This window comes from Eumetopias jubatus, unplaced genomic scaffold (assembly GCF_037043125.1).
Source record: "Eumetopias jubatus isolate StellerSeaLion01/CBP00866 unplaced genomic scaffold, mEumJub1_p1.0 scaffold_12, whole genome shotgun sequence".
In the NCBI taxonomy this organism is placed as follows: domain Eukaryota; kingdom Metazoa; phylum Chordata; class Mammalia; order Carnivora; family Otariidae; genus Eumetopias; species Eumetopias jubatus.
The window spans coordinates 96,207,489-96,269,445 of record NW_028274818.1 but is presented as its reverse complement, the minus strand read 5'-3'; the positions used below and the strand labels follow the sequence as shown (position 1 = coordinate 96,269,445).

The following is a 61,957-nucleotide window of genomic DNA, read 5'->3' as shown; positions in this document are numbered from 1 at the left end:
CAAGCAGGGGGAGCGGGAGAGGGAGAAGCAGGCTTCCCGCGGAGCAGAGAGCCCGATGTGGGGCTCGATCCCAGGACCCTGGGATCATGACCTGAGCTGAAGGTAGACGCTTAATGACTGAGCCACCCAGGTGTCCTAAGTATAATTTTAAATATGTTGACACTGCTTGCCTAAACTGCTCTTCTTTTACTAAATTAAATAGCATAACAGCCCCAAATCCCAGAAGCACATCCCATTTTGAAACAGTTCACCTGTTTTAAGCCTTTATTTACTGCAGGCAACATCCTGATATTGTAAGAAAGGGAAAGACACCATTTTCCCAACAAACATGCCCATCAAGGTACAACATTACTGTTATGTACGTCAGGCATTAAATCCACAAAGATTTATTGAAACGTGATGCGCCACCAACAGCTACTGGATGTGCCACATTCATTTGCTCCGCCAAGAGCCCCTCTAGACCATCAGGCTTGGTGCTGGGGCCACTGGAAATACAGAGATAATTGAGATGCGGTCCCTGTCCCAGTAGAACTTACAGTCTGTGATGGGGGATTTTAAAGTTAAGTGATCTGGGGCACTTGGGTGGCTGAGTTGTGAAGCGTCTGCCTTCAGCTCAGGTCATGATCCCGGGGTCCTGGGATTGAGCCCCGCATCGGGCTCCCTGCTCAGCGGGAAGCCTGCTTCTCCCTCTCCCGCTCCCCCTGCTTGTGTTCCCTCTCTCACTGTCTCTCTCCCTGTCAAATAAATAAATCAAATCTTTAAAAATAAATAAATAAGTGATCTGACAGTTATAGCGCTAGAAGCATGGAATGTTACAAGAACTCAGGAAGGAGAGGAAGAAAATCAGGGAATACACACTTAAAACTAAAGGGGTCAGGGAGCCTGGGTGGCTCAGTTGGTTAAGCGACTGCCTTCGGCTCAGGTCATGATCCTGGAGTCCCTGGATCGAGTCCCACATCAGGCTCCCTGCTCGGCGGGGAGTCTGCTTCTCCCTCTGACCCTCTTCCCTCTCGTGCTCTCTATCTCTCATTCTCTTTCTCTCAAATAAATAAATAAAATCTTTAAAAAAAAAAAAAACTAAAGGGGTCAGCAAATGTGCAAGAAGAGAGGTGTCAGAGGCAAGGGGGTGGCAAGGACAGCAAACAGGTTGTGTGACCGGAACCCTGGTTCAGAGGAGTGGTGGGAGAGGGGTCCAGGGAAGGGGGCTGACCACACACACACACACACACACACACACACACACACACACATTAGGGGCCGCTCCGAGGAGTGTAGCCTTGGTCCTAGACAAAATGGGCAGTCACCGAGGATGTGCAAGCAGGGAAGTGACATATTGGACATCACACTGACAGACAAATTGGGGACTGAAACTGAATTCACAAAAGAACTTTGGCTTTGGATGCAGCCCAGTCTTGAAGAGAGGATCACACAGGATACGGCTTCTTCATCAGTAAAGCTTTGATACTTTCCTGTTTAGTGGTGACACATTGATCCAGTGAATTCTTTTTTTTTTAAGATTTTATTTATTCATTCGAGACACAGAGATACACAGAGAGAGAGAGCATGAGCAGGGGCAGAGGCAGAGGGAGAGGAGAAGCAGGCTCCCTGCTGAGCCAGGAGCCTGATATGGAGCTAGATCCCAGGACCCTGGAATCATGACCTGAGCGGAAGGCAGATGCTTAAACATCTGAGCCACCCAGGTGCCCCTGATCCAGTGAATTCTTGGCCCCCCTTTCTTCCAAGAGCCCTTCACTAGGCTGGGGAACATAGCCCCACATCAAAGCGTGTGTTTACCAGGCACTTGGGGAAGGGAATTGCAAGGGTGATGAAACACAGAATTTTCTAGGATTCAGGGTCTCAGGTCTCCCCTTGAAGGAACCAGTCTGCCCGATCTTCCTGGTTATGAAACTATGTTCCTGTGGCTTCAAACATCGTGGATATGTGAGAGATTCTCATGTGTGCATCTTGAGTCTGATGGCTCTTCTGGGCTCTGGTGGTGCCTTGGATATCTCCACTTAGATGTGCCCCTATGTCCCTATGATGCATCTTCTGCCCTCCCTCCTACCTGTTCCTCTCCTGTGTTCCTCAACACCCACCCAGTAGTCCAAGTCAGAGACCCAAGCATGTCCCCATCATGGTCATCACCCACATCCAGGCAATCCTAGGACCTATCAATTCCACTTCTTTCTTTTTTTTAAGACTGTATTTATTTATTTGAGGGAGAAAGAGAGAGAGTGTGTGCATGAGTGGAGAAAGGGGCAGAGGGAGAGGGAGAAGCAGACCCCTCCCTGAGCAGGGAGCCCACAGCAGGGCTCAATCCCGATCCCATGACCCTGAGAACATGACCTGAGCTGAAGTTGGATGCTTAACCAATTGAGGCATCTCGGTGCCCAGATTCCACTTCTTTATGGCATTTCTCTGAGAACATACAGCTTATCATTCAGCACCTCAATTCCTAATACGTGCTGCACCCCAGGCTGGCTTCCCTCCCATCTGTCCTGCACACAGCAAGCAGAGTGATCCTCTCAGGATCTCATTTCCTCTCAGAACCCGCTGGAGACTCCGCACAGAGTTAAAGATGAAGACCAAACAGATAACTTGGTTACAAGGCTTAACGTTTTTTTTCCAGTGAAGGGTTGAAGAATCATTTAATCCCCTGGAGGAAGACGAGAGATGGAGACCAGAAGGCCACTGCGATTGTCTGACCAGAGAAGATACCTTGGTCTGGCTACAGCTGTAGCAGGAGAGAGAGATGGGAGAATGTTACATTTAACTCTTTGTTCAATAAATGTTTACCATTTAACTGATGTGAGAATTGTTACATTTAACTCTTTGTTCAATAAATGTTTACCAAGCACCCACCAGGTTCCAGAACATGACAGTGAACAAGGCATCATCCCTGCCTTAATGAAACAAATAGGCTAATGGGAAAGGTGCAAATTAGACACATTCTCATACATAACTGAGTAGTTACTGCTGTGATTAGAGTCAAGAAGGGACAGGTGACTAGTGCATGCTGCAGGGACAGACACAGCCTAGGGTGTGTCTGCACACCTGTGGATGGGTGCTGGTGGGAGAGGCCTCCCTGAGAACATGACATCTAGGCTGTGACCTGAATGACGAGAACAAAGGAGCCACATGCCACAGAAGTGGGCGGGGGGTGGGAGGGCAAGGAAAGAAAACAGCAGGTGCAATGGCCCAGAGGTGGAAAGAAAACTGGAGTGCTTTAGAAACAAGACAGAAGTCAGAGCAACCAAAAGTAGCAAGTATGAGGGAATGGCAAGAGATGGGGCCAGAGGGTGGCTTGAATCCAGATCAGGTGGGGTCTTACAGACTACCCTATGGGCTTTAGAGTCTCACTTATGTATGGTGAGAAATAAAGTTGTCAGATAGATACTATGCTCTTGAGTCGTGCTTTTGTGTTCTTAGTTGTTTGTTGTTGTTTCTAAGCTAAACACTCCCACTTTTTCCATGTTGCTCAACAGGGCACATTGTCTACATCCCTTCCAGTCTTCTTCTTAAAAGGCAGAGCTAAGGGCGCCTGGGTGGCTCAGTTGGTTAAGCGACTGCCTTCGGCTCAGGTCATGATCCTGGAGTCCCGGGATCGAGTCCCACATTGGGCTCCCTGCTCGGCGGGGAGTCTGCTTCTCCCTCTGACCCTCTTCCTCTCATGCTCTCTGTCTCTCATTCTCTCTTTCTCAAATAAATAAATAAAATCTTTAAAAAAAAAATGTGGGACACCTGGGTGGCTCAGTCGGTTGAGCCTCTGCTTTCGGCTCAGGTCATGGTCTCAGGATCCTGGGATCGAGTCCTGTGTCGGGCTCCCTGCTCAGCGAGGAGTCTGCTGCTCCCTCTCCCCTGCCCTCTGCTTGTGCTCTCTCTCTCTCTGTCTCTCCGACAAATAAATAAAACCTTTAAAAAGTAAGTGAAAAGGCCGATAAACTTAATTACATGGAAATTAAAAACTTTTTCATGACAAGAAAAAAAACCCATCAAAGTCACTCCTACATGTTACTGGTAAGTGCCAAATGGTAGAAACTGCAAAGTGAAGGGAAATTTGACCATATCTAGAAAAACTACACATGATTGGCCCAGAAATCCCATTTCTAGGAATCTATCCCAAAGATACCTCAGCAAAAATGCGAAAAGACATATGCACAACAATACTCATTGCAACACTATTTGTATTCGCAAAAGACTAGAAACAAACCAAATATCCAGCAGCAGAGGATTAACTAAAATATCCATATTTTGCAGCTGTAAAAAGGAATAAGGTCCATCTCTATCCACCGCTGTAGGATGATATCTGGTATAGAGTTACACGAGAAAAGCTTCTGGGTTTGAGGGTGGCACGCGCAGAGAAGGCATGGAGGCCCTGCATCCCCTGCCCCTTGCCTTGCTCTGTGCCTCCTCTTCCATGTGGCTGTTCCTGAGTTGTATCCTTTATCATAACCTGGTAAATACAAGTAAAGTGGTTTTCTAAGTTTTGCGAGTCATCCTAGCAAATTATTGAAACCGAGGAGGGTATCGTAGGAACCCTGTTCGTGGCTAGCCACGAAAGTGGAGGCTGTCCTGGGGGGCCAAGACCTTCAGCCGTGGGGTCTGCACCAACCTCAGGAGCTAATGTCAGAGCTGAATTGAATTGTTGAAGATGAACACCCAGCTGGTGTCAGAGAATTAAAGAACTGGTTGCAGTTGGTGTCAGAAGACCAAACGTTTGGTGTCAGAAGAGATCATAATACTACATCAAGTTAAGCAATGAAAGCATAAGGCATAAAATGTAAAAGAGAAAAAAGTCACCTATTGGGAAAGAGGAGAAACAGGATGCAGGGAATAGAAATAGCTATTTAACTTTTCTGAATAAATCTTGTTTTATAAATTCAAATTTTTTGAAACCACTTACGATTTTACACAATTGCAGATCAAAATTAAACTTTGAAAAAGCAATGTCTAAAAATCAAAACCAAAATGAAATAAATGTACTAAATATCTGGATAATGATATAACCACACAAAAAAGAGCTATTCCCAGGTCACTTAAAACACAATACATAGAGGTGATGGTACCTTCCTTATGAGGTATACCCTCAGGACAAAATGAACTGAAAGATAGCTTTTTTATTTTGGTGGGTTTTTTTTTAAGATTTTATTTATTTGTTTGAATGAGAGAGAACAAGCAGCAGGGAGGGGCAGAGGGAGAGAGAAAGAGAGAAGCAGACTCCCCACCGAGCAGTAAGCTCAATGTTGGGCTCCATCCCAGGACCTGGAGATCGTGACCCGAGCTGAAGGCAGCTGCTGAAGCAACTGAGCCACCCAGGCGCCCTGGGTTGTTTTTGTTTTGTTTTTGTTTTTGTTTTAGTAATCATATTGTTAGTGGTAATGTGAGAGTATTATTATCCTGAGATTGTTGAGTTTGTACTGGGGGACAGAGCAAATTTGTAAATATACTAGTGTCAGTGAGAACTGGGATTTTCAGATTAGGAGAAAGGAGATACAAATATAAAATCAATGAGGGTAAATGTAACCAAAGAAAAAAATTGGGGGCACCTGCGTGGCTCAGTCAGTTAAGTGGTTAAGCATCTGCCTTCGGCTCAGGTCGTGATCCCAGGGTTCTGGGATCGAGCCCCGCATTGGGCTCGCTGCTCAGTGGGGAGTCTGCCTCCCTGTCTCCCTCTGCTGCTCCCCCTGCTTGTGTTCTCTCACTCTCGAACTCACTCCCTCTCAAATAAGTAAATAAAATAAAACCTTAAAAAAAAATTACAAGGAGAATTAGAGAGCCATTAAGGAAAATGAACATGAAAATACAGCACAGCAAAATTTATGGGATGCAGTAGAAGTGTTCAGAGGGAAATTTATAGCTATAAATGCCTACATTAAGAAAAATTGAGACCTCAAATCAATAATCTAAACTTCCACCTTAAGAAACTAGAAAAAGAAGGGGCGCCTGGGTGGCTGAGTCGTTAAGCGTCTGCCTTCAGCTCAGGTCATGATCCCAGGGTCCTGGGATCGAGCCCCGCATCGGGCTCCCTGCTCCATGGGAAGCCTGCTTCTCCCTCTCCCACTCCCCCTGCTTGTGTTCCCTCTCTCACTGTGTCTCTCTCTGTCAAACAAACAAACAAATAAATAAATAAATACACAAATAAATAAAATCTTTAAAAAAAAGAAACTAGAAAAAGAAGAGCAAACTAAACCCAAAGCAAATAGAAGAAAAGGGGGGCACCTGGGTGGCTCAGTCGGTTGAGTGTCTGACTCTTGATTTCAGCTCAGGTCCTGATCTCAGGGTCGTGGGATCAGGCCCCGTATTGGGCTCGCACTGGGCGTGGAGCCTGCTTGGGATTCTCTCTCTCCCTCTCCCTCTGTCCCTAGCCCCCTCCCAACCCTACTCGCACACACGTGCTCTCTATCTCAAAAAAATAAATAAATAGAAAAAAGAAAATAATAAACATGAAAGTGGACATAAGTGAAATAGAGAATAGAAAAACAATAGAGAAGAACAAGGAAATCAAGAATTCTTTGAAAAGATCTACAAAATTGATAAGCTACACTGACCATGGAAAAAAAGGGCAATGACTCAAATTCCTAAAATCAGGATTGAAACTGGGGTCATTACTAATGACCTTACATTAATTAAAAAAAAAATACTATAAGAGAATACTGTAAAGAACTGCAAGTTAGATGACCTGGATGAAATGGACAAATTCCAGAAACACACAAACTACCAAAACTGACCCGAGAATAAAGTCCAAATAGACATATAACAAGTAAAGAAATGTAATTAGTAGTCCAGAAAGTTCCAACAAAGAAACACTCAGGAGAGGAAGATGGTTTCACTGATGAATGCTGCCAATCATTAATTAATTAATACCAATCCTTCTCAAACACTGTCTTTTATTTTTTTTAAAGATTTTATTTATTTATTTGACAGAGAGAGAGAGCATAAGCAGGGGGAGTAGCAAGCAGAGGGAGAGGCAGGCTCCCCGCTGAGCAGAGAGCCCAATGTGGGGCCCGATCCCAGGACCCCGGGATCATGACCTGAGCCGAAGGCAGGCGCTTAACGACTGAGCCACCCAGGCGCCCCCTGAAACACTTTAAAAAAATAGAAGAGGAAGAAGTACTACCTAACTCATTCTGTGAGGCCATTATTGCCCTCATACCAAAGCCAAATAAAGATACCAGAAGGAAAGAAAACTATAGCCTCTCATGAGTATAGATGCAAAAATTCTCAACAAAATACTGGCTAACTGAATCCAGCAGTATATAAAAATGGTTATAAACATGACCAAATGGGATTTATCCCAAGAATGCAAGATTAGGGGGACGGCTGGGTGGTTCCGTCGGTTAAGTGTGCCTTCCGCTCAGGTCATGGTCTCAGGGTCCTGGGATAGAGCCCTGCATCAGTCTCCCCGCTCACCGGGGTGTCTGCTTCTCCCTCTCCCTCTGCCTCTCCCCACCTCTCGTGTGCTGTCTCTCTCAAATAAATAAAAGAATGCAAGATTAGTTTGACATACAAAAATCAATCTATGTAATACACCATATTAATTTTTTTCAATGGGGATGGAGCATGTGGTGGAAAGGACACAAGATCATCTCAGTAGACACAGAAAAGGCATGTGACAAAATCCAACACCTTTTCATGATAAAAACATTCAACAAACTAATGGAAGGGAACTTTCCCAGTCTGATAAAAGGCATCTATGAAAGCCCATGGCTAACATCATACGTAATTGTGAAAGACTGAAAGCTTTCTCCTTAAGGTCAGGAATAAAATAAGGATGCCTGCTTTCACCTTCTATTCAACTATATTATTCACTTCTGTTCTACTGTACTGGAGGTTCCAGCGAGGGCAATTAGATAAGAAAAAATAAATTAAATAAACCAGTAAAAGGCATCCAGATTAGAAAGGAAGTGAAACTATTTGCATGACATGATCTTATATAACAGAAAACCCTAACGAATCTACAAAAACCTATCAGAGCTAATAAATGAGTTCAGCAAAATTGTAGGCTATAAGATAAATATAAAAAATTCAGTTGCATTTCTATACATTAGCAATGAACAATCTTAAAACAAAATTAAGAAAGCAATCCCATTTACAATAGCGTCAAAAATAATACAATTCTTTGGTTAAATTTGTATCTGAGTATTTTGACTTCTACATTGAAAACTATAAAATGTTGAAAGTAATTAAAGATCTAAAGAAATGTTTATGGATCACAGGACTTAATATTGTTAAGGTGGTAATACTCCATAAGAAGGCCTAAAGATTCAATAAAATCCTAATCAAAATTCTAAATACCTTTTTTTTTCCTGCAGAAAAGGACGAGCTGATCCTAAAATTCATACAGAACTTCAAGTGACATAGAAAAATCAACACAATCTTGAAAAAGTCAGAGGGGTCACACCTCCCAATTTCAAAACTTACTACCTAGCTACAGTAGTCAATAGTCTATAGACAAAAAGAAATTGAGCTAAGAATCTAGAAATAAATCCATATACTTATGTTCAATTGATTTCGACAGGATCACCGAGGCATTCAATGGGGAAGGAGAGCCCTTTCAACAAATACAAATGGTATTGGGACAACTGGATATCCATGTAACAAAAGAATGAATCTGGACCTCTTCCTCCCACACAAAACTCAAAATGTGTCATGGACATGTGAAAAGCTAAAAATATACAAGTAAGTAACTCAAGTGTCCATTGTCGGCTTAATGGATAAAGAAACTATGGCATATACATAAAATGGGATATTTTTCTCCTTTAAAAAGAAGGAAATCCTGTCACAGGCTACAACATAGATGAGCCTTGAGGACATTGTGCTTAGTGAAATAAGCCAGTTACAAGAACACTAATACTGTATGGGTCTACTTATAGGAGATATCTGTAACAACTGAAACCATAGAGACAGAAAGTAGAAGGATGGCTGGCAAGGGCTGCGGGTGTGGAAAATGGGGAGTTATTGGTTTACAGGTACAGAGTTTCAGTTTGAGAGGAGGCAAGAGTTCTGGAAAAGACGGGTGGTAGTGATGGTTGCCCAACAATATGAAGGGTACTTAATACCACTGAACTGTACCCTCAAAAACGGTTAAGATGAGGGCACCTGGGTGGTGCAGTCCAGTGAGGGTCCGACTCTTGGTTTCGGCTCAGGTCGTGGCCTCAGGGTCTCGGGACTGAGCCCCATCTCCGGCTACGCGCTCAGCACCAAGTCTGCTTGAGAGTCTCTCCCTCTCCCTCCGCTACTCCCCCTTGTGCTCTCTCTCTCTAAAATAAATAAATAAACCTTTTTAAAAAATGGTTAAGATGGTAAGTTTTATGTTACGTGTATTTTACCACAATAAAGAAAAAATTAGGGGGGAAAGTCATGTGATATGAACACAAGGATAGAGATCAGAGGAACAGAATGGAATTTATGACAAAGTTCAGTGAGGAAGGTCGGTCTAGTCTACAGATGGTTTTATGTCAACATTCGATTCCTGTCTCATACATAAAATCAATCACAGATAGATTGCATGTCTGAATGTGAAAGGTAAAACAAAGTTTCTAGAAGGAAACCTAAAAGGATATCTCCTTGAGATGGGTTTAGGAAAAGATTCCTTAAACAGCACACAGACACTGCAATCATAAAAGAAACTATTGAATCTATTAAACTGCATGAATATGAAAAATTTCTGCTTATCAAACCACACCACTAAGAGACTGAAAAGACAAGTCACAAAGTGGGAGGAGATATTTGCCATATATTACCTGACAAATGACTTGTATCTTAAATATATAAAGGAATCAATGAGATAAATATTGGCAACACAATTTTAAAATAGGCAAGATATTAAAATAAGCTCTTCAAAACTAAGGATATTCAAATGGTGAATAAACACAATCACCAGAGTGGCTAAAATAGAAAAAAAACAAATTTTTAACCTTTTTTTTTTTAAGATTTTATTTATTTGACAGAGAGAGACACAGCGAGAGAGGGAACACAAGCAGGGGGAGTGGGAGAGGGAGAAGCAGGCTTTCCGTGGAGCAGGGAGCCCGATGCGGGGCTCGATCCCAGGGCCCTGGGATCATGACCTGAGCTGAAGGCAGATGCTTAACGACTGAACCACCCAGGTGCCCCATTCTTTTTTTTTTTAAGTAAACTCTGTGCCCAATGTGGGGCTCAACCTCAGTCAGTAGAACATGCAACTCTTGATCTTGGGGTTGTGATAGACATGTTTACATATGTTCAACAAAATAGGTGTGCTGTAATATTTTTTAAGGAGACATTTTAATGTCTTAAAGATTTTTATTTATTTATTTGAGAGAGAGAGAGAGAGAGCATGAGTGGGGGGAGGGGCAGAGGGGAAGGGAGAGGGAGAGAGAATCTCTCAAGGAGACTCTGTGCTGAGCAGGGAGCCAGACGTGGGGCTCGATCTCACAACCCTGAGATCATGACCTGAGCTGAAACTGAGAGTCGGACGCTCAACGAACTGAGCCACGAAGGCGCCCTGCATGTACTGTGATAATCATAGCGTCATTATTTCTAACAGGCCCCCAGTAGAAAACTCCTGAATGCCCGGCAACAGTAGAACAGGTAAGTGTGGTCAATTCACACAAAGGAATACTATGCAGCAATGAAAAAGACCGCTTTCTGGTATTGACACAGATGGCCACAGCCACATTCCCGGTTCGTAACCCCCTTAGTAAGCCAGATGCTGGGACCAGCCCTAGGGCGATAGCGAAGCTACGGCCCAATCTCTGATGATTCTGGCCATAGCACCTCAGTCAGCTTTCTTTGGTGAGACACAACCAGACTGAGCCCAGTCCAAGCAACAGGAGTGTTGTGAGAGGGGGTGGGGGAAGCCACAGGCTTACAGAGAGGAGGAAGGGACAGGGCCTCGATACTAGGAACTATTTACCAGTCCTGTCTGGGAGTTACTTCCAGAAAGGCTTTAGACACTTTTCCACCCTGTGTCACTGCCCTTGAGATGTATGGTCCCACAAAAGACACACTGACCAGCTCCACAGGTCACAAGTCTGGCCCCTGGAAGCTGGGGGAGGGGAGAGAAAGCATCCAGTGGAGGGACCATCATAGGTGGCCCTAGTTGCTATAGCAGGAGGGCAAGCGACTTGGCTTTGCCACCCCAACAAGATGGCGCACAATGGCGGAGAGGCATTGCCAGAGTGGAGTGATGTGTGATCATCCGGGAAGGCCTGCGTGTCCTCAACGTGACAAATTCTTGTTCTGGTTAGAGCGAGCACCAGCATGTGTGGAGAAGCTCAGGGTTTGAGCCAGAAGGACCCGGGTTCAGTGAGGGTTGAGGTGAGTCCTCCTACGCGGGGACATCCTCAGCTCCGAAGGTCTCTGAGCTCCTTCAACTTGTGGGGTCCTAGGAACTTGTGCTCCGGGGTTGGGCATGGACCGCCGGTGGGGTTGGGAAGAGCCAGGGGCACTGCAAACCCAGGGGGGGGCCCTCATTTGCTGGACACCACAATGCGAGGGGACCTCAAACAGCTTGTAGGTGCCGGCAGGACATGGTGCTGGGGCTGTGGATTCGGACGAGGTGAGGCGGGTGGGCCCTCTGGTTGCCTCCAGACATTTGAGAAGATGCTCTTGCCGTGTGAGAAGTTTTCTGAATAGAAACTTTTACAACTGGGAATAAAGGGACACTTTCTTAACATGATCACCATACAGCATCCAACCAACGTCTCTTCGTGTGCCTTCGAGGGCTGCAGCGGAAAACAGAACTGAGAAAGTCCCCATCCTCACAGAAAGGAAGCAGAAAATAAGCAAGTGTGGTGGTTTTAAAACCGGGCGACATTCCTTGGTGCTCCTCCCCAGGGAGAGGCCGACGCCCCTTCCCCTTGAACCTCAGCCAGTAGAGAGTGGGGGTTCACGCCTCTCTAGGACACACGTGTAAATGCTCTAAGAGGCTCAGACCAGCTGGAAAGTCCCCATGGGGGCATTCCACTCACAGTCTCCAGTGGTATCTTCTTCCAACCATCCCGATGCGGGAGGCAGACACGTGATTCTAGCCCCCGGTCGTTGGCATCGCCCCCGACGGAGACCCCCAGGCCTCATGGAGCAGAGACAATTCATCCTCTCTGTGCCTTGTCCAAATTCCCGACCCACAGAATCCACGAGCCTCATGAAATGGTTGTTACCTCGTGAGTTTGGGATGGTTTGTTATACAGCAGAATCCACCCAGAGCAAGTCAATATATAATGCAGTATCTGCCTTAGGGAATGTGTGTTATGTAGAAAAGCAAAGCAGGGTAGGGGCAGTAAGTGAATGCAAGCAAACCTGGTAAGGAGGAAAACAGCCAGCAAGAATGAGGGGCAGAGAAACGGAACAGAGGATTGTGGTGTCTATCCTTGAGGCATAAACCTGCTCCCTACCAGCCTCAGGCCCACAGCTTCTCAGGGTGGCCCTGCTCACAGGCTTTAGTGCGGAGAGCAATTTATCCTGGCTCCTACGGTCAAGTCAGCTGCTTCTTCTGGGCGCTCAAATTTTTAAGGGTTTTTTTTTTTTCCTAATCCTGGATAATTTAAGGAATTTATATATGTACCTTTGACCAAAGGCAATTTTATGTACATTTTTTAATTTACTTTTTTTGCACATGGTCCAAAATTGGAAAAGTAGGAAAGTTCCAGAGCAAAAAGTCTCCCTCCCACTTCTGGCCCCAGCCCACTCAATTACCCTCCCTTGATGCAACTCTCCTACCAGTGTTGGGGAATTTTCCAGAAACGGTCTCAGCATTTACAACCAAATGAGAGCAAACTACACCTAAAATTCTGCACTTTGATATGTTCACTTACGTCTTGGAGCTTTCTCCATATCATTACATAGACATGTTTCTCATTCTTTAAACAACAACAACAAAAAAACTTTTTTTTTTTTTTTGCTTTGCAGTAATTTTAGTTTTACAGAAAAATTGCAAAGACAGTGAAATTCCCATAGATCCTGCACTCAGCTTTTTCTAATATTAACATCTAACATAGCTATGCTGTCAAAACATATGTCATATGCTCTTAACGAGACTACAGAGTTTCTTCCAGTTTCACCAGTTTGTCCACTAATATCCTTTTCCTGTTTCAGGACACAAACCCAGGGCACCCATAACATTTAATCTTCATGTCCCCTTAGTCTCTACAGATCTGTGACAGTTTCTCAATCTTTCCATAATTTTTATGACCTGGACACATTTGAAGAATACTGGCCAAGTGTTCTGTAGCATGTCTGTCAATTTGGGTTTTTCTGATGTTTTCTCATAATTAGAATAGGTTATATAGGTTTGGGGGAAGAATACCACAGGGTGAAGTAGCCTTCTCAATGCATTGTTTTAGGGGCGCACAATGTCAACAGGACATTGATGGTGATAGTAACCTTCATCACTCGGTTAAGATTGCATCTGCCAGAGTTCTCCAGTGTACGTACCGTTATTATTTTCCCTTTTCTCTATTCTTTGGAAGTGGATCACTCAGCCCAGACCATATTCAAGCTCCACCTCCCAGAAGGGAGCAGGGGGGCATCTACACGTATTGTTTGTAATTCTTCTGCATGAAGATTTGCCCCTTCTCCTCCCTTTCTTCATTTCAATGATTTATTTTTTTAATTTAATTTTTTTTCATTTCAACCATTTCTTTGCATCAATATGGACTCACGGGTCACAGCTCAACATGGTCATTATTTCTGTTGCTCTGCTTTGGTTCCCCCTTCCCCCCTCCTCCCCTCCCCCTCCTCCTACCCCCTTCTTCCTCTCCCTTCCCTCCTTACCCCTCCTTCATTTTAAACACTTTCTTACCTTCCAACACAAGATGCTGCAAACTTATCTTATATCCCCTGCCCCAGTCCTAGAATCAGCCACTTTCCCAAGGACCCTTGGTTTCTTTTATTGGAGAATGGTATTTAGAACCAGAGATCTGGGTACTAGGTATGCTTCTTGCTACCGGAGTGTTTCTGCTTCAAGGCCCTCTCGGCGGACAGCGTCTGGAAATGTATGTATGTATTGTAAGCCGTATGTATATGCACATCGGTGATTCTTTCTGCACCATCTGCATATGTCAAAGGAAATCTGACTCCAACCCTTGCTTATTTGTAACCTGGTCCCCACCATCTACCATCTATTACGCATTTGCTCAGTCCTGGCACACATATAAAGTCGTTTCAGAATTGCCCACCTGTACTCCATGAGGAACAATTTACCAACTAGAGGACAGTATTTACATACGGTCCTTCTTTGTCTTTAGAGTATCTCGTCAAAACATGGTTTTCCAAAGTTACTTAGATCAGTTCCTCTTCTCTCCACTGCTTTCACTGAGGTTATGTCATATGTAAGACAGATTAACTTGTCATAGTGCCAGCATTCCCTTCTGGGGTCTCATGACATCTTGGTCGATTTTTTAAAAATTTGCACGCAGCAAAGCTGTGTATGGGTTTTGACAAATGAGGGGACTCATGCATAAACGACCTCAGTGCCCACACTAGAAATTCCCCTGTGCCTATGGGAACCACCTTTCTGGTTCCCCTGAGACTGCGGAGGGGTCTCAGGATGCAGGACTTTCAGGATTGAAACCGGAAAAGTCCCTAGGAAACCGGGACAAGCTGGTCATCCTAGCTGAGTGGCTTTTTGCAATCAACCACTCTCCCCTCCTCCAATACTCAATAGACAGCTTTATCTGGGTATCGTTTACACACATAAAATTCATGCACTGCAAGTGTGCAATTCAATGATATTTTTAGCAAATTTATAAGGATGTGCAACCATCACGACAATCCAGTTTTAGAACTTTTTTTTTTTAAAGTAGGCTCCACACTCAGCACGGAGCCCAGCACAGGGCTTGAACTCACCACCCTGAAATCAAGACCTGAGCTGAGATCAAGAGTCAGACACAACCGAATGAGCCAAACAGGCGCCCCTAGAACATTCTATCAGCTGTTCTAAAGCTGTTCCCTTATGTACCTTCGCAAACTCTAAACACCCTCTAAACACTTTTAGCCCCAGTCCACACATTTCTATAGGTTGTATTTTCCTTCGATTCATACATTATTTTTAGAAGGGTGTTGTTTTTACCTTCCAAATACTTGGGGATTTGCTGAATTTATTTCCATATTTAATTCCATTCCGTCATCAAACACACCTTGAATGATTTCGGTCTTCTCGCCTGACATCTTGACAACGTTCCAAGTGCACTTGAAAAAGATGTGTAATCTGCTGGGATTGGTTGGAGTTAGCTTGGTTGATAGTGTTATTCAGTTATTCCACATTCTCTTGATTTCGTGTCTAGTTATTCTATCAATTTTTGAGAGTGTGGTATGGAAATCTCCAGTTATAACTGTTGAATTGTTTCTCCTTACAATTCTGTCAGGTTTTGTTGCACGTATTTTAGTGCTCTGTTGTTACTTGTGTATACATTTAAATATATATGTTACATTCCTAATATACTCATCTTCTCATTATTTTGAAATGTCCTTCGTCTCTAGTAGTATTTTTTTGTCTTAAGGTCTATTCTGTGGGCGCCTGGTGGCTCAGTCATTGGGCGTCTGCCTTTGGCTCAGGTCATGATCCCAGGGTCCTGGGATCTAGCCCCGCATTGGGCTCCCTGCTCCACAGGAAGCCTACTTCTCCCTCTCCCACTCCCCCTGCTCGTGTTCCCTCTCTCCCTGTCTCTCTCTGTCAAATAAATAAATAAAATCTTTTTTAAAAAATGTAAAGGTCTATTCTGATACTAAGCTAACCATTCCAGCTCTCTTTTGGTTGCTGTTTGTTTGATATATCTTTTTCCCATTCTTTTTTTAATAATTTATTTTTATTTAAATTCAATTAACATATAATGTAGTATTGGTTTCAGAGGTAGAGGTCAGTGATTCATCAGTTGCCTATAACACCCAGTGCTCATCACATCACGTGCCCTCCTTAGTGCCCATCACCCAGTTACCCCATCCCCCCACCAACCTTCCCTCCAGCAACCCCCCGTTTGTTTCCGACAGTTAACAACAGTCTCTTATGGTTTGTCTCCCTCTTTGATTTTGTCTTATTTTTTCCTCTTTCCCTATGATCCTCTGATTTGTCTCTTAAATTCCACACATCAGCAAGATCATATGGTAATTGTCTTTCTCTGATTGACTTATTTCGCTTAGCTTAACACCCTCTACTTCCATCCATGTCATTGCAAATGGCAAGATTTCAATTTTTTTTAATTTAAAACTTTTTTTTAAGATTTTATTTATTTGATAAAGAGGCACAGCCAAAGAGGGAACACAAGCAGGGCGAGTGGGAGAGGGAGAAGCAGGCTTCCCACGGAGTGGGGAGCCAGCCTGCGTGGGGCTCAATCCCAGGACCCTGGGATCATGATCTGAGCCGAAGGCAGAAACTTAACGACTGAGCCACCCAGGCGCCCCAAGATTTCAATTTTTTTGATAGCTGAGTAGTATGCCATCTTTTTCTCACTCTTTTATTTTGTGGCTTTGAATCTGAAACGTGTCTCTTCTTGACAGCCTATGGTTGGATCTTGCTTATTGTATGCAGTCTGACAATCTTTGCTTTCCAGTTACAGTGTCTGATTCATTCACATCTAATGGGTTTACACATGCCATTCTGCTGTGCGTGTGACCCTGTTCCTTCTTTACTGCCTCCTTTTGTGTTAAAAAATATTTTTGCTGTACCATTTTAACTCCTCTCTTGAAGTTTCAATGATGTTTTTGGAGTTAATTTTCTTAATGGTTGTTCTAGGGATTGCCATATATATCTTAACTCATCACACTCCACTTTGGGTTAAAGCTGACTTCATTCTGGGGGCGCCTGGGTGGCTCGGTCATTGGGCATCTGCCTTCGGCTCAGGTCATGATCCCAGAATCCTGGGATCGAGCCCCGCGTCGGGCTCCCTGCTCAGCGGGAAGCCTGCTTCTCCCTCTCCCACTCCCCCTGCTTGTGTTCCTGCTCTCATTTTCTGTCAAATAAATAAATAAAATCTAAAAAAAAAAAAAATGACTTCATTCTGGTAAAACGTGGCAGCTTTTTGAGGATAGTTCCGTTCTCCCCTCCTTTGATCTATTATTGTCCTATGTATCACATCCATATATGTTATAAACCAGACGGCTCTGGCTCAGTCAATAGTGCATGTGACTCGTTTTTCCTTTTTTCAAAGATTTTATTTATTTGAGAGCGAGTGAGCATAAGCTGGGGGTAGCGGCAGGCTAGAGGGAGAGAGGCAGGCTCCCCGCTGAGCAGGGAGCCCGATGTGGGACTCGATCCCAGGACCCTGGGATCATGACCCGAGTAGAAGGCAATGCTTAACCAACTGAGCCACCCAGGGGTCTCGGACGTGTGACTCTTGATGTTGGGGTTGTAAGTTCAAGCCCCACATTTTTATTTTTTTAATATTTCTTTTTTTCTTAAAAGATTTTATTAGAGAGGGAAGGAGAGCACGAGTGGGGGGACAGAGAGAAGCAGACTCCCGCTGAGCAGGAAACCCCACTTGGGGCTCGATCCCAGGACCCTGGGATCCTGATCTGAGCCGAAGGCAGACGCTTAACCACTGAGCCACCCAGGCGCCCTGCTCTTTGTTTTTCAAGCTTGACCATGATGTATTTAGGTGGGGATCGCTTTCTATTTATTCTGACTTGGATTCATTGAGCTTCTTGGATCTATACATTAATATTTATCAAATTTGAAAGGTTTGGGGCATTATTTCTTCAAATATTTTTCCTGTCCTTTTCTCTTTTCTTCTTCTGTGACTATCATTTCTCTATGTTGGTATGGTTATGTTGTCCCCAGGTCTCGAGGCTCTGTTCATTTTTCTTCAATCCAATCGTTTTTTGTTTTTTTTTTTTTCCTCCCTCTCTAGCGCTCAGGATTGGGTAGTTTTTATGATCTATGTTCAAGTTCACTGAATCTTCTACCATCTCAAATCTACTGTTAAGACCATGTATAGTAAATATTTCATCGAAGTTATTGCAGTTTTCAACTCTAGAATTTTCACTTGGTTCTTTGTTATATTTTTCATTGCTTTTGTTGAGACTCCCTGTTTTTTAGTTGTAATTATATTTTTGCTTCAATTCTTCAATTATAATTTCCTTTAATTCTCTGAGTGTGTTAAGAATAGCTGCTTTGAAGCCTTTGTCTGTTAAATCCAACATCTGGGTCCACTTAGAGACAGCTTCTGCTGACTGGTTTTTCACCAAATATGGATTTTGTTGTGTTTGCATACACACCTCATACTTTTTGGTTGAGAACGGGACATTTTGGATAATATACTGTAGCAACTTGGGATTCTGAATTTCCCCCGAGAGTTGCTATTGTTTTGTTTTTAGTAACTTGCTGAAGTTAATCTGTGAAATGTACCTCCCTCCATAGTGTGGAGACTGATGTCTTTGCTCAGATTTTTTTTAATCAATATTTTTACTTTCAGATAATTGTAGATTCATATGCAGTTTTAAGAAATAATACAGAGAGACGTCATGGGCCCTCTGTCCAGTTTTTCCCAGTGGTAATATCTTGTCGAACGATAGTATAATATCACCACCAGGATATTGACATTGATGGTGAAAATCCAGAACAGTTCCATCAGAAGGATCCCTCCTGTTGTTCTTTTTATAGACACGCCCACCCCCACCCCACCCCCGTCTTTCACTCCTGGAAACTATTAAGAAATGTTTTCTATGTCATTTCAACTAAGTTATATTAGAGGACTCATACAGGATGTGACCCTTTAAGACTGGCTTCTTTTACTTGGCGTAAGGCCCTTGAAATTTATTCCAGTTGTTCCTTGTCTTGATCGTTCATTCCTTTTCATTCCTGAGTAGGATTTTGTGATATGAATGTACCACAAGGCCATAGACTGGATTTTTGTGTTGCCTCGAAATTCACGTTGAAACCTAATCCCCCTATGATGGTATTTAGAGGTAGGGCCCTTGGGCAGTGATTTGGTCATGAGGGCAGAACCCTCAAGAATGGGATTAGTGCCCTTATAAAAGAGACTCCAGAGAGTTTCTTTGCCCCAACTGTCATGTGAGGACACAGCAAGATGACTGTCCATGAACTAGGAAGCAGGCCCTCACCAGACATCAAATCTGATGGAGGCTGGATCTTGGACTTTCCATCTTTAGAACTGTGAGAAATAAGTTTCTGTTGTTTATAAGCCACCCAGTCTATGGTAATTTGTTATAGCAGCCCAGAGCGAGACACACAATTTGTTTAACCATTTGCCCATTGAAGAACATCTGAGGTCTTTTCTAGTTTGGGGTTATTATGAATAAAGCTGCCATGAACATTCATGTACAGGTTTTTGTGTAAACATATATTTATTTCTCTGGGATAAATGCCCAAAAGTACAATTTCTGGGTTGTGTGGTAGTTGTATGCTTAGCTTCATAAAAAATTCTGGTTTTCCAGAGTGGGTGTACAAGTGTACATTCCCACCTGCAATATATGAGTAATTCAGTTTCTCTTTGCTCTTTATTCATTCATTCATTCACAATTCGGATAGGTGTGTAATGATATCTTGTCGCGGTTTTAATTTGCATCTCCCAAATGGCTAAAGATAACCATCTTTCTATTCTGCTTATTTGAAATCTCTTCAGGGAAATGTCTGTTTATATCTTCTGCTCATTTTCTAACTGAATTGCTGTTGAGTTTTGAAAGTTCTTACATATTCTCAGTCGTAGTTCTTTGTTGGGTATGTGGTTTGCAAATATTTTCTCCAAATCTGTAGCTTGTCTTTGCATCCTTTTAATAGTGTCTTTGATGCACTGAGAGTTTTACATTATGATGAGGTTTGATTTGTCCATTTTCTCTTTTACGGATTATGTTTGTGGGGTCATGTCTAAGGATTTTGAGTTAATTTTTGCATGACATGTGGGACTTAGGCCAAGGTTCATTTTTTTTTCTATGAAAGTCCAGTTGTTCCAGCACCGTTTGTTGAAAGGCCTATCCTTCCTTCACTGAATTGTTTCTTGCACCTTTGTAAAAAAAAAAAAAATCCAATGGGCAGACTTGTGTGGGTCTATTTCTGGGCTCTCTCTTCTGCTTCTGTCCTCTCACCAGGACTTATGCTGTTTCCGTAGTTATCTAGTAAACCTTAATGTTGGGCACAGTGATTCTACGCCTTTTATTCCACCTTAAGATTTTTTATGGCTGCCTCCGTGGCACTTGGTTGAGCATCTGACTCTTGGGTTCAGTTCCAGTCAAGATCTCAGGGTCCTGAGATCATGTCCCACCTCTGGCTCCATACTCAGAGGGAGGGAGTCTGCTTGAGATTCTCCCTCTCCCTTTGCCTCTGCCCCTCCCCTCACTAACACATGCACACCCGCTCTCTCTCTAAAATAAATAAATCTCTTTTAAAAAGAATATTCTAGAGCCTATGCCTTTTCTAATAAATTTTAAAATAAGCCTATGTCTACCAAACAAGTCCTTGTTGGCATTTTGACAGAGATTGTATTAAATCTTTAAATCAATTTGGCAACCATTGACATCTCTACTATGAGTCTTTCGGTCATGAGCACGGTATGCCTCTCCATCTATTTGGCTTTGGTTTCTTTCATCAGCTCTATATGTGCTTTTTTAGATTCATACCTGAGTATACTTAAGTGGTTGTAAATGCTACTGTATTTTTCATTTTGGTTTCCATTTTTTGTTGAACACCACTTTTTTTAAAGCTTTTACTTATGTATATGAGAGGGAGAATGAGCAGGGGAAGGGGCAGAGGGAGAAGCAGGCTCCCCACTGACCAGGACCTTCAGATCATGACCTGAGCCAAAGGCAGATGCTTAACCGACTGAGCCACCCAGGCACCCCGAACACCAGACATTTTACGTAGCATATTATAGCAACTGTGGATTCTGATTTTTTCCTCTCAAGTTGGTTGTTACTGTTTTATTTTTAGTAAGTTGCCTCGACTCAATCTTTGGAATCCGCCTCCCCAGTGGTACACACTCATAATTCTCTCTACTCAGCTTTGTAATTTATATTTTCATTTTTTGTAGAATAAAATCTGCTTAGAAATTGTCCCGGAGTCTGCTTAGTAGAGGGGTCACGTAATGACTGGTTAGAGATTCTGCTCAAACACCTGAACCAGTTGGGCTCTCCCCCTTTGCCAAGTGGGGGAGCCTATTCAAAATGTGGTCTATTTTCGGGGCGCCTGGGTGGCTCAGTTGGTTAAGCGTCTGCCTTCGACTCAGGTCATGATCCCGGGGTCCTGGGATCGAGCCCTGCATCGGGCTCCCCGCTCAGTGGGGAGCCTGCTTCTCCCTCTCTCTCTCTGCCTGCCTCTCTGCTTACTTGTGCTCTCTCTCTGTCAAATAAATAAATAAAATCTTTTAAAAAAAAATATGTGATCTATTTTCAAGTCTCTCCCAGCTTTTACTTTCCACCACAGAGCTTGAGCCTTCTTGGGTCTCCCCTGTGCATGCACACAACCTCCCATTCAACCTGGGATGTGTGGAAAGCTTGATCAGCCCTCTCTGGTTCTCTGTTTTCTGGGATTTCCCTGGTACATTTCTATACAGCCCACTGGTCGGCCACCTGCAAGTGGGTCTGCAACCTCAGGCTACCAAAGCTGTGGGCTTTCAACTATCATTTCCTACTGAGTTTGTTACTTTTACTGACAATGCCATTGAGCATGGGTTTTTCTCCCTCCCCTCCAAAGCAAGTATAACAATGAAACTGCTAGTTTTCAAAGATACCTTCAGCCTGGTAGCTTTATAAGCTGGGGATGGAGGAGGAAATGGAAACAGCTCCAGGCCAGACTCCCACTGCTCTTTCCAAAAGTTCAGTTTTTCCATAAATAGATGCTCCTCAACTTTTTGTCTACTTGCTACTTTGGTCAACTTCCAGAGCCCTGAAATGGTTGGTTTTGCCAATTTTGTCCTGTTTTGTAGTTGCCTAACACTTTGCCAGAGATACCCATTCCTGAACCTTTCAGCCCTGGACATACCTTGGGATCCAGCTGGGATCCAGACTCCAGCCTCCCAGCTCCAGCGAGTGAATCAGCCTTCTTTAAGGGAAGCGCTCCACTCAAATGCCCATCTCCCTCTGCCGGTGAGGTAAAGCCCAGGATTTTTCAGGTTTGCTACTGAGAGGTCCCAACACAGTCTAGGGCAGTACTCTCCAGAGTGGGGTACACACAACTCAGACGAAGGGTTGGAACCAGTCAATTCATAAGGGTGTAAAAACAGTATAAAAATTAGACTGAAATGAGCCTCCACCCAGATTAAGTATACAAGTTGACATCATCACCCTCCCTGGGGCTGTCCGTTGGATGGACACGTGTCACGTGTGGGGTGCACACTCCTGCAGGCTGCCTTGAGGGAAGGGCCCTCACACTTGACCCACTTTCAGCTGATCAAGAAGTACTGCAGTGTATATGGACACTATTAAGGGCAGTCATGACTTTCGTCAACTGGTTTAAAAGTAACACCCACAACATGGACAAATGGGTTAAAAAACACTCCTTCAAATAAATCACTGATTGAAAATAATACTTAAGTACAAGCAAATGACAGATGATGGCGGAGTGAACTCCTTCTACTACTGGGAGGGCTTCTGAAGTTCCTTTAGGAGCTCAATACAATGATGCCTTCATTAGATCTGACAAGAAGTCATCCAGAAAATAATGCCCAATTAATAAGCACAATTTGAAAGAGAGATTAACAAATTCTGAGCGATGAATCTCACCCTAAACCACTTATGTGGCTTGGGGTATTAGCTAATGGACACCATGATGTCATCACACTGTCAAGGCATTTTAAACTGCCGGATTCCGTGTTTCTCTTTTTATGTGTATTAGCTACATGAGTCATGCATGTACTTAATATTCTAAGCAAATTCATATCCAGTGTGGGTAGTAAAATTCATTACCACTAGAGGTGAGAGAGAAAGTCCCACTGGCCTCTGGGACACTCTTGCGCTGGGATCCCATGTTAGTACGCATGCCATTGTACCAGCTGGGGACTCTGCCACGGGGGTGCTCTCGGCCCCTGTCAGGTGTCATGTGCTTTGGGGCGGAAACTTGCAGGACGAGAACTCCATACATAACCAGCAGACGGTGCCCTGCAGCCCACTATCGCTCCTCTACCCCAATCCAGACACCCTGCTTTATCAGTAGGGACTCAGGACTCCAGATGGGCCACCTCCTAGTCCTCCACATCTCCATCCAATCAGAGAAGTCACGAGAAATGTCATCTGTCACAGAGTGTCATCTGGACAAGGAGATCTCTGTGGACCTGGACTGTTACCCTTTAACATTTCCAGGGATCAAAGTAGTAAGGGTGTGACAAGGACAATAGGCAGGGCTTATGGGCTCAGCTCTGGTCCTGTCTCCACCAACTGACTCCCCCCCGCACCCCCCAAAAGCTGTCCTGCACAATCGCCATATTCCCTGCAGGGACAGGGTATAAGGTAAGCAGGCTGACTCCAGGTCTCCACCATTACAGCGAACATTTATCATCTTCAGGTTCCACATATTTCAATTCACTGAATCCTCTCTGGAACCCTAGAAAATAAATACTATTGTTAATCATTATTTTTACAGATGAGGAAATGGAGGCAGAGTACAAATGAGATTTGCCCAAGGCTACCCAAGAGTAAGGTGGCAGTGCCAGAATTGGAACCCAGACAATCCTAATTAGGCAACAAATCCTAAACCCAACCTCCCACCTGTTATGTTCTCCTGCCTCCTTATAGGCTACTATCTGTCCATGACCTGGTCACTAGAACTGCTACCAGGGCGATATGCCCAATCAAATAAAGTATGCGTGGGGCGCCTGGGTGGCTCAGTTGTTGAGCGTCTGCCTCCAGCTCAGGTCATGATCCCTGGGTCCTGGGATGGGGCCCCGCGTCGGGCTCCCTGCTCCGCGGGAAGCCTGCTTCTCCCTCTCCCACTCCTCCTGCTTGTGTTCCTGCTCTCGCCGTCTGTCAAATAAATAAAATCTTTAAAAAAATAATAATAAATAAATAAAGTATGCATGTGGCAGGCTCAGCGTTGGGGCTTAAGATACACAAAGATGTACTCTGGAGGGTCCCCATCTAAAAACCACACACAACCCCACACACGCCATCTCGGTTCATCCATTGGTTGCCAATACGTTCCAATTCTGGGCAGACCACCTCAAAGATTTTCTTTGCTTTGACTGCCTTGCTTAGATTTTTGACATCTTTTTTTCAGAGTCCAACCCAGGCCAAACTTTCTAACATCATTACCACTAAGAGTTGCATATCCCACATTCTCCAGGCATTGTGCAGTTCTAGCCAAATTCTTGGTTTTCCACTGTGTATTTCTGACATGTTTCCTGTTCATACTACTTCCACCCCACGAATCATCCAACTCCCTCCCCCACAGTCCAATGTACAGCATGTTTCTGTTGCAACAGCAACTTTATGGGCAAATTTCTTTTTGTTGTCGTTTTTAAAGATTTTATTTGAGAGAGAGAGAAAGAGCACAAGTCGGGGGGGTGAGGAGGGGCAGAGGGAGAGAGAGACAAGCAGACTCCTTGCTGAACAGGGAGCCCAACTCAGGACTCAATCCCAGGACCCCGAGATCATGACCTTGAGCCCAAGGCAACTGCTTAACCAACTGAGCCACCCAAACGCCTCTATGGGCTCATTTCTTACACCTTAGAGCTACAGGCTTATTTTTCTATCTGGATATAGCAAAAATGTACATTACATCAATGTGGGTTAAGATCAGCTACTCCCGGGGCCCCTGGGTGGCTCAGTCGTTAGGCGTCTGCCTTCTGCTCAGGTCATGATCCCAGAGTCCTGGGATCGAGCCCCGCATCGGGCGCCCTGCTCAGCAGGAAGCCTGCTTTTCCCTCTGCCTGCCACTCTCCCTGCTTGTGTTCCCTCTCGCTGTCTAATAAATAAATTTTTTAAAAATCTTTAAAAAAAAAAAGAAAAGATCAGTTACTCCCTTTTCTTGCTCTCCTGATATTCTGTGCCCTGGGGGGGGATGTACGTGGGGGTGGGGACGCACACAGGAAGAGGGATGGGGACAGGAAGTACACCTGTCAAAAAGCCAAAAGCTGAGGCATCGGGGAGATTTCAGTCTGGGGCAGAATGCATGGGGTCAATATGCCAGGGCCCTGGTTGTCAACAGGGTGACACCACCCCTAGGGGACACCTTGTTTAGGGGATGTTTCTGGTTACCGCATTAACAGGGGGCCTCTCCTCACATGCGGAGGCCAACCACAGGCCAGGGCAAAGACCTGTCCCACTTCACAAGCCTTCCGGTGTCTGGTCCATCCTTCATGTGGGGATGAGACATGCTTAGAATCCTTTGAGCCTGGAACCTAACTCTATTTTGCACAAATATTTTTTAGAAACACACTGTTCTAGGAATGCAACTAAACTGAGGGAAGAGTGTACTTTGTTTTGTTGGGAGATTGAGCAAAAATCCCACCTCCGGCAGCCCTGCCGCGGGAGTCGGGCGTCCCATCTGAAGTTTGCTTGTCCCTCTCCGAGCACAGACATCCACTTGCAGGCACCAGACCTAAGACCACTGTCGTCACTTCCAGGATAGTCATGCCCAGCCAGACCTTTACTTAATACGCACCCGAGTTCGTGACATGTTGCTTTCCTTTTATTTATATTCAATTAGTCTTCTATTTTTAAGTTACACGTTGATAAATGGTATGATTTCTCTTTTCAGGATAGTAAAATGTGTAAAAAGAAAACGTTAGGACTGATTAGGTTGAGCTCAAGGTGCTAGAGAAAGCCATGGGGTCCCTGCTGCCCTAAGTGTGACCTTGATTCCGCTCGTCAGTATGCCCGCGGGCGGCCCCTGGGCAGAGCTGGGGCAGGAAAGCTGCCAGGCCGAGCCTGGAACGGGTGCCCTGGGCCAGAGGGAAAGGAAGGGGTCCCATGCCAGGTAGACCGCTGCAGCGTTCACATGTGTTGGCGCAGGGACCCCCATGCCAAGGGGGTGGATTACCCCGCCTGTACATGGATGAGGCACGTGGACCAGTCACACGGTCATGGACGTGGTGCAGGGGAGACAGCGGGATTTGGCTGAAGGACAGGGACAGAGGACGGGGAGAGTCAGGTGTCTTTGGGAAAGAAGTCGTCCAGATTCAGGAGGTGACAGAAGAGCCGGGCTGGAGATGAAGGAGCAGGAGAATGATGCCTGACAGAGAACCTCAGGGCACAAAGGTTTTCACTGGAAGTATCCTCCCTAGCCCCTTCTGTGTGCCTCTGTATTGTTTTTTTAAGATTTTATTCATTTATTTGAGAGAGAGAGAGAGAGAGCGAGCACGAGTAAGGGAGAGGCAGAGGGAGAGGGAGAAGCAGACTCCCCACTGAGCAGGGAGCCCGAGGCGGGGCTCAATCCCAGGACCCCGGGATCATGACCTGAGCTGAAGGCAGACGCTTAACGAACTGAGCCACCCAGGCGCCCCTGCCTTCATATTCTTTTAAATTGCTTTTTTTTTCAGATTAATAGCTACTTCATCTTTAAAATGAAGGTGTGGTCAATGTGATTTCAAGATGTCAGGCTCCCAAGTTTGGGGACCCAGAGAGATTGGAGCTTTCTCAAAATGGCAACACGAATTCTTGCTCGCTAGAATCGTGGAGTTCAGACTCTGAAATATCTCTGCCATAAGGGCTCCCATATATTATCCAGGTTGGTGGTTTTGAAACGGCAGGCTGCCTTCCATTAGTTGGCTGTGTAATCAATTTAGTGGTCAAGCTCAGTTTTTAAATTAAATAGAAGGAACTAAAATTTAAAAATAATCGCTGTGGGTCATGATGTTCATTTCCACTACGTAACTTCCTTTCGGGCATCGAGTGAGCAGCAGCCCCGGCGCAGGCAGCCCCCGGAACTGACCCGCCAGCCTCACTCTTACACACCCCCCCCCCCCCAGCACTTGGTTATAATCAGCATTTACAGAGCGCCAGGCACTGGTCGAAGCCCTTGGTATGAACTTGCTGTATCCCCACCGCGCCCGTTAGTGTCGTCATCCGTATTTACAGATGAGGAAGCTGGTCACGGAGGGCTCAAGCCCCTCTGCCAGAGCTGTCCGGCATGTGGGGGTTGGAGCCGGGCCTCATTCCTGCCACGCTGGACTTCCGGTCTGAGAACCCTCTTCCCAGAATGGACAGTGGTGCAGCACTCCCCGCATGGCCTCCGGCAGGCCAGCCCTGCGGGGCCTCTCTAGCAACAGCCCAGAGGAATCCTGTCCTCGGGGGGGGGGGGGGGGGGGAACAGAAGTCCCTGCAGGCCGCCCCTCTCCACCCTGCAAGGAGCACCGGGGTCTCTTCCAAGGTGCCATCCGCGTGCGACTCCCCCGAAGTCTCACGGTCATCAGCCTCTAGCCTGGCAAGACTCTGTGTCTCATCACTATCTGCCATTAGATTATAAATACTTGTTTAAGAATGGTCTCGCCAACTAGAAGGAAGTGCCAAAATGACAAGTCTTGGGGCGCCTGGCTGGCTCAGTCGTTGAGCGTCTGCCTTCGGCTCGGGTCGTGATCCCAGGGTCCTGGGATCGAGCCCCGCCTCGGGCTCACTGCTCAGCAGGAAGTCCGCCTCTCCCTCCCCCACTCCCCCTGCTGGTGATCCCTCTCTAGCTCTGTCTCTCTCCGTCAAATAAATAAATAAAATCTTTAAAAAAAAAAAAGGAAAGGATTTTGTCCAGGTGCTGCTGTACCTCCAGCTCCTGGAACAGGGAGGTATTTGTTATCTGAAATATCTGTCACTGAGTGAGCAAGAGCTTGGAGGGAAGAGTCTGCATAAAACCAAAAGCAAAACGCGATCCCCTTTGCCCCTGGACATAGCACTACACTGGCCATCAGTTCTTACAATGGCTGGACCACTCTGGCTCACCCATAATCAACAACTAGCCCGGTAGGAGGAGTCTGGAGTCTTCAGAAGTGAAGAGGAAGGAAAATAGGCGCTCTCGAGGGAGAGGAAGTTTCTCTGAGCAAGCTCACAAAGACCTGGACCAGACTCCACCCTGCTCCCCAGGTCTGTGGGTTTTTCTGTGCTCTGTGCTTGTCTGGGATTCTGAGCAATTTCAGGCTCCATGTGCCCCCCGAGACATGAAATGGTTTCAAAGCACCATCGCTAACCTGACTTGAGGACTTGGCATATGTCAAATTTCACAGAGCGGACAGAAGGAAGATGTGAGCTCTCCTTGTCCAAGGACTCTCGTTCAGCTGTGCTGCGATGAAGAAGCAGAACACACGAATCTCCGAGGCCAGGGAGGGAGCGGGGAGTGGTACAGTGTTGTGAGTGGAGTGTTCGAGCCCTGAGAGAGGGAGAAGGCCGGAAAGGTGAAGTAGGTAGAAACAGATGGGCCTGTGGCGGTGCCCTGTCCCACAGAGGAGACTTCACATCAGTGAACACGATCCGCCTTCACAAGAACTGCAGAGTACGCAGCGTCCTGGCAAAGGAAGCCCAGCACGTGTGGGAGCCCTTTGAGCAGGAGAAGGCAGAGCAGGCTGGAAGGCTGCTTCTCGTAACTCAGGCCAAGTGCACGCCAGGGCTTGTGTAACTGAGAAGGGGGTCTTCAAAAGCCCATAGCTACGCAAATGCTCCCTAGTGGTCTGTATTCCTTACTTTATCTACTTCTGGGCAGGATTGGGGCCACGCCGGTGAGGACCTGTTGACCCAGTGCACTAAAAGAGGTTTTGTACTCACGGGGAGACGAGCCAGGTACTTGCTGAGGCCAGTTGAGTAGGAAACGCGGCCCACCCCACATCCTGAGGACGGGGGACACTTGGAGAGAACAGCTTGTAAAACACCCTCAATTACTTATCGCAGATGTTCTTCCCTTAGAAAACACCCCTCAGATGGCAGGAAATGGGAGACACGGCAAATAAATTCAGAGGTTTTATTCTGTAAAGCACATATGCACATATTTCAAACACGGAAAATTAATCTGGGAGTGAATGCCATAACAGATCAGCTACTGACCATCATGCAAGGTAAGTGAGATGGGTCCTCTGGCCCTTGTAACCCCACAGTGCCTGCAGGAGGGTTGAAAACCAGGATGCTGAATCCCTACAGACTGCCAAAGAAAATGCAACCGAAACGCAGGCTCCTAGTGACGAGAAAAACTTACAAATAGAATCAAAACTGATTCAAGTCATACAGTGAAAGGACAAAAGGAAAAAGGAAAGAGATCAATATGATCTGAAACAACCATTTAATAGTAAGTTGCTAACCTTTGATTGGACCTCCAGTCCAAGATGCCTGAGAACGCACCGGGGCTCCCGGGCGGGGTCACTCGGAATGGCACCTGGGCCCTGTGTGGGACGCTCTCCTGACCCTGAGGTCCCTCAGCAAGATGTGGCGGAGGACCGGGCCTCGTCTGCAAATGCCTGGGTATGAACAGGACTCTGGGCTTCCTGAGATTCCATGGGAGTCTCTTCGGTTCCTAGACCTCTTCAACCAGGTCCATGGCCTCTCCTCTTCCCCACTTTCCTTCAGACACCTGACTCTGGGTTTCCATAAGATCTTTGAGAAATTACCTGCTAGAGTGAATGCTGGATTTTAAAGTGTGTGTCCTGGCCTCAGGACAAGTCATACTGTCCAGGCATTTTTGGCACTTCCTTCCCTCATGTCTAACAGAGTCCTTCCTCCCCTGGCTACAGAGTCCAGCCATTTCCTGTAATTAAAACAAGGGTAATTAATATTAGCCACAAGCTGGACTGAACAAACCAGTGAAATTGACTTTCTTCACCTGTCTCCTTTTACGGTACTCTGCCAGTTCTAAATCTCTCCCTCTAACTCCACTTCACTGGGACATTATGAATTCAGTAGCAGCTTAACCTAAAGTCGGGTGGTCTTAATGATACTGATGTTTCTAAAGGCCAAGCCAAATGGCTCTTTCTCCATCTTGTCTAGTAAAAGTCTCAAAGTCTCTAAAGAGAAAACTAAATGAACAGGTTAGCCGTGCATCATGTAAGCAGCTCATAAAAAAAAAACTGGATAGACAAGTATGATTACTGTGCTTGAAATGTACCAAAAGGGGGAAAAAAGGGGGAGTATTAACATATTAAGTTACTACAGTGATTACTTTAACAATCTTCAGTAAGAGCCCACAATTGTTTTCCATTCAAGAATGCCTGGGATCACATGTTCTGGGCCAATTATTTCAGACTGCAGGACCGATTCTAATTTGGAACAGACTACAGACCTGGAGTTGAGGGAAAGAAGTACTGACGTCCAAGGTCTTAACTGCCCTTATGCTCTACAACATTGCTTGGGAGAACACAGAAGTCAGTCATGACAGTAAGTTATTAAGGCAAAGAGCTATTATGAAAAACAGTAAGAATACAATAAGAAAGGACTAGAAAAGAAAACGCCTTTTTTTTTTTTTTTTTAACAAGAAGATGGATTAGAAGGAAAAAGGGATAAAGGGCCGAGATCATCAAAATGCCACAGGAAAGAAAAATGCTTTTGGTTTTCCTCATACATGGCAGATCAGAGCTGCTTTCCTTCCAATTCCACAGGCACCATTTCATGTCACTGATCTACCAGTTGCCATTTTCCTTTTGAAGATATATTCACTGCACACAGACATATGCAAAAAGTAAAAGGAAGAAAGAAAATCCACTCCCTCTTCAAAGAAGACAAGAAACTCTTGCACAACTATTAGACTGAATCATCTTTCTTTTTCCATACTGCCATCTGCATTCCAGAAAACAGAACAGCTAATTTCTACTCTACTCTAGAGCCATTTACTTAATTTTTAAGCTCTTTTGAGTGAGGACGCTGCTTCAACTTTTATAATGGAGGGAAGGGACAAGAGAGGAGAAGACGACAGTGGAACATTCTGTGCCCACACTCAACTCACACAAGACGAGGTTCCTCACCATCCGTATGGAAAATGAAACTTAGATCTTTACCATGTAGGTGATTTTTCAACAGTTAACTTTTTACTCAAGATAAAAAGCACAAGTCTGTCCTAACTAGAGTAGTATTAAAACGTGACTATTTTACTTTTCTTTTCAAAGAAAAAAAACAAACAAAACAAGAAACTAAGAAAGATAGGCATGTTTCCTTGCAAGCAAAACGGAGAAAAAGGGATTACTGTTGTTACCATGATTATTAAGCCACAGACACATAAAATCCACAAAATGGACTGGTGGCTTTGGAAATGCAGTATCACATCAAAGGTGCAGACTGTTTCAAACATTCTGTACATATCGGGCTGAAACAAGAACCAAAGCAAACCTCAACCCCACCAGCAATGAAATGCTCCCATGACCTTGGTGAAGACAGCATGGTCTGCCCCGTGGCACTGAGATCACGATCCTCTCTGGCGCTGCGCAGGGTCGTCCCACCAAGTCCGCAGGTGAGGCTGAGGGTTCCGGCTGCACCCAGTGCGAAGCACGTGCATCATTGGACCAATTTCTGAATAGATCTTTATAAATATATACAAATCAGTTACAGGCACTTGAAATGTCTTTGGCTGGAATAACCCAACATTGCAAGATAATATATTCACAGAGTGTCCAGGCCCAGGCTGGGTTCAGCAGGCAATGATTATGGTTCTCTCAGTCTCTCTTAGAAAACGGGCAGTTGTGGGATTAGGCATCAGCCAAAGCCACCTAGAAGAGAAGAAGATGAGCAAACCCATCACACAGCAAAGCCCCGGTAACTCAGCCCCACCAGCAGCCTTATTGGGTTCCGGTCTCCAACCAAACACTAGGGAGCTACACGGCATGCATCTATCGAGCAGAGGAATTACTAAATCCCTAAGAAAAAAATCTCTTAGCAGGGAATGAATAGAAATCTTAAAAGTCTCCTGCAGGAAGCGGCCGATCCAGTGGAACGCCCATGCTGAGACAGAGTTATCGGATTTGAAACCATGATCAGGATTCTGAGATGATTTCTCAAGCTGACAGAAACTGAAGGAAGCAGCCCTTCAGGATCCGCTGCTCTCCCATGGGACTTTGAGAACAATTCCCACTCAGTGCCTTTCACCAGCTAAGAAGTGGGTGTGTGGTTGAAAATCCAACACCACGATTTAGGCTGAGGGCAGACTACTTCTGATAAAAAGACAGGACCTAATTTCTCTGGAGAAAAGGAGCCACCCACGATAAAGGGAATAAGGACTAAGCAGGGCTTTCTGTCTACAGAGATCTCCAGCAAAGTACTGGGCCACACCCATCCACTGCTCACCTTCTCAGGACAGAAGTCAGGATTGCTCTGACGCAATTTGCTGGGTCTGCCTTTGATAACCGCATAGCAAAACATTGTTATCACCATCACGAAGAGGAAGTAACTGGTGTGCATGAGATGCAGATTTATTAATGAACGGTCATCCTGGATAAGGAGAATAAACCAGAAACATCTGCACTGAGTTACTAGAAGATTTTAATGCCAGGTTTCTGGAAACAGGGTTCATAACCTCTAGACTCGCCTCAACTTTAATTCTTAAACTGGAAGGAGACAGGTTTCTCTTTTTCTCTTCTAAACTTTTAAAACTAGATCTAAGTAAAGACAGTGTTCCTGGGGCCACCCACTCCTTCCTAAGGGAGCCCCCTGCCCTGGCTTCTTCACTCCCACACTGCCCAAGAGCACCCCGCCCCAAGGTCCCCCCCTTCCCCGGAAAGCCCCAGAGACCCAGAGGCTTTAACCCCTACCCTTCTCTTCCGTCCTCTCCCTCTGACAGCCCAAGCCTGGGTTCCCGATTCCTCGTTACTCCCCCACCAAGAAGACCTCTCCCCATGGGCAGCTTCCTTATGTTTCCCTCACTTTCCAAGCCCTTGATTCACTCCTCTCTGACCTCCCACATGTGGTCAGTCACCAGGTCTGCCAGGTGCTGCAGCCCGGCCACGCTTCCATTCCTTTTCCTTCACACACCTACACACACCAACACACACACACACCCTCTGCAGGACGGACGGAGACACACACACACACACACACACACACACAGGACGGACGGAGACACACACACACACACACACACACGGACGGACGGAGACACACACACACACACACACCCTCTGCAGGACGGACGGACGGACACACACACACACACACACACACACACACACACACACACACACCTGCAGGCCATGAAACATCATCCTTGGGCTCCATCCCATAAACGCATCATCAGGTGGGCAGACCAGTCTTCCTCACATACTGCTTTACAAAGACCCTACAGCCCAAAAAAAGTCTAGGAGGCACAAATGGCCTTCTGGACCCTGGCCTCTGCCCAGCATCCAGCCTGATCTCTGTTGGTCACTCCCGCAGGCCCCCAGCCTACCAACTGCTACAACTTGATACTAGAAAGAGAAAACAATCAGGCAAGAAGAAATCGACCTACCATATACTGACAGGAAGAAAAGTACGGACATTTACAAAAATCAGTGCAGTCTGTTAAAAATGGGTTCAAGTCTAAGCAGGAAGCCAAATGAGCCCATCATCCACTGGTCCAGATAATGGTGTCTTCCTCCTTATTAAGTAAAACCTACCCAGCCCTCAATATCTAGCCAAAGACTGATCTCCTCCGACTTACTTCTACCTTTCTAGAATTCCAAACTATTTACTGCTCATATTGACAATGACCAACTATTCCCTGAGTGGCCGTGTGAACGAGCAGACGGTACAAGCATCCCTTGTGACCCCTATGAGTCAGGCACAGGGCGGCTGCTCGACAAACATAACCACTGGTGACCAAAGCAGAAAAGGAAGAACGGATGCAGAGTTTCCTTAACTAACAGGGTGGCACATTCTTCCAAGCCTCCACTACTCCACCCAGTCTCCCGGCCCAGCTGGAAATCTAGAACGGCATGGGCTAAGCTAACGCAAGGAGGTAAAGAGGGCCTACATAACAGTTCCCAGATACTGGGAGACAGACAGACAGACAGACACACACACACGATTTTTCTCACTTACGTCCGGAACAATAACTGTAAGCTTAGGATTTAAAGCGTGATAGACTTTTCCAATGGCCCCCTTATAACACCAGAAAGGATTGTAATCTTGAGCATATTTTGTGTTGGCGTCTCTGGCAGTTGTGAAGATCTTGTACCAGAGCGTGGCGTTGCTGTACGTGTCAGGAACACAGTGTGGTGGCTGTCTGCAGGGGAAGAGAGGAAAAGAGATGCCTCTACTACCTGCTGAAGCACTCCCTCACTCTGATACTTATATGCCAAAGTTCTACCTTTACGATTCCAAATTCAACTTAAATAATCCTTTTTTTTTAAAGATTTTATTTATTTATTTGAGAGAGAGAGAATGAGAGATAGAGAGCATGAGAGGGAAGAGGGTCAGAGGGAGAAGCAGACTCCCTGCTGAGCAGGGAGCCCGACGTGGGGCTCGATCCCAGGACTCCAGGATCATGACCTGAGCCGAAGGCAGTCGCTTAACCAACTGAGCCACCCAGGTGCCCTCAACTTAAATAATCCTTTAGACAGGTCTGGCTGTGACAATTCTACACAGTAATTTACTGCAAGCATCCTGAGAAATCTGCTAAAGCACCCCAGTCACACTCATGGTAAATGGAGCTTCTGACGCACATCCACCGGGGTCAGGAAAACACTTACACAGTGACGGGGAACACACCAGGGTTGGCTGTGAGGGTCATGCAGGTGGTGAACACCACCTGCTCACAGTGACCATGAAGGGCACAGTCGTCTGAACTCCAAGCTGTAGGCAGGGTAAAGGTAATATTGATCTCCTCGTGGGCTTCCCTGCCTATGAAAGAGAAATGGGGGGGGGGGCGGGGGGAGGGAGAGGCGTTGGTAAATAAAGGTAAGAACTCATATATTTATTATGCTCTGGGATGTCAATGAATCCCGGACTCAAACCCACCCAGGAATCCCCTATCAGCTCATAGAAGCAAGACATCTGCCTTTGTGGGATTTGAGGACCAAGAGCTCTGAGCCGGACGCTGAGGCCTGCTCACCTGGGAGAGCCACAGTGTGGCAAACGGCAAGGGGCCACTGTTAGCCAGGGCCTGGAGATGGTCAGGCATCAAGGGCCCCCAGTGCCCAAGGCGGAAAGCGGGGGGCTGGGTGAGTTATTATCACCACCGTTTTAGCACCTGCGCGGCACTCATGCCATTTCCAAATTGCTTTTATACGTATCCTTTCACATAAAACATACCGGTATCCCACAAACACGACCAAAGAAGCGATACTGTTCCCCTTTCACATATGAGCAGACTGAAGATCAGGGGGTCTAACAGACTTCAGGAAGGTCAGGGAACTGGTAAGGGATAAAAAAGCTTAAAATGAAAACCAAGGTGTTCTAATAACAGCAGGAGAAGGTCCACCTGCTGCCCAGAAGTCACCCCTGCCTCATTCCCGTGGGAATAGCTCTCACCCATAAAAGCCAGCAGGAGGCTGCCAGGCACTCCCAAGTTCCTCTAAGGACTCAGAGGTTCTTGGTAACAAAGAACCAAAGACTATTCTTCTAAGGTCTAGGCCACCGTAGGAAGCCTTTCCTAATTATTCCAGCTTCTGCTACTTTCTCAACATTCTCCTGAATCACTTACAGTCTGTCCTGGTCAGAGGGTACTATAGGTCAAAGGGCAGTGCTCAATGTTCTATAGATGTTATTACTTTTTTTAAAGACTTATTTATTTGAGGGAGGGGGAGAGAGCACAAGCGGGGGGCGGGGGCAGAGGGAGAAGCAGGCTCCCCGCTGCGAGGGGTGCTGGCACTTAATACAGCATTCCCTTTGTGCCAGGAACTATTGTTAAGTGTTTGATAAATATTAGTTCATGTTACCCTTGTCTCTGCCATAACCCTAAAATTCCAATTGACAAGACCAGATCTTAGGCTTTTTCTACTTCTTCTCGGCAGCTAGCACAGTGCTAACGTGGGCATTTGAAAATCTGCAGACCAGTAACAATATCTGTAGTATGTACTGAAAACTCTAAGATGAAAAACCTGAATAACAATTTTGTGCTTGTAAATATTAAAACCAGAGTGGGCCTCAAAGTTTCTTCTCAAGTCACTTTTATTGAGAGCCTACTATTTACCCAGCACTTTAAGTGAAGATGTAGCAGACACAGTTCCTTCTTGGCTTTACTTAGTTCAAACTCAAGAGAAGGGGAGACATGTAAAAATAAAAATAATCTGATGAGGAAAAACCAAATACTACTAATACTCTGTCTTGGAAGAGTTGCTGCCTAAGAAAATCTGAACGGAAAATGGCTACACTCACATACCTGAAAGTCCAATCTGATGCCCTAAAATGGTGGAGTACAGATGGGTGACATTGCGAGAGTACCCTCCAAAGGGTTTCAGCGGGTCCAGGGTTAGGGTGATCGCGACGGAGATGTTCACTGGGCCCGAGTCCTCCAGGGCCTGTGGGGACTGGGTGGACGCTCTGGCCTGCCCACTGGTCACCGTGCTCTCCGGAGCTGTGGTGTCATTTGTGAGGTGCTTCAGTGTTTCGTTCTCTGATACACACAAGTCCAAATCGTTAAACCGCAGCAGAAACGTATTCCAATCCTGCGGTGATAGGGAACAGAGGGAAGGAAGTATGAGCGGTCTGGAAGTGCGGCCTGTCACGGCACTCCACAGCCGTGACCGCCGGGGGGGCCGCGGGGCCACAGAGCTCGGCGCTGGCAGTGACAGTGATGACCCAGCCAGCAGCCCCTCGCACTGACATCCTAGTGCTGGCTTTCCAAGCAACCCAAAATGTGAACTCTTCATCGGCACGAGGTATTAAACCAGCTGATTAAACCAACTTATTCAAGAAAATGTGTAAAAAAAAAAAAAAATAGCATATTATGCCTGTAGAAAGTGATCTAGCTTCAGAAGCAAACTTGAAAAGAAAGCTCGAATGAAAGTAATAAAACATTAAAAGCATTAATCCAAACTCACTTAGCAGTTATGATTAGTTATTATTTTTTAAGACTTTATTTTTAGGGCGCCTGGGTGGCTCAGTTGGTTAAGCGACTGCCTTCGGCTCAGGTCATGATCCTGGAGTCCCGGGATCGAGTCCCGCATCAGGCTCCCTGCTCGGCGGGGAGTCTGCTTCTCCCTCTGACCCTCCCTCCTCTCGTGTGCTCTCTCTCTCTCTCAAATAAATAAATAAAATCTTTAAAAAAAAAAAAAAAAGACTTTATTTTTAAGTAATCTTTACACCCCACGTGGGGTTCAAACTCACGATCCCGAGATCGAGTCACCCGCTCCACCGACTAAACCAGCCAGGTGCCCCATGATTAGTTGTTTGTTTGTTTTCTTAATTGAGTTTTTATTGGTTATTTTGAGGAGCAGTACAGACATTTCAATTTGTACACAATTCTTAACGTACATACCGAAAATCTAAAAAAAAACCATGTAGTTGTGATTCTTTTCGAAAAGTTATTCCAGTGACCTTCCAGCTTAAAATCTGGAGGCAAATTTTCCTTAACAGTATATCAAGTACAAAGATCTTCAAATGCTGATACACTGTTACATTGTTAAATCCCATTAATTCACAATTTAATATCATATACACTACATACTCAAATTCTCAATCTTGCACAGCACATTAACAGAGTTACTAGGAAACCCGGACTACGACGACCAAGATGTTACAGAGTGCACAAGAACTTGGACCGGGAGAGCCAAGATCTAGGAGTGGTTTTCTTTAGGAAACAATTCTACCAAAAACAACGTGGGAATAGAAGTAATTTAAAATATTCAAGACATAGCAAATGCACGACCGACTCCAAATTGCCATTTAGTATGCTTGGTATTATAGGATATAAAAACTACCCCAGCTATGGAATGTTGAGCTGACACCCAAGACAATCAAAGCCTCCCACATTCAATATCCCACTATTTCCTGGTTGTACCAAAAAATAAACAACCAGCAAATGATTTCACCTCTTAAAAAAAGCATTTACACTTGAAAAATGGGATGAGGTGGCATTCCCTCCTTCTTAAAAACATTTCTAGAGCTACTAAAAAACTTGCATTTACAAAATAGTCGATAAAAATATTCCTCTGGATTGTACAAGAAGGGCGACAGGGACCACAAATAAGACATGGTTTATGGTATTAATCAGACTTGGCTTCTTTCTCTCCTGCTTCATCTCCTCATTTTTAGTTTCTCCATTTTCTGCAGGTAAGTCTTCTTTCTTTTCGTGGTTAGCGACTTCAGCCTGTTTTCCCTTTGCTCCCCTTTTCCCCTTTGTTTGCACTTTTTTGTCTGAAGATTTATCCTTTCCTGCTGCCTTGTTTGGCTTTGTTTCCACTTCTGCAGGAGCACGTTTAGCTGACAACCTCGCCGACCTCCTCTCGGGCTCCTTATTTGCCGCCCCCTCGGCAGAGCTGACCTTCCTCTTGGGCATCGAACGGGCGGGGCAGGCGCGGGCCGCGCCCATGGGCCGCGGCACGCCGAGGGCCTCCGCGAAGCTGGGCTGCCCAGTCGCCCGGAGCTGCTGCGACCCGCCCTGTTTGTTTTGTTTTCTTAAATAAGGCTGCCTTGGGGCTCCTGGCTGGCTCAGTCAGGAAAGCATGGGACTCTTGATCTCAGCAGGGGTTGTGAGTTCGAGCCCCACCTTGGGTGCAGAGATTACGTAAATAAATAAAAGCAAAAAAATAAATACATAAGGCTGCCTTAAAATAACTCCTCAAAAGGTCAATTCTATACACCTTGCTTTCTCTCTGTAGAATGCAAAACCGCAGTCAATACCAATATTCACGCGGTCCATTTTCCCCCTTGTCATGGACTTTGAAACATGGCCACCTTAAAACAGGAACAATTTCAAAAAGGAGGAAAAAAGATGTCTTCAGGCATCTCTTAATATCTGTTTGATGGTTTAAATCATAAGCAATTTTAAAAATACATACAGATGATTATGTCATGATTAAACTGAAACCAACATAGTAAAGTACCCACCTGGTTCTATTTTAATTTAATTTTCACAGAAAAGCAAAGATGAACTCAGGCTGAAATGGCAACAACGAACTAGCCTAGGCTGTCACATATAACTTCTTTCTCCAGGCAACGTGAGTCTACAAAAAGTTGCCAAATGTGAAGACAAACCAGGTTACACTTCCAATTACTCTAACACTATAGCCTGGACTAAAAATGCCACTTGATACCCGTGACCCTCCTTCAGGGAGGCAGAGCTGAGACTTACTCTCTTGTCCCCTCATCAGGCTACCTCTTGAAAAAACCCTTTCCTTGCTGCATTATAAAAAAAAAAGGAAGGAAGAAAGAAAAGAAAAAAAAGCCATCTGAGCAATCCTCAAGCAGTCGAGTGGGTCTACCTTTAGAGCATCAAGTCTATCAGTACATGGCATTTATTAAGACTGCAACTGGAACTGAAGCCCAGAGCAACCTTATGGACTCTCTACATTCCACAGTTGAAGGCAGAAGCAGGATTAAGTTTTTTGATTCATAGCCCCAAACTTTTCCCATATTCCTAAGGTCCTCATTTGAAAATAAAATCACTAAGTTAATCATAACCAAAGTTCTGCAGCAGCTTGGCACTGCTTTCCCGCAGACCTCGAGTCCATTCTGAACAGTCAGCCAAAGCCAATGTCAGGCCCCATTTCGATTATTAAGGACTAATTATCCAGGCTGCCTCTTAATCACTTGTGTTGGCCAAGTGTTCAACATGGCCTCGGGCTCTGAGGGAAAGCAATGCCAGGATGCTGCAGAGGCCTGATTGTGACTAGAATATTCATTTTCAGCCCTAATGTGGGTGCAGCCTATTTGCACAACCTTTAAAGATTCAGGCAGAGTCAGAACAGAGGGAGAACTGAGCCAGCCAGTCTGTTTCTTGGTTAGAAACTCTTTGAAAGGGTTTCAATGGCAGAAAACAGCTAAAACTTGTTACCTAAACTGTGTGAGAGAGTTCACTTGTGAAGGTGGCCCCTCCGGCCAAGGTATTCGAGGATCAGAGAGCACGGAGCACGGAGCACAGAGCAAGCCATGATCCCCATTACCCCAGTAGAACCCTCCTCTCCTACACAAGGCAGGAACAGTGCGATCTCAATCCCCGGCCCATTCCCACTCCCACCAAGGCACACACTCAAGAAGAAAAAGGATAAGAGAAGGCACTCCAGGAATCAACTAAGGCAGGAACTCATTCATCCTAAAAGAAACCGTTTCCACGAGTAAATTTACCATATCATTAATTCAGCATAATTTCTAAAACGTAAAATACATTTATTAATAGGCACATTATCATTCAGCTCTATTAAATAAGAATTGTTAACTTTGTGTTGTTTTCTTTGTATATGCATAAATACACCTTTATAAAATCTGTATTATGAATGTTCAAACTATTATTTGCCTAGATTTAGGTTTAAAGAACAATACCCTAATAATTTATTTAAATTGACCACAGTGTAAAATCTAGAAAGCAAATTTGTAGATAACTGAAGTTCTGCTTAATAAAAAAAGACAAATATATTTGGAAATAAGATCCAGCTTTCTATTTCTTTAGCGTCCCTTCTCAGGCAACGAAAAAGCTATCAGTACAGCTAAACAGAACTCCATATGACATATGGCTTCAAAATAACAAATGTTTAGTTTTTAAAAATAGCAATTAGCTAATTTAAGACTTTAATAATAAATTTAAATTATTTATGATTTATTAACTTAATAATAGCAAATATGTTAGTTCTCTATGTTCTTGACACATTTTACAAATATATTTTCCAAAATACACATTTCATTGGTGAAACAGTGTAACTGAAACTGGTAACATTATTGAAATCAACAGTTGTCTGACTAGATACTTTCAAACAAAGTGAATCACAGGGAGATGGAAGACAGGATTCTGAAAAAAATGCTGCTTTCTCACTAGGTTAGAAAGAAAGGTGTGTGGAGAGCCCAAGGGTGTTCTCCTACTGTGTAAAGTCTGGCCAGACTGAGAGAACTTAGAATATACGATACCTCTGCCATTTCCGGTGACTTAATCTCCTTGATCTTGAAGAAATAGCCCAAGGTCAGGAACGCTATTGCCATGGCACTGACACTGATCATAAAGACCACAAGGGGAGGCCGGCTGCTGATGTACAGCTTCAGGTTCTCCAGGGGGTTGATGCTGAACATTATTCTGATCAGCTCCACCTGAAAGGGATTAATCATTAGACTCATGGACTGACTCGCCCCAAGAAACCCTGCGATCCCCCGCACTGTTGTTTCCTTTCCTGGGGTTGGGGGGTGAGGAGGTCACTCACTATTGAGCTTGAGAAACATTTAATCATAAATCTACTCCAAAGACTAGAAGGAAGAAACACTAAATATGAACTGTCACTATGTCAAAGTGCTAAGATCTTAAAAGCTACGCATTTCTCTCTTTCCGTTTGAATCTTCTAATTATTCTATAATGAACACTTGCTGTTTCCATAAGGACTACTAATAATAGCACTTGCTATTTCCACTTAAGATAATGCTGAAGTAGGTCCATAACAGGACATAAATACATGCCAACACGTACAAAAAGAAATTGAGGTGTTCTCATTTCCTACCACTGAAAGGTTCGACATTCTGTCCTGTTCTCCGCCATCCTCATGCCCATCCCAGCAACTGGCAGAGAGACACGTACTAAATGTTGAACTGTACCACTCCCCTGCTTAAAGCCCTCCTAAGGCTTCCCACGAGACCGAGGAGATCAGGAACCGCTCTATCATGGCCCACAGGGTTTCACATTGCAGAAGCCCTGCCAACCTCAATGACTGTATGTCCAGGAACTTCCTGTCCTCCCTCACGGGGCTCTGGCAACGCTGGCCTTGCGATTTTCTAGGATCAGCTTGTCACTTTCTGCAAGGAAGTCAGCCGGGACTTGCATGGGGACTGCACTGACCCTGTAGGTCAGTTTGGGGAATAGTCCTGCCTTCTTAACAATACTGGCTTCCAGGCCATGAACCTTCCCATTTACTTGCGTTTTAATGTATTCCAACAAGCTTTGTGGTTTTCAATGTATACGTCTACATGTCTTTTGCCAAATGTATTCCTAAGTATTTCATTCTTCTCAGAATTTCTGAACATTTCCTATATGAAGGTATTTCCCCCCAAATTTCCAGGTGCTTGCTCTTCTTAAAATGCAGGTTTCCAGGGCGCCTGGGTGGCTCAGTCGTTAAGCGTCTGCCTTCGGCTCAGGTCATGATCCCAGGGTCCTGGGATCGAGTCCCACATCGGGCTCCCTGCTCCACGGGAAGCGCTTCTCCCTCTCCTACTCCCCCTGCTTGTGTTCCTGCTCTTGCTATGTCTCTGTCAAATAAATAAATAAAATCTTTTAAAAAAAAATGCAGGTTTCCACTCAATAGTCAACTCCTCAGAGAGGCCTTCCCTGACCACCGTCCGTCCCCCGCCTCTCAGTGCCCTGCTTTAATTCTTTCACACTGTTTAGTGCCGGTCAAGAGTACAATTAATTTTCTACTTGTTTGCTGTCTCTCACCCCTGGTTTCTGAGCTCCATGACAGCAGAAATTTTGCCAACCTTGTTCACTGCTCTAGCCCTGGTTCCTGGCCCCTAGAACAGGAGCTGACACATAATGAGCAATTATATACATGAACAGACCACAACACTAAAAAAAGCAACTAAAGGGGCGCCTGGGTGGCTCAATTGGTTAAGCGACTGCCTTCAGCTCAGGTCATGATCCTGGAGTCCTGGGATCGAGTCCCGCATCGGGCTCCCTGCTCAGTGGGGAGTCTGCTTCTCCCTCTGACCCTCTTCCCTCTCGTGCTATCTCTCATTCTCTCTCTCTCAAATAAATAAATAAAATCTTTAAAAAAAATTAAAAAAACAACTAAAAAAAATATCTGTAACAGCTTTTAAATTTGAGAGAAAAAGATGCATCAACACCCCCTAAGAACTAACAGCAACCACTTGCAATAAGCCAGGCTGTGTGTTCCTTCGTCCTCACGAGAGTCCTTTGAGATGGAAAATAATATCCTTTATGCTCTTCCCAGAGCAGCATCCATGCATGTTTTGTGTACTTTTCCTATAAAATCAGATACAATTACTGGTATTGCATATGGAAACTTGTGAAAAATGATATATTGAGTATATTCTTATATACTATTTTCATTCACATTGTTTCTGAGATTTATCTGCTGATCTACGTAGATCTAAGTCTACTGAATTTACCAGCTGTATAGTATGCAACCGTAGCTGAGTCTTCCTGGACTGAGGAGGCCAGTGAGGGTCTTCCCAGTTTCCCTCACCCAGGCCCTGCAGCAGCACGCACAGGAGGGGCTCTAGGTCACAGGGTAGGCGCATCAGCAACCTGATTTGGGCATGTCAGACAGCTCTCCAAGTCCTACCAGCAACGAAAGGGCTCGCTCCATCTCTCAACATTCGTACCAATACTTGAACACTTGATATTCTAAAGCAATGTTATTGACTTGGACCAACAAGACTGATGTGAAATATTATCTCATCATTATTTTAAATTGCATCTCCCTCACACTGAGGATCTTTTCACTTCTTTATCAGCCATTTAGGTTCTTCCTAGGTAAACGGCCTGAATCTTTTGGGTTACTTACCCGTTGTTTGTCTATTTCTCGTTAATATTCAGGAGTTCTTTTTATGTTCCTTAATGTTCAGGAGTTATGTATCAGTACTTCATCCGATTTTGTTGCCAAAAATACTCCACTGTATGAAATATTTTATTCATACATTTTGCATATCCATTCATCAGTTGATAGACATATTTCTACTTTCTATTATGAATCATGCTGCTATGAACATGCATGTGTAACATCTTGTGTGGACATAGGTGTCCATTTCTCTTGGCTGTATCTGTCCCATACACCCTAAGAATAGCATTGCTGGGTCATACGGTAACCACATGCTTAACCTTTTGAGGACCTGCCAGGCTATTTTCCAAAGCAACTGCCCCACTCTGCATTCTCACCAGGTGTATAATGAGTGTTTCAATTTCTCCACCACTTCACCCACACTTGTTATTGCCTTTTTCATTATTGTCATCCTAATGGGTGTGAGGTGGTAACTCACTGTGGTTTGATTTGCATTTCCTCGATAGCTATAAAGTTCTTGATTTTAATGTATTTATCACCCCTTTCCTTTTATGATTATGTGTATGTATGTATTATCCGAGAATCCCTTCGGTATCTTTATATGTCAAAAATATTTTTTTCGACTGAGAGCGCGCTGAGGCGACATGAAGCTGCTAACGCACAACCTGCTGAGCTCGCATGTGCGGGGGGTGGGGCCCCGTGGCTTCCCACTGCGCCTCCAGGCCACCGAGGTCCGCATCAACCCCGTGGAGTTCAACCCTGACTTCGTGGCGCGTATGATACCCAAGGTGGAGTGGGCGGCGCTTCTGGAGGCGGCGGATACCTTGCATCTGGTCGAGGTGCCCAAAGGGCCGATTGAAGGGTATGAGCACGATGAGAAATTCCTGAGGCAGATGCACCACGTGCTGCTGGAGGTGGATGTGCTGGAGGGCACCTTGCAGTGCCCAGAGTCTGGACGTCTGTTCCCCATCAGTCGCGGGATCCCCAACATGCTGCTGAGTGATGAGGAAACCGAGACTTAATCGTGCCAGGCGCCTAGTTTTTCCGTCTGTAACCAGGAATGTTTTTGCTGATGTATAGTCTGTTTGCTAGGTCTGTCGTGTATCCCCAAACCTGGACCCAGTGACACACGAAACACAGTGTTCTTGAGCTCGATATATTTCTTTTTCTCATTAAAGTTTCAAAACCAAAAAAAAAAAAAAATATATTTTTTTCGGGGCGCCTGGGGGGCTCAGTCGTGAAGCGTCTGCCTTCGGCTCAGGTCATGATCCCAGGGTCCTGGGATCGAGCCCCGCATCGGGCTCCCTGCTCCGAGGGAAGCCTGCTTCTCCCTCTCCCACTCCCCCTGCCTGTGTTCCCTCTCTCGCTGTCTCTGTCAAATAAATAAATAAAATCTTTAAAAGATATATATATTTTTTTCATTATTTTTCTCCACAAGTCTTACAGTTTGATTTTTAGTCTCTTATCTACTTGGAATTGATTTGGGATTCCGGATTCTCATGCGCTTCTGGTTTAATCTTTTTCTATACAGGTGGCCAATTGTCCAATACCATTCATTGAACATGGTTTTATACTGAACATGGATTTCCCATGAATTTGTAATGCTCTCTCTCATATATACCAAGCTCCCACATGAATGTAGGTTTGTTTCTAGGCTTTTTCTCGTGTCCCATCATGATACCTGCATTTCCCCACCTCAGTACCATGCTGTCTGAAATTTTGCCATCTAATACAAGAAGTCTACCATTTTACTTTTATTCGAAACTGTCCTAGCTCTTCTTGGCCCTTTACCCTGCCATATGAATTTTAGGTGCCAAATGTAAAGTTCCCAGAAAAATCTTGTTGAGATTTAAACTGGAATTGTACCAAATAGACCATTAATTTGGGGAAGAAGTGACATCTTTATGACACTGAGTTCCCTAGTCCATGAACATAAGGGTATCTCTCTCCACTTATTTGGGTCCACTTTTCTTTTTCAGTAATTTTTTAACTTTATCTTATGCATCTTATTAGACTGATTCAAAGACATACTGATTTACGCAGCTATCACTGACAGCATCTCCTAAAAATTACATTTTCTATTGTTAATGTATACAAAAGCAACAGACTTTGGTATATTGATCTTGATTCCAGACACACTGCTGAAATCTTTTAAATTCTAATTAGCTTATTTGTAGCTTCTCTTGGATTTTGTGTAGACAGTCACACTGCAAGCTAATAAGTATTTCTTCCTTTCCAGCCCCTATTTCTTTTTCTTACGACTTTAACTAGAATCTTCAGTGAAATGATGAATAGAAGCAGCAATAGATTCCTCCCTTTAAAGGAATTGCCTCTAAATGTTTCACTGTTAAATACAGTAGATGTTAAAGGTTTCTGAAAGAAACCCCTCAAGTTAAGAAGTACACTTCCATTTCAAGTTTGCAAAGAGACTTTCATTATAAACAAGTGTTGCATTTTAATGAATGCTTTATCTGCAACTTATCAATTTTTTCTCTCTAATCTGTTGACATGAACTATGTTCATTTTCTCATGCTGACTCATATTTGCATTCCTTGGATAAACTTAACATGATCACGATTTTTTAAAACTACATGACTGGTTTATGTTTGCCACATTTTATCTACATCTTTTAATATCTATTCATAAGACATAAGAAAATGATCAGCCATGATCACACTCTCCTTGACCAGAAGGACTAAGTCATCCTAGTATCACAAAATTAACTGAATTGTCCGGACATGTGTCTTCTAAAACGTGTATAAGATATTAGCTTTTATTTCTTTGAAGCTTAACAGAACTTGACCAAACAAACAAACAAACAAACCCTGGATTCACCAAGTTTTTCTTTGATTTTATATCTGGGTGAGTTAGCTTAACTGCTTCATCATGGTTTTAATGATGGTCGGTCTATGTTTTCTATTTCTACTGAGTCGGTTTTGATAAGATGTGTTACTCTAGGAAACTACCCATTTGATATTGGTTTTTAATACTTCTGGACAGTATAATTTTGTGATTTGTTCACTATTTACTTGTAGTTAGGGATTTTTTTTTCACTACAAATGTTTTCATGTGTTTGTCTTCTCGTCTTTTTAACCAATCTTTCCACAGCTGTATTGCACTGGTGTGTTCAAGGAACCAGTATTTGATTTTGTAGACTGTGTCTAAATAATTTGTTTCCTATTTCAGTCATTTCTACGTGTATTTTTTATTATGCTTCTCCCTCTGCTTTCTCTGGGTTTACTCAGAGAAACCCTTCAATTTCTCCAACTTCTTCAGCTGGAATCTCACCTCAGAATTTTTATTCTTCTTTTCTAATGTAAGCATTTCAGAATAATTTCCCTCAACACACTCCTTCTCTTTACCTAAATTATGTTCACGCCCTCGGCACTACCACCAATCTAATCCATTAGCTGATCTTGTTTTCTTTCCAAAATATATCTCAGGTTCACCCACTCCGCCCCATCTTTGTGTGAAGATGCATCAGCTCTCCACAGCCTTAAGGCCTCTATATCCAGGAACTCAGTGAGTACCTCTCTACCTACACATTCCACAACATGTCCAAAACTGAACTCATCTGCTTTCCTGCCAATATGACTCTTCTCCCTGTACTCCCTCATCTCACTACATAACTCTGGAAAACATCCTAGACTACTTGTGCCTTCCCCACTCTATCCAAGCAATTACTAAGTGCTAAAGAGTCTATTCCTTTATTATCTCTTACTTCCTCTCCATACTCCTGGGCTACTGCCGAGTTCACGCCCTCCTCGTCTTTTTCTTGTAACTATCACTAAGAGTCTCAACTGGATCTGCCTATACCAGTTAAATAATCTATCCTCCACATGCTGTGAGAGTTATTTTTTCCAAATGTAAATCTAGTCATGTTACTGCTTAAATCTCTCAGAGCTCCAACAACCAAGGAATGAAGTCCAAGCTCCTTAGAATGGCAAGCCACCATGAGCTAGGTCTTGTCTACTTCTCAACGGTCTAACTGCTTACAATTCCTGCACATATTAGACAATATTATAGATTCAAGCCTTTCAGTCCACTGGTCCTCCTGACCTTCACGAACCACATCCCGCTCCTTCACCCTCCTCTTCCAAGACTCAAGGGACACCTTCTCTATGGAAGCCTTCCTGGCCCTTCCCCACACCCAGCCCCTCAGGGAGAAGTGACCACTTTCATTTATATGCCCCCACTCTACTCTGCAGACTTCTCACAGACACTGAAACACCTCGCTGCAGTTGTGTATGTATACGTCTATCTTCCCAACCAAGCTGTAAGCCTCTCAACGACAGATACAATGTTTTACTTGTCTCTGCATAATCAATATCCAGACACAAAATAGGCAATTTTTAAATGTGCAAGTTCATTCAATGAATCAAATAAATCCAGACTTAAAACATAAACTAAAAAATAATTTAGGAAATGATTATAGCAAGATTACAGGGTACAAGGCTAATATAAAGAAGTCAACTGCATTCCTATATATGCCAGCAGGAACAAGCTGAATTTGACACTATAAACACAATACCATTTATATTAGCACCCCCCAAAATTAAATACTTAGGGATCAATCTAACAAATATGTACAAGATCTATGTGAGGAAAACCACAAACTCTCATGAACAGAATCAAAGCACCAAATAAACCGAGAGATTCCATGTCCGTGGATGGAAAAACTCGCTATGTCAAAGTGTCAGTTCTTCCCAACTTGACTTATACATTCAACACAATCCCAGTCAAAAGTCCCATCAAGTTATTTTGTAGATATCAACAAACTTTTCTAACATTTCTATGGAAAGGCAAAAGAACCAGAATTGACAATACTAATAAAAGAAATACTGAAGGAAATTTGGAGACCTGACTGTACTCAACTTTAAGACTTACTATAAAGCTACAGTAATCAAGACAGCGTGGTATTGGCCAAAGAACAGACAAATAGACCAATGGAACAAAATAGAGCATCCAGAAATAGACCCATGTAAATCTAGTCAACTGATCTTTGACAAAGGAGCACAGGCAATACAACGAAGCAGTAACACATCATTTTCAACAAACGGTGCTGAACTGAACATCCACATATTAAAAAAATGAAAATCTAGGGGTGGCTGGGTGGCTCAGTTGTTAAGCGTCTCCCTTTGGCTCAGGTCATGATCTCAGGGTCCTGGGATGAGGCCCCGCATCAGGCTCCCTGCTCGCGGGGAGCCTGCTTCTCCCTCCCCCACCTCCCCTGCTTGTGTTCCTGCTCTGTGTCTCTCTCTGTCAAATAAATAAATAAAATCTTAAAAAAAAAAAAGAATCTAGACACAAACCTTATACTCTCCACAAAATGAATTCAAAATGGACCAGACCTGAATGTAAAATGCAAAACAATAAAACTCCTAGAAGATAACATAGAAAAAAACCTAGATGACCCTGAGTTTGGTGATGACTTTTTAGATAGAACACCAAAGGCACCATGCATGAAAGAAAGAACTGATAAACTGGACTTTATTAATGCTCAACAGCGCTGATCATCAGGGATATACAAATCAAAATTACAATGAGTGATCACATCATACCTGTCAGAATGGCTAAAATCATCAACACAAGAAACAACAGGTATCAGGGAGGATGCAGAGAAAGGGAATCCTCTTGCACTGCTGGCGTGAACGCAAACTGGTGCAGCCACTCTGCAAAACAGTATGGAGGTTCCTCAAACAGTTAAAAACAGAACTACCTGACGATCCAGCAATTGCCTTACTAGGTATTTACCCAAAGAATACAAAAATACTGGTTCAAAGGGATACAAGCACCCTGATGTTTATAACAGCTTTATCAACAATGGCCAAATTATGGCAACAGCCCAAGCGACCACTGACTGATGAATGGATAAGGAAGATGCAGTATATATACACAATGGAATATTATTCAGCCACCAAAAAGAATGAAATCTTGCCATTTGCAACCACACAGATGGAACTAGAGAGTATTATGCTAAGTGAAGTAAGTCAGTCCGACAAAGACAAATACCATTATTTCACTCCTATGGGGAATTTAAGAAACAAAACAAGTGAGCAAAGGGGGAAAGAAAGAGAAAAACCAAGAAACAGACTCTTAATTATAGAGAACACACTGACAAGTTACCAGAGGGGAGGAAGGTGGGAATGGAGGATGGATGAAACAGGTGATGGGAATTAAGGAGCGCACTTGTTGTGATGAGCACCAGGTACTGTGTATGGAAGTGTTGAATCACTACATTGTACACCTGAAACTAATATAACACTGTATGTTAACTAGAATTTTTTTTAACTAGAATTGAAATAAAAACTTTAAAAAAATTGGGCTCATTACAATTAAGAATTTCTGCTCTATGAAACACACTGTTAAAAGAATGAGAAGACAAGCACAGACTAGGAGAAAATATTGCAAAAGACATATCTGATATAGGATTGTTATCCAAAATATACAAAGCTTTTTTTTTTTTTTTTTTGAGAGAAAGAGAATGAGATAGAGAGCACGAGAGGGAAGAGGGTCAGAGGGAGAAGCAGACTCCCTGCTGAGCAGGGAGCCCAATGTGGGACTCGATCCCGGGACTCCAGGATCATGACCTGAGCCAAAGGCAGTCGCTTAACCAACTGAGCCACCCAGGCGCCCTATACAAAGAATTCTTAAAACAATAAGAAAACAACACAATTTAAAAATTAACCAAAGACCTTAACACCTCAATAAAGAAGATCTGCAGATGACAAGTATACAAAGAGATGCCCCACATCATAGGTCATCAGGAAATACAAATTAAAACAACAATGAAATATCACTATACTTGCTAGAATGGCCAAAACCCAGAACACTGACAATACCAAATACTGACAAGGATGTGGAGCAACAGGAACTCTCATTCAATGCTGATAGGAATGCAAAATGGTACAGCCATTCTGGAAGACAGTTTGGTGGTTTCTTACAAAACTAAAACATACTCTTTTTTTCCCCAATATTTTATTTATTTGTCAAAGAGAGAGCACAAGCAGGGGCAGCAGCAGGCAAAGGGAGAAGCAGGTTCCCTGCTAAGCAAGGAGCCCAATTTGGGGCTCGATTCCAAGGCCCAGGGATCATGACCTGAGCCGAAGGCAGACAGATGCTTTACCGACTGAGCCACCCAGGTGTCCCAACCAAAACATACTCTTAACCATAAGATCCAGCAACTGCATTGTTCAGTATTTGCCCAAAGGAGTTTAAAACTTATGTCCACACAGGTAAGCTAAGGTGGCTCAGTCAGTTAAGGGCCCAACTCTTGATTTCGGCTAAGGTCATGATCTCAGGGTTGTGAGACTGAGCCCCGCTTCAGGCTCCATGCTGGGCATAGAGCCTACTTGGGATTCTCTCTCTCCCTCTCCCGCCCCTTAAAAACAAACAAAAAAACTTATGTCCACACAAAAATCTGCACATGGATTTTTATAGAAGCATTATTCATAACTGCCATAATTTGGAAGCAACCCAGATACCTCTCAGTAGGTGAATGGATAAACTGTGGTATATCCAGACAATGGAATGTATTATTTGGCACTAAAAAGAAATGAGCTATCCAGCCATGAAAGGCAAGGGGGGAATTTAAATGCACATTACTACATGAAAGAAGCCAATCTGAAAGGCCACATACTATATAATTCCAACTATATGACCTTCTAGAAAAGGTAAAACAATGGAGCCAGTAAAAAGATCAGAGGTTGCAGGGGGGAGGGAAGGAGTGATAAACAGGTGAAGCACAGAGGATCTATAGAGCATTGAAAACACTCTGTATGATACTATCATGGTAGATACATGTCATCATAAATTTGTCCAAACCCCTAGAATATACACCACCAAAAATGAGCGCTAATGTTAAACTATGGACTCTGAGTACTAGTGATGTGTCAACCTAGTTTCGCCAATTATAATACATGTATCACTCTGGTGGGGGATGCGGACAATGGGGGAGGCTGTGCATGTGTGGGGACAGAGTGTTTTACAGGAAATCTCTGTACCTGCCTCTCATTTTTGCTGTGACCCTAAAACTGCTTTTATAAACTTGAGTATTTTAAAAAAATAAAAATCTAGAAATACATTACTTAAGAGTCATAAGATTCAGAAACAAAAACATCAACAGTAAATTAGAGTTCTGTAAGTTTAAAGTTCTAAGCCTCTTCTATATGTTTATAAAGAGTTTAAGAAAACAAAATCTGAATCATATAAAAATAAACATCTGGAACTACAATTATGAAACATTTTTCTAGAAAAACAGAAAAATCTAAAATAAGTTCACTTCTAGAGAAAACTAAGTCATTAAAACCATGTCACACCAGAATGTAAACACTTATATAAAAAGCATCAACATAAATACCTACAAATTAGCAAACAACATCAACATAGCTAATTTAATTAGACAAAGTTCCAGAGGAGGCCAACTGTATTCACTTAAGGTGAAAGCTTTTTATTTTTTATTTTGTTTTTTGTTTTTTTTTAGAGAGAGAGCCCAAGAGCGAGAGCGGGAAAGGAGCAGAAAGGGAGAGAATCCCAAGCAGGTTCATGGAGCCCTACATGCGGGGCTCGATCTCACAACCCTGAGATCATGATCTAAGCTGAAATCAAGAGTCAGACAGTTAACCAACTGAACCACCCAGGCGCCCCAAGCTTTTTTTTATTTTTTAATAAAACAATTAAAAGTCCAAATACGGGGCACCTGGGTGGCCCAGTCGTTCTGCTCAGGTCATGATCCCAGGGCCCTGGGATCGAGCCCTGCATCAGGCTCCCTGCTCTGTAGGAAGCCTGCTTCTCCTTCTCCCTCTCCCTCTCCCCCTGCTTGTGTTCCCTCTCTCGCTGTGTCTCTGTCAAATAAATAAATAAAATCTTTAAAAAAAAAAAGTCCAAATACTTCACAAACTTAAAGTTCCTTTCCTACAAGCGTTTTCAAATACAAAATCAACGAAAGCTAAACAAATTTATTTCCTCTGCAAAAAATGACATTTCTGTAACCTTCACCATAGTAAATGTCACTGCTAATTACAAAGTTAAGCTCTGTACTGGGATATGCAAAGTAGATTAGAGAGAAAGCACACTCTCTGACCCCCTCCCCTAAATTCATCCCAACTTCAATGAGAGACTTTCACAAAGATAAAGCGAGAAACCACCAGGGCTGTGACGCTGCCTCTTGGCAAAGTCTAGGGATTTAAGGTACCCAGAACACAGCCAAAAGGCAATTTTCACAAGCACGTGATTAAGGTCTTTTGACAAAGTACCTAGAGCTCTGAAACGAGTTCAATGACAACACCAAACATCAGGTGGCAATTTAAGTAGGCAAAGTCTAAGATTATGGCTGAGTTACCTCAAGCACCTCGCAAGTTAGGAGAAACACCAGTCACTTTAAAAGGGGAGGAAAAGGGCTGTTAAATTTGCTAGAGACCCACCTGGCCACATATATCAACAGCATTTAAGCCCAGCACACTCTTATCTCTACCATCGTCACCTGAGAAAATACTCATTGCTGAAAACAAAGATTTAACTAACATCGTTATCTTAGGAGTGTTTAAAATGATAAAAAATGAAAAACCAGATATCCGACAATAGCAGGGAAATGGTTACAGGATGATATATCCCCAGCAGAAACACTATAGTCATTAGACACACAGGATCTATAATAATATACACAGAACAAGGCTATTGAGATTTTTTTAAGTATGAGAGTATATGCGCACATAAGCACCCATATGGAGGAAAAAAGACAAATAACATACCCTCAAAATGGTTCTCTCTAGCTGCTGAGATTACATATATCTTGCTCTTTTTAAAATATTTCCAAATGAGGGGCACCTGGTGGCTCAGCTGGTTAAGTGACCGACTCTTGTTTTCAGCTCAGGTCGTGATCTCAGGATCATGAAATTGAGCCCCACATCGGGCTCCCCGCTCAGCGGAGAATCTGCTGAATATTCTCTCTCCCTCTCCTCTTCCCACTCACGCTCACACATGCATACACTCTCTTACATAAATAAATCTTTTAAAAAATTTTCCATCATGAATATGTATTTCCTTTGTAATAATTTCTAATAAAACTTATAAATATAAATAATCTTCAATAGATCCTGCTGCTCTCGTGACCAAAATAAAACTTCATTAAATCTTTTGGTTTTTTTTTAAGATTTATTTGACAGAGAGAGACAGCGAGAGAGAGAGAGAGGGAACACAAGTAGGGGGAGTGGGAGAGGGAGAAGCAGGCTTCCTGCTGAGCAGGGAGCCCGATGTAGGACTTGGGGATCACAGGACCCCGGGATCATGACCTGAGCTGAAGGCGGACACTTAACGACTGAGCCACCCAGGCGCCCCGAAACTTCACTGAATCTTAATTCTATTCACTTTCTTCATTAATAAAGGTAGGGGCACCTGGATGGTGCAGTCGGTTGAGAGTCCAACTCTTGGTCTCAGCTCAGGTCATGATCTCAGGGTCGTGGGACTGAGCCCCGTGTCAGGCTCCGTACTAGGTGTGGAGTCTACTTGAGCGTCTCTCTCCCTCTCCCTCTACCCTTCCCGCTCATGCTTTCTCTTTCTCTAAAATAAATTCTTTAAAAAATGATGGTGATAAATAGAATAACAGAACTTTTTAAAACCAAACTAGAAAAAAATAAATAAATAGAAAACAGGATGGTCCTCCAATATGTCCCAGTGCTAAAGAAAGGCAAAGCTTAACTGGCAGTGATTTGTGCACAGAGGGATCTGTAAGAAACCAAAAATAAACTAAGAAAGAGTATTTAGGTGAGGTTCCTCCAGACAACCCAGTACTGTGGGCTCCTGGGGCAGGTGGTGCATAGAGGTTCTCCAGACAATTGTGGTCTCCTCCATTGGGGCAGAGATTGAGAAGCCAGTGGCGGGCACAGAGGGGAGGAGGTGCCCACGAGCCAAAGAGGTACCCAGGATGGTAAGGTGTCTTGCAAGGCAGAAGAGGAGAGCTTCAGGAAGGAAGAGGTGTCGAGAGGTGAATTAAGTATAAGGAGTAAGAAAAGAAAGGATCTGAGTCTCTCTGTCCTTTAAAAAGTACCTAGTTGAAACTGAGCTTGCATAATCCTCCACCTGGCAAGATCACTGGTGACTTTTATTTTTTTAAAGACTTTATTTATTTATTTGAGGGAGAGAATGAGAGAGAGAGAGAGAGAGAGAGAGAGAGAGAGCGCGCGCACGAGAGGGAGGAGGGTCCGAGGGAGAAGCAGACCCCCCCGCCGAGCAGGGAGCCCGATGCGGGACTCGATCCCGGGACTCCAGGATCATGACCTGAGCCGAAGGCAGACGCCCAACCAACTGAGCCACCCAGGCGCCCCACTGGTGACTTTTAAAACCACATTCTGGCGGAGGGAAATCAAATGGGAAGGAGAGAAGAACAAGGATGAGCAGACAGGCAACAGGTGAACACCACGGCTTCAAACGAAGGGGACATGAGCCAGGGTCAGGAGACGTGAGCAAATCACGAGAGCAAGGAGCTACTCAAAGAAGGTGGCTTCCCAAGGGACCAGTGCCACTGAAACATGTAATTTTGTATCTTGATTTACCACTTTATTAGAAAGAAAGGAAATTAACATTGATTATGCCAGATCACGAGCCCTTTCACAGGGTCTCCCTCTCTCCCAAGTACACCACTGAGCTACGTGCTCAAGTTAAAAACTATAATCTAAAACTAGACCTTAAGATCTGCTAAGCGACAACCTGTGACCCGACCAAAAAGTTCACTCTACATGAACAACAAAACCATCGTTCATCTTAAACCAGAGTTTTGGCCTAAAGCTAAATGGGAAATTCCTTAAAGCTCTTCTATAAAGTCATGTCCTTTTCAAAGTTTGAAAGAGACTAGGGGTTGGGAGGGAGGATGCCACAGGGAGGGTACGAGGGGAGGCTTGGAGAGCCCGGTCTGTAGGCCTAGCCCAGGAAATACCCTGCTCCTGTGCCAAGAGAATCGCAGGAATTCAGCTGGATGTGGGAGAGGGGCCCGCTTTGAATGTAAAAATTAAAGTAGCATTCCTCAAATATCCTGAGCCTAATAAAGAGCATTCATGGATGTGATACCAGATCATCCAACACTTAGCAGAGATGCGGGGACTTGCTGGCATCAAAGAAACCCTGGGCGATCTCAAGCACCCAGCTACCACCCTTCCTCCCCTACCAAGAAGCAGTGAGTGTAGACAGAACAGACCCTCAGGGAGGCAAGTAAGTAGCGATGAAGACAAAGGAAAACTTCCAGGCGTCCAGTGAGGTCTCAGATGCTAAAGCCAAAGTCGGAATTGCAGTCCGCACACACCTCCCTGCAGAATGTGACACACTGGGGCACGTCTTACACCGCCAGGCGTTCCTTCTGCTCAGATCTGGCCACCCTGTCCTCACGGCAGACACACCATTCACAGCTTCCTGTCAATTTTCCGCACCTATCTCCCACCCCAGATCCAAACATCCACCTACAGGAACTCTCTACTTCGCTGGCCCACAGGTTACCTTGAGCCAACCAGGTCAAAACTTCTACGAATCAGCTCCTCCTCATAATGACAGATGCAGCCATCCACCCAGTGACCACTGTCAGCCATTCCGGGGTCTAGCAGCTCTCGCCTTGTAAATGTCGCTCACAAGCAGCCGTTGCTCTGCCTCCTTCGGCCAAACTGAAAGCTGAATGTATCCTGCTCGTGTTGCCTCGTTTCCCTGATGCTTCTGCAGCCCCTACAGCAGGCCCGGCCTCACACAGAGCAGGTGCTGAACAAGAACATCCGACGTGACTGCCCACTGTTTATGTGAGAGGCACACTGTTCTAGGAGTTTTGCACATATTGTATATGATCCTCACAACATCTGTATTTCACAGATGAGGGAATTAAGGCCTAAGTAAGTTAGCTACCTTAGCCAAGGCCATACAGTAGTAAATGAACCAGGATTCAAATCCAGTCAGCCTCCAGAGCCAGCGCATTAACCATTAGGCACACTATTGCCTCCCAGTAAGTGTTATGGATTTGGTTAGAGTCAACCCTAGTCAACCCCCGTCACATGAGAGAAAAACCGAAGAGTATCCATACAATTTTGCAGTTAAGACATCAGCAGTGATACAAGTGAAAGCCCTTTCACTATGGTGATGCGAGGAAGGAAGAAACAACCAGACTGCAAAGTGCTAAGGAGAGAGTATCATTTTGAACAGCGACTACTTAAAACATGCCCTGGGCCAGGCACCATGCCAAGGGCTTTACCTACATGGTACTTTTTAATCCTCACAACAATGCTAGGTGGATACTACTATCCTGATTTTACAGAAGAGGAAACTAAGTCAAAAGAGGTTAAGTAATTTGTGCAAGGTAATAAGTGGCAGAGGTCGACTCTGACTTAATTCATCTGACCTCAAAAGCTGTGTCATCAATCGCAATACCAGGCTGATAAGTAGGTGTCAAGTCCAATGCCAAGTTGAAAAGAAACAAACAAAATTTTCCTATGCCATGGATATATAAAGTGTTTTTAGTCATGGACTTCAATAAAAGCACAAGACTGATTTTTTTGAAGTTTAAAATGGTTAACTTATTTTCCATCTCTATAAGCAAGGCAATTCATATCTCAAAACTCTTATCAATTAGAGTATAAAGCAAAGATGAGTAGAATCTTCTGTCGATGGCTTCTTGTTTCTCAAGCTAATATAATTCATAGTGTAGAAAAAACTTTCACATTAACTCACAAGTTTAAATGATCAAAAGACAAATTACAATAGAAAGCATAAAGTTTTAGTTACCAAGCGTGCATTTTAGGCAACACCAGTACTCAAAGACAAAAAGGAAAGGAACAACATGAGCTGACATAATTACATGTTTGTAACCAGACTTATTTTCAAAATTCAGACTCAGGCTGTACTTCTACTCACTTATAATTAATGAGTGCATGGCTCCATTTTCAAAGTCATAATATAAAAATCATGGTAAACTCCAACATGCCCCTCTCTCTCCCTTTTTAAAAAAATTAATTCACCACAGTTCCAAAGTGGAAAATAATTTATCTTTTTTCTTTAATTTTTTTTAAACTGCTGACCATCTTAAAAACCAAATTAAAAGTATCCCCATATTAAAAGTTTAATAACTTGGGAGTTTAATTAACAGCTATTAAATGACTTGGGAGTTTAATTAACAGATATTAAAAAAATAAATCATGAGTGATGACAAGATTAAGTCAAATTAAATTACACTAAACGTGCAATATGAAATTATAACATCCAAATTCAGTATAATGACGGGAAGATGTTGTGAAAACAGCACTTTTAACCAAACAGCATAAAAGCCCAACCGGCAAATGACCATACTTTGCAGACTCTCATCGCCAAAGGTTGCTGTATAGTCCCCAGGACCACACTTAAGTCTGTAATTATACACAAACTACAGACCTCTTGTCAAATTTATTCAATTTGTACCAGGGAAAGATAATGTAAAGATTTCCATATTTAGCAAAATAAATCCAAAATGGAAAATCAATTTGTTAAAAACTCTCTTTCCTCCATTTCTTTTTTTTATCACTATGATACTGTGCTTGTTTTATTTTTTTAAGGTTTTTATTTAAATTCCAGGTAGGTAACATTTAGTAATATTAGTTTCAGGTGTATAATTTAGTGATTCAACACTCACATCAGCCGTGCTCTTCACAAGCAGGGCCCTCCTTAACCCCCATCACCTGTTTTCACCCAACTCCTCACCCACCTCCCCTCTGGTAACCATCAGTTTGTTTGCCATAATTAAGAGTCTGTTGCTTGGTTTGCCTCTCTCTTTTTTTTCCCCTATGATCATCTGTTTTGTTTCTTAAGTTCCACATATCCTTTTTTTTTTTTCACTTTAATTGGAATGTCATAGTAAGATACTTTTTTAAAAACCCTCTTACATGACAACAGAATCCTGCAGCATGTTATTGACAAAAAACATCACGCAGATTGTCCATCCCTGGACTAATGTCATGCTGTGGCCCCCGTTAAAACCACTCTTTTTCTGATGCTTATCTATAACGAGGAGACAGAGCAGTGGATAGAGATGGAAGAAGAGTCTAAAAGAAGCATTAAAAAGTTAAGAGGGTGCAGTCCTGAGCATGTTTAAAGAAAGGATAAGCCAGTGAGGTCCTGAGACTAGTCATAATGTTGCAAAGCAATTACATGGCATCCTACTTGAATGGCTTCAAACGTTCTTGACAATACTGGGTAAGAGAAATAAACCACATGTCTGTGAAGTGAACTAGATGTCAGTAAACACACTCAGGAACTGGCTAAAGAGCTTGCCATCCATCACTTGGCTGTTGCCAGAGTGGCAGAGACCATACTAGAGCTGTGTTCTCGCAAACTAAACACAGGCACGGAAACAACTTGCAGACACCAAATTTAATTTCCTGATTGTTAATACCAGACATAAATCACAATCAGCATCTTTTTCATCGTCTTTAAAATAGGTTAAGCACTGCTTTGTATCACCGGCTGCCTAACAGAACAAAAGAAACCCACCAAATGAAAACAATTCTTTAGAACCCAGAAATCTACCAGAAGCCAGACTGGGCAGCCTATGCTTTTTTTGTCTTAGAAAAGCATTTAACCAGAGCACTTGGGTGGCTCAGTCAGTTAAGTGTCCGACTTTTTTTTTTTTTTAAACATTTTATTTATTTGACAGTGAGACACACACAGTGAGAGATGAACACAAGCAGGGGGAGTGGCAGGCAGAGGGAGAAGCAGGCTTTCCACCGAGTAGGGAGCCCGATGTGGGGCTCGATCCCAGCACCCTGGGATCATGACCCGAGCCGAAAGCAGATGCTTAACAACTGAGCCACCCAGGCGCCCCAAGCGTCCGACTCTTGATTTAAGCTCGGGTCATGATTTCAGGGTCCTGAGATGGAGCCCTGAGTTAAGCTCTGAGCTCAGCGGGGAGTATGTGTGAGGATTTTCTCTCTTTCCCCCTCCCCTCACTCACTCTCCCTCTCAAATAAATAAATCCTAAAAAAAAAACAGTAATAATAAGAATAAGAAAAGCATTTAACCCTTAACCGACTTCCTCTGCCAATGATTCTAGGCTCCCACTGTTCAGCTACCTTCCTTTATGAAGCTTAACCATAACAAAACCCCTAATGGTTGTTATCTCCCTACGGTAATTGCGTCCTGCCACTTTTTATAGCCTTTTGCTTTCTCTAAGTATGTTCCCTGCGGGCAGAAACTATTTGCACCAAGCTCTTGTCTCTCTTCCCTGCAGCAGGGGCAGCTACAGCCCAGAAAGAGGTGAGCTCCATCAGCATTTGGGGATCTCAGTACCCGGACTTGGGTGGCAGCCCCACTTCCAGTCCACCTCAATTAGGCCACAGAAATTCTTCCCGCACCTTTACTAGGAAGTCAACACAATGCCTCCTTATCCTAGAAAGAAAACATGCTTGGAGTCATGAAGTACATCTCAGCTGCACAACAGGTCAATTTCCTTTTCTTAAATGGGGAAGCTGGAAGGTGTTCTTACCCTTCAAGCAATTTCACATACAGACAGCACACAAATGCTCAGACCCCAAGCTAACCAGAGAGCTTTGGGGACAAGACAATTTATTAAGTATTCGTCATCAAATTAATCAAATTCCAGCATTGGAGTTTTTCCTCCCACTACCTCCCCACAGCAGCTCACCTTTGAGGCAGGAAAGCAGCAGTTCAGGAGGAGCTGCAATCTTTCCTGCTTTAAAGCAGGCTGCAAAGAAGTTCCCCATCATCACCGAGGACTGTAATCCGCTAGTTGACAACTAAACTACAGGCAACGGATTCTTCAACGAAGGCCCCCTCACCAGCTGTCCCCCGGTTATGGTGTTCACACAATTCAAAACAGCACAACAGGCTTGGTTTTATTCCTAATGGTGCTTACCAAAAGAAACAAAACTATGTGCCTCTAGGTTACCCCGAAGCCACTCCTTTATTAAAATATGAGTGAAGATAATAATCCGCCCCATTTCTGCGTATTTACCAAGCTTGAAACATAAAATACCACTATTTAAAGTTTTTGGCACATACGCGAATCTCTCCCTCCCATTTTCTTTCTGAAATGTGTCTACTTTGCAAATGGAGAAGGCAAACACGACCCAAAGTCAAAAATGGCAAACTACCAAAATGTTCCCCGTGCCAAATCCAAATTATCCAGGCCTCAGGTCCATACGTGGGAAGTCCTGCCATCTCGGGGACGGCAAGGCACCCTTGCTCCGGGAATGCAGGTGGACCAACCCCGGTGGCGGGTGACCAGGCCCAGGCCGGCGGAGCAGGCCAGACCTGGGCTAATGCAAAGCGACCCCCACCGGCAACTGGGGCGGGGGCTGCAGCCCCGAGAGGCAGCGAAGACACCCGGCCAGCAAGACCGCTCCCAACCAGCGCGTCCCCCTCCCGGCCCCGCGCTCGGCCCCGCGCTCAGCCCCGACCCCAGCCCGCCAGCCCCGGCTTACCCCGCCCCGGTGGGCAGCGGCGCGCCCCGGGCCCAGCCGGGCCAGCTGGTCGGCAGACGCCCGCGGCCGCTCAGAGCTCACTCGCGGCGGCGCGCGGCGGGCCCGGGGCCGCTCCGCACCATCCTCCCCGCCGCGCCGGGGGCGGCGTCGGGCTCCGCGGGGCCCAGGCGAAGACCAGAGGCCAGTCCGGCTCACAGACTCGTCTCCGGGTCCGGCAGCCGTGGTTTCCGGGTAGAAAAAAACGCCACCGCCAACGCTGCCGTAACCTCCGACACCTGGCGTCCGACGGCGGCGCGGCCGGGACAAGATTCCCCAGTCGCGAGCGTCAGAGACCACGCCCCCTGGTTGGGTCACGTGGGAGGGGGCTTGCGTGTGAGTACGAGGGCTGTGTGCGTCCAGACGTGGAGTGCGTGCCGTGCTTTCCTGCGTCTGTGTATGAACGTAGTGTCGTAAGAAGGGCATTGTGGAAAGTGTGCGTGCGTGGTGCGCGTGTGTGGAGCTGTGTGTCGGTGTGCGTTCTGTGAAGACCGTGTGTTGTGCACGTCGGTGGATCTGTGCGCGTGTTTCGTATGGTGTGCGATGGTTCTAAGTATAGGATGTGTGCGTACATAGGTGTGTATGCAGTGTGTGTGCTCGTGTGTTAATCACTGCCCATGAAAGTATAATTTCAAATAATTAAATAAATATAATTTAATGCAGTGACTTTGTAAAGTAATTTGGCATTATCCAGTAAGCTGGAAGATGTACATCCTTTCTGGAGAATATATTACCCTGGAGAAACAATGGCACATCTGCACATGACATAATAAAGAATGTTTATAGCACCACGGTTTGTAGTCACTAAGAACTGAGGGAAAAAACCAAATCCCCATACGGTCAAATGTAAAAAAAGACTTCAGTATATTCTTACATAATCCGTTTCAACAATGAAAATTGTTGAAAACAGCTGACAACAGAGAGGCTCACCCTAAGGCTACAATATGCTGGGGGAGCAAGCTACAAAATGATACGTTGCAGCATAATTCCATTATATTAAATCCCCCAAACATAATCTAATCAGCATATTGTTCAGAGATGCATACATAACTGGTAGCACTCAAAAAAACAAAAACAAAAACAAAAACACCCATGAGAAAAAGATGCACA

At 44.2% G+C, this 61,957-nt stretch overlaps 2 protein-coding genes and 1 pseudogene across 2 annotated transcripts; 1 reads left to right on the top strand and 2 right to left on the bottom strand.

Moving 5' to 3' along the window:
- Positions 1-28,784: 28,784 nt before the first annotated feature.
- TMEM248 (transmembrane protein 248) lies at positions 28,785-61,070 on the bottom strand. The gene is made up of 7 exons (XM_028109911.2): positions 60,812-61,070; positions 40,786-40,962; positions 36,107-36,392; positions 34,476-34,626; positions 33,826-34,009; positions 32,098-32,241; positions 28,785-31,523 (listed from the first exon to the last, which is right to left on the bottom strand). The coding sequence occupies exons 2-7, from the start codon at positions 40,942-40,944 to the stop codon at positions 31,503-31,505; spliced, it is 945 nt and encodes a 314-aa protein (XP_027965712.1). The 5' UTR covers positions 40,945-40,962; positions 60,812-61,070; the 3' UTR covers positions 28,785-31,502.
- Positions 37,605-38,389, bottom strand: LOC114214341 (non-histone chromosomal protein HMG-14 pseudogene; annotated as a pseudogene).
- Positions 44,006-44,531, top strand: LOC114214340 (multifunctional methyltransferase subunit TRM112-like protein). Its single transcript, XM_028109912.2, has one exon. The coding sequence runs from the start codon at positions 44,021-44,023 to the stop codon at positions 44,396-44,398; it is 378 nt and encodes a 125-aa protein (XP_027965713.1). The 5' UTR covers positions 44,006-44,020; the 3' UTR covers positions 44,399-44,531.
- Positions 61,071-61,957: the final 887 nt, after the last annotated feature.

Bases quoted from the DNA above. Each gene is read 5' to 3' on its own strand.
- TMEM248 (XM_028109911.2), bottom strand. From the start codon at position 40,944: ATGTTCAGCATCAACCCCCTGGAGAACCTGAAGCTGTACATCAGCAGC. The intron at 32,242-33,825 runs GTAAGTGAGAAA...CTCCTTATCCAG, and splicing joins TTACAGTTATTGTTCCGGAC to GATGACCGTTCATTAATAAA. The intron at 31,524-32,097 runs GTGAGCAGTGGA...CTTCTCTTCTAG, and splicing joins CTGACTTCTGTCCTGAGAAG to GTGGCTTTGGCTGATGCCTA.
- LOC114214340 (XM_028109912.2), top strand. From the start codon at position 44,021: ATGAAGCTGCTAACGCACAACCTGCTGAGCTCGCATGTGCGGGGGGTG.